The 71786-nt window shown below is 42.9% G+C and overlaps 3 protein-coding genes and 3 long non-coding RNA genes across 11 annotated transcripts in view; 2 read left to right on the forward strand and 4 right to left on the reverse strand.

Moving 5' to 3' along the window:
- Positions 1 to 11562: 11562 nt before the first annotated feature.
- On the reverse strand, positions 11563 to 25844 carry LOC115134837 (zinc finger protein OZF-like). 2 transcript variants are annotated; one of them, XR_010464273.1, is made up of 3 exons: positions 25205 to 25844; positions 14098 to 18993; positions 11563 to 11757 (listed from the first exon to the last, which is right to left on the reverse strand). XR_010464273.1 is itself a non-coding variant. In XM_029669023.2 (2 exons), the coding sequence occupies exons 1-2, from the start codon at positions 25623 to 25625 to the stop codon at positions 17780 to 17782; spliced, it is 1635 nt and encodes a 544-aa protein (XP_029524883.2). In that variant the 5' UTR covers positions 25626 to 25844; the 3' UTR covers positions 11563 to 17779. The 2 variants fall into 2 exon arrangements, 1 of the variants encoding a protein (XP_029524883.2); XM_029669023.2 differs by having other exon boundaries at positions 11563 to 18993.
- Positions 25845 to 26636: 792 nt separating this feature from the next.
- LOC135572454 (uncharacterized) lies at positions 26637 to 28877 on the forward strand. Of its 4 annotated transcripts, none has more exons than XR_010464307.1 (7): positions 26637 to 27324; positions 27601 to 27671; positions 27759 to 27934; positions 28025 to 28086; positions 28169 to 28255; positions 28342 to 28626; positions 28706 to 28826. It is a non-coding gene; the product is annotated as an uncharacterized LOC135572454 (long non-coding RNA). The 4 variants fall into 4 exon arrangements; XR_010464308.1 differs by lacking the exon at positions 26637 to 27324 and adding an exon at positions 28840 to 28877 and having other exon boundaries at positions 27499 to 27671; positions 28706 to 28741; XR_010464306.1 differs by lacking the exon at positions 26637 to 27324 and having other exon boundaries at positions 27504 to 27671; positions 28342 to 28383; positions 28452 to 28626; positions 28706 to 28824.
- A 16-nt stretch (positions 28878 to 28893) lies between these two features.
- On the forward strand, positions 28894 to 30650 carry LOC135572451 (putative nuclease HARBI1). The gene is made up of 3 exons (XM_065020444.1): positions 28894 to 29390; positions 29671 to 29782; positions 29877 to 30650. Exons 1-3 carry the CDS (start codon positions 29322 to 29324, stop codon positions 30212 to 30214), a joined length of 519 nt encoding a protein of 172 aa, XP_064876516.1. The 5' UTR covers positions 28894 to 29321; the 3' UTR covers positions 30215 to 30650.
- A 21716-nt stretch (positions 30651 to 52366) lies between these two features.
- LOC135572456 (uncharacterized) lies at positions 52367 to 54979 on the reverse strand. 2 transcript variants are annotated; one of them, XR_010464311.1, is made up of 5 exons: positions 54646 to 54976; positions 54531 to 54566; positions 53905 to 54432; positions 53514 to 53625; positions 52367 to 53419 (listed from the first exon to the last, which is right to left on the reverse strand). It is a non-coding gene; the product is annotated as an uncharacterized LOC135572456 (long non-coding RNA). The 2 variants fall into 2 exon arrangements; XR_010464310.1 differs by having other exon boundaries at positions 53905 to 54566; positions 54646 to 54979.
- Positions 54980 to 55005: 26 nt separating this feature from the next.
- On the reverse strand, positions 55006 to 55734 carry LOC135572467 (uncharacterized). Its single transcript, XR_010464327.1, has 3 exons — positions 55602 to 55734; positions 55338 to 55514; positions 55006 to 55247 (listed from the first exon to the last, which is right to left on the reverse strand). It is a non-coding gene; the product is annotated as an uncharacterized LOC135572467 (long non-coding RNA).
- A 15200-nt stretch (positions 55735 to 70934) lies between these two features.
- The window catches only part of LOC115134895 (zinc finger protein 239-like), a 7133-nt gene continuing 6281 nt past the window's right edge, over positions 70935 to 71786 (reverse strand). Inside the window, exon 2 of the mRNA XM_065020366.1 lies at positions 70935 to 71786. This exon is cut by the window's right edge and continues 1096 nt beyond it. The gene's annotated coding sequence lies outside the window, so the exon portion shown is untranslated.

The following is a 71786-nucleotide window of genomic DNA, read 5'->3' on the forward strand; positions in this document are numbered from 1 at the left end:
GCTGGGTTGTGTTTTTTAAACAGCAACAAAATGGCTGCCCAGAGACTTGGTTTGTACCTCCAGTACCTCCAGGCTCTGATCAGGCCCTACACCCAAACAAGGGCACTGCGTTCATCCACCTCTGGCCTGCTCGCCTCCCTACCACTGAGGAAGTACAGTTCCCGCGCAGCCCAGTCAAAACTGTTCGCTGCTCTGGCCCCCCAATGGTGGAACAAACTCCCTCACGACGCCAGGACAGCGGAGTCAATCACCACCTTCCGGAGACACCTGAAACCCCACCTCTTTCAGGAATACCTAGGATAGGATAAAGTAATCCTTCTCACCCCCCCCCCCCCCTTAAAAGATTTAGATGCACTATTGTAAAGTGGCTGTTCCACTGGATGTCTTAAGGTGAACGCACCAATTTGTAAGTCGCTCTGGATAAGAGCGTCTGCTAAATGACTTAAATGTAAATGTAAAATGTTTGGTAAACAGCTGAATGATGGGGAAGGAGAAGTGTAACCACTCTCAAAATCATAGGAAAAGCTATTGTAGAAACCGTAACCCAACACCTAGCGACCTCGTCAAGAAGTTCAGACATCTTGGCGTAACAGTTATAAGGTGTTAGCTTGACAGTCGCTGGACCCAAGTTTGAGTTCAGCTCAGGGCTCCCCCTGAATTCACTACACTATGAATACAAGGACTGGCCATCCATGATGTCATAATGATATTTTAACCAGGGTTCTAGTCAATTCAATTCAAGGGCTTTATTGGCATGGGAAACATGTGTTAACATTGCCAAAGCAAGTGAGGTAGACAACATACAAAGTGAATATATAAAGTGAAAAACAACAAAAATTAACAGTAAACATTACACATACAGAAGTTTCAAAACAGTAAAGACAAATGTCATATTATATATATATATACAATGTACAAATAGTTAAAGGACACAAGATAAAATGAATAAGCATAAATATGGGTTGTATTTACAATGGTGTTTGTTCTTCACTGGTTGCCCTTTTCTCGTGGCAACAGGTCACAAATATTGCTGCTGTGATGGCACACTGTGGAATTTCACCCAAAAGATATGGGAGTTTTTCAAAATTGGATTTGTTTTCGAATTCTTTGTGGATCTGTGTAATCTGGGGGAAATATGTCTCTCTAATATGGTCATACATTGGGCAGGAGGTTAGGAAGTGCAGCTCAGTTTCCACCTCATTTTGTGGGCAGTGAGCACATAGCCTGTCTTCTCTTGAGAGCCATGTCTGCCTACGGCGGCCTTTCTCAATAGCAAGGCTATGCTCACTGAGTCTGTACATAGTCAAAGCTTTCCTTAATTTTGGGTCAGTCACAGTGGTCAGGTATTCTGCCGCTGTGTACTCTCTGTGTAGGGCCAAATAGCATTCTAGTTTGCTCTGTTTTTTTGTTAATTCTTTCCAATGTGTTAAGTAATTATCTTTTTGTTTTCTCATGATTTGGTTGGGTCTAATTGTGCTGTTGTCCTGGGGCTCTGTAGGGTGTGTTTGTGTTTGTGAACAGAGCCCCAGGACCAGCTTGCTTAGGGGACTCTTCTCCAGGTTCATCTCTCTGTAGGTGATGGCTTTGTTATGGAAGGTTTGTGAATCGCTTCCTTTTAGGTGGTTGTAGAATGTAACGGCTCTTTTCTGGATTTTGATAATTAGTGGGTATCGGCCTAATTCTGCTCTGCATGCATTATTTGGTGTTTTACGTTGTACACGGAGGATATTTTTGCAGAATTCTGCGTGCAGAGTCTCAATTTGGTGTTTGTCCCATTTTGTGTAGTCTTGGTTGGTGAGCGGACCCCAGACCTCACAACCATAAAGGGCAATGGGCTCTATGACTGATTCAAGTATTTTTAGCCAAATCCTAATTGGTATGTTGAAATTTATGTTTCTTTTGATGGCATAGAATGCCCTTCTTGCCTTGTCTCTCAGATCGTTCACAGCTTTGTGGGAGTTACCTGTGGTGCTGATGTTTAGGCCAAGGTATGTATAGTTTTTTGTGTGCTCTAGGGCAACAGTGTCTAGATGGAATTTGTATTTGTGGTCCTGGTGATTGGACCTTTTTTGGAACACCATTATTTTGGTCTTACTGAGATTTACTGTCAGGGCCCAGGTCTGACAGAATCTGTGCATAAGATCTAGGTGCTGCTGTAGGCCCTCCTTGGTTGGTGACAGAAGCACCAGATCATCAGCAAACAGCAGACATTTGACTTCGGATTCTAGCAGGGGGAGGCCGGGTGCTGCAGACTTTTCTAGTGCCCGTGCCAATTCGTTGATATATATGTTGAAGAGGGTGGGGCTTAAGCTGCATCCCTGTCTAACCCCACGACCCTGTGTGAAGAAATGTGTGTGTTTTTTGCCAATTTTAACCGCACACTTGTTGTTTGTGTACATGGATTTTATAATGTCGTATGTTTTACCCCCAACACCACTTTCCATCAGTTTGTATAGCAGACCCTCATGCCAGATTGAGTCGAAGGCTTTTTTGAAATCAACAAAGCACGAGAAGACTTTGCCTTTGTTTTGGTTTGTTTGGTTGTCAATTAGGGTGTGCAGGGTGAATACATGGTCTGTTGTACGGTAATTTGGTAAAAAGCCAATTTGACATTTGCTCAGTACATTGTTTTCATTGAGGAAATGTACGAGTCTGCTGTTAATAATAATGCAGAGGATTTTCCCAAGGTTACTGTTGACACATATTCCACGGTAGTTATTGGGGTCAAATTTGTCTCCACTTTTGTGGATTGGGGTGATCAGTCCTTGGTTCCAAATATTGGGGAAGATGCCAGAGCTAAGTATGATGTTAAAGAGTTTTAAAGCCAATTGGAATTTGTTGTCTGTATATTTGATCATTTCATTGAGGATACCATCGACACCACAGGCCTTTTTGGGTTGAAGGGTTTTTATTTTGTCCTGTAACTCATTCAATGTAATTGGAGAATCCAGTGGGTTCTGGTAGTCTTTAATAGTTGATTCTAAGATCTGTATTTGATCATGTATATGTTTTTGCTCTTTGTTCTTTGTTATAGAACCAAAAAGATTGGAGAAGTGGTTTACCCATACATCTCCATTTTGGATAGATAATTCTTCGTGTTGTTGTTTGTTTAGTGTTTTCCAATTTTCCCAGAAGTGGTTAGAGTCTATGGATTCTTCAATTGCATTGAGCTGATTTCTGACATGCTGTTCCTTCTTTTTCCGTAGTGTATTTCTGTATTGTTTTAGTGATTCACCATAGTGAAGGCGTAGACTCAGGTTTTCCGGGTCTCTATGTTTTTGGTTGGACAGGTTTCTCAATTTCTTTCTTAGATTTTTGCATTCTTCATCAAACCATTTGTCATTATTGTTAATTTTCTTCGGTTTTCTATTTGAGATTTTTAGATTTGATAGGGAAGCTGAGAGGTCAAATATACTGTTAAGATTTTCTACTGCCAGGTTTACACCTTCACTATTACAGTGGAACGTTTACCCAGGAAATTGTCTAAAAGGGATTGAATTTGTTGTTGCCTAATTGTTTTTTGGTAGGTTTCAAACTGCATTCCTTCCATCTATAGCATTTCTTAATGTTACTCAGTTCCTTTGGCTTTGATGCCTCATGATTGAGTATTGCTCTGTTTAAGTAGACTGTGATTTTGCTGTGGTCTGATAGGGGTGTCAGTGGGCTGACTGTGAACGCTCTGAGAGATTCTGGGTTGAGGTCAGTGATAAAGTAGTCTACAGTACTACTGCCAAGAGATGAGCTATAGGTGTACCTACCATAGGAGTCCCCTCGAAGCCTACCGTTGACTATGTACATACCCAGCGTGCGACAGAGCTGCAGGAGTTGTGACCCGTTTTTGTTGGTTATGTTGTCATAGTTGTGCCTAGGGGGGCATATGTGGGAGGGGATGCTGTCACATCCAGGCAGATGTTTGTCCCCCTGTGTGCTGAGGGTGTCAGGTTCTTGTCCGGTTCTGGCATTTAGGTCGCCACAGACTAGTACATGTCCCTGGACCTGGAAATGATTGATTTCGCCCTCCAGGATGGAGAAGCTGTCTTCATTAAAATATGGGGATTCTAGTGGGGGGATATAGGTAGCACATTTCCTTTTGAATTTCTAGCCAAATGTAGAATGTTCCTGTTTTGATTAATTTAATGGAGTGAGTTAGGTCTGCTCTATACCAAATTAGCATACCCCCTGAGTCCCTTCCCTGTTTCACACCTGGTAGTTTGGTGGATGGGACTACCAGCTCTCTGTAACCTAGAGGGCAACCAGTGGGTCTGTCTCCTCTATACCAGGTTTCTTGCAGGATGACAATGTCTGTGTTACCGATTTCTTTGGTGAAGTCCGGGTTTCTGCTCTTCAGGCCAAAGGCAGATGACCTCAGGCCTTGGATATTCCAGGATGATATAGTGAATGCTTTTTGTTCCATAGAGTGTCCAATGTTGTTGGTCGTGGTTTGGCCTCAGGCCAGTAAGTGTGAGCAGAGCCTGCTGAGCATCTGGTACATGCCATTGGCTTGGGCGAGTGTGAGAGTGGGGGTTGGGACTGTTTGCCCGCTCACTACCTGGGCGTATGTGTGGCTTCCATGTTGAGGCCCTCTTTGCGGGGGTGGGGTGCATGGGGTGGGCAGGAGTGGCATAGGTCTGATCTGAGGGGGCCTAAATGGGGTGTGGGCATGGTTGACGTTGGGGGGTGTTGATTGGTTGGGGTGGGGGTGTGGATGTGTCTGGGTGTGCGGTGGTCTGGATGTAATTCCTCTTGGCGTGGGTCCTCTATGTGTAGGTCCAGGGGGGATGTCCTGCAGGTCTGGGAGGGTGTCTCGCCGGTCTGGGTGGGGTGTCTATTGATCTGTTGCTCCTGTGTGAAGTGTTGGGGATACGTTTGAGAGCGATGTCCTTTAGAGTTCGGGCAAAGGTGGGCACTGCTGCCTTGTAGAGGTGGACCTGGTCATAGAGGCTGTTCAAGTCCAGGGTGGAGTGGTGGGCCAGGAAAACATTTGGTTTTGAGGCACACACACGGGAAATACTTGCATTTACCCGCTGTATTGTGGCAGGGTGGAAGTCTTTTCGTGGTAGCAGGGTGGAGATAACCACTTGTGCGTTGGGGAAAGTAGAAGAAGCCTTTTCAATCACTCCCTTCAGTGCTGTGGCCACTCTTTCTTGCTGTGCTCTCAGGTCGTTTGTGCCTGTGTGTATTATTATGTGGCTGGGTGACCCTAGTTTGGCCTCAGACAGAAGGTCTAGGGCGCGCTGGGTGTTTGGACACCAGAGTTTAGACACACTGTGTTTGGGAAAAGTTTTTTTCTTCTATATATTTCCCATTTGAGTCCATAAGTAGTACAATCTGTGTCTTGTGTTTGTCCTCAGTGGGTGTGGGGGGGTTGTCAGAAGGGCTATCAGGCAGGCTGACAGGGTGGGTGCTCAGAGGGGGTGAGAGCCGCTGGGCTTGGGGTTCTTCATTTATCTGTTCTGCTGTGATGTCGACTCTATGGTCAGGGTCTGGTGTGGACTGTTCTGCTGTGGTGTCGAGACTTTTGTTGGGTGCTGAGGTGGGCTGTTCTGCTGGCTTCTCTGTGGGGGTGGCCACCTCTCTAGTGGGTTGTTCTCTGTCGCACGCCGTCCCCCTCAACCTCTCCTCCATCCCCTCACCCTCTCCTCCATCCCCCCTCAACCTCTCCTCCACCAGCAGTCTGACACTCTCCTCTAGTGCTCTGTTCTGCTCCTCTTTCTCCTGTTGTATTTGTCTCACCACTGTCCAAAGTGCAGATATGTCTCTGTCCACCTCCAGCTCTCCGGGTCTGGTTAAGGGGCTGTTGTTGTGCTGGACTGTTGTCTGGGTCTGTGCTGACTGAAGTGTAATCACCTGCTGTTCCAGCTCCACCTGCCTTATCTCCAGCTGGGTGAATTTGTCCTTCATTTCAATGAGGGAGTGGTAATCTGTGCTGGGAGGTTGACTCTCTGCTGGGGGTTGCTCGTCTGTGGGGTTACATAATAAAGAGGTCTGGTCTGACCCGCTCGGTGTGGGGGTATCTTTATCAAGGGAGAGCTTCTCCTGCTGGGCTAATTCTTTGATTAGGTGAAAGTCCAGCTGAAACTGTTTGTGATTACCCTGTGCCATTACTGTTCCGGACTTATAGATATTTATATTACTTGACTCAGAGTCCTCGTTATCAAGTATTCTGAGTTTCCACCCCTCGTTAATCCCCGCTCTCGTAACAAGAGGGTAGTGTGCTAATATAGCACTGTGCCATGCCAGGGGATGGTTTGTGTGGAAGATAAGGTTGCTGATGTTCCCATTTTTGTAATAGTCAGCAAAAAGAGTCTCTTGATTTTCCATAAGGAGCTTCATTTTGTAATCTTTTCTTGCCTTATTATTCTTTACATGCACAGGGTACTGTATTTTAATTACCTCTGAACAGCAGGAGGGAGCTTCTAAGGCCTCTCCATTTGGTTGGGGTAGACTGTGTGACTCTCCTGCCATTGTTGGGCTAATGGGCTTTGACACCTCTCACTTGACACGTCGGTGCTAGTTGAAGCTGTATCAAGCTTGGCAGAATTATGTTAGAATTCAGTCCTTATAAAGTAATGTTGTGTATTTCTTCTATCTCTCTATAGTGCTGTTTCTTGTATTATGGTCTCTTGTTTCTTTAGAGGTTTCACTTTGTTGTCCTTTTTCTTTTCCTTTTTCTTCTGTCCTTATTTTGTCTTCCTTTCTTCTGTTAACTAGATATTAACTAGATATTTTTTAATATTTTTTTTTAGTCTACATGGTATATTATAGAATTCATCCATGATGTCATAATTAGAGGTTGACCGATTGTGATTTTTCAACGCCGATACTGATACCGATTTATTGGAGGACCAAAATAGCTGATGCTGATTAATCGGCCAATTTTTAAAAAAAAAAGTGTAATAATGACAATTAAAACAATACTGAATGAACACTTATTTTAACTTAATATAATACATCAATAAAATAGATTTAGCCTCAAATAAATAATGAAACATGTTCAATTTGGTTTAAATAATGCAAAAACAAAGTGTTGGAGAAGAAAGTAAAAGTCCAATAGGTGCTATGTAAGAAAGCTAACGTTTCAGTTCCTTGTTCAGAACATGAGAACATATGAAAGCTGGTGGTTCCTTTTAACATGAGTCTTCAATATTCCCAGGTAAGAAGTTGTAGGTTGTAGTTATTATAGGACTATTTCCCTCTATACCATTTGTATTTCATTAACCTTTGACTATTGAATGTTCTTATAGGCACTTTAGTATTGCCAGTGTAACAGTATAGCTTCCGTCCCTCTCCTCACCCCTACCTGGTCACGAACCAGCAACACAACGACAACAGCCACCATTGAAGCAGCGTTACCCATGCAGAGCAAGGGGAACAACCACTCCAAGTCTCAGAGCGAGTGACGTTTGAAACGCTATTAGCACGCACCCCGCTAACTAGCTAGACATCTACAAGTACCTAGGTGTCTGGCTAGACGGTATACTCTCCTTCCAGACTCATATCAAACATCTTCAATCTAAATCTAGAGTCGGGTTTCTATTCCGCAACAAAGCCTCCTTCACTCACGCCGCCAAACTTACCCTAGTAATACTGACTATCCTACCGATCCTCAACTTCGGCGATGTCATCTACAAAATAGCTTCCAATACTCTACTCAGCAAACTGGATGCAGTTTATCACAGTGCCGTCCGTTTTTTCACTAAAGCCCCATATTCCACCCACCACTGCGACCTGTCTTGTTGGCTGGCCCTCGCTACATATTCGTCGCCAAACCCACTGGCTCCAGGTCATCTATAAGTATTTGCTAGGTAAAGCTCCGCCTTAACTCAGCTCACTGGTAACCATAGCAACACCCACCCATAGCACGCACTCCAGCAGGTATATCTTACTGGTCATCCCCAAAGCCAACACCTCCTTCCAGTTCTCTGCTGCCAATGACTGGAACGAATTGCAAAAATCGCTGAAGTTGGAGACTTATATCTCCCTCACTAACTTTAAGCATCAGCTATCTGAGCAGCTTACCGATCGTTGCAGCTGTACACAGCCCATCTGTAAATAGCCCATCCAACTACCTACCTCATCCCCATGTTTTCATTTAATTTTTTTGCTCTTTTGCACACCAGTATTTCTATTTGCACATCTATCTCTCCTGTGTTAATTTGCTAAATTGTAATTACTTCACTACTATGGCCTATTTATTGCCTTACCTCCGTACTCCATTTGCACACACTATATAGATTTTTCTATTGTGTTATTGACTGTTCGTTTGTTTAATCCACGTGTAACTCTGTGTTGTTTTTATACTCTGTGTTGTTTTTATCGCACTGCTTTGCTTTATCTTGGCCAGGTCGCATTTGTAAATGAGAACTTGTTCTCAACTTGCCTGCCTGGTTAAATAAAGTTGAAAAAAATATCATAACTTTATTTTAGTCACATGTTCAACTATCATCAGCTGATCCAGGAAATCCTTTTCTGAATGACAGTAGCAATGACAAACATCACGATATGCAACAACAACCAAAGTGCTTCTTCATTCATTACTCTGGTAAAGACAGTTATGCCGTGTTCCACGTTGGATCCAACATCCCTACTTTGGTCATAATGTGTAGAGAACTGTTCCTTGATGTATAGGCTATTGTACAAAACAGAGCTATTTTCCTTTATTTTGTTGTTAGGTGAAGTTATGGGCCAATTTGGCAAACCGTGAACAATCCCTCATTGTCAGGCTGATGGAAAAGCTAGCCAAAGAGCATTTCACTGGTTGAAGTGTTTTTTATAAGTACAAAGCGGTTGATTTGCAATGATGACACAAACATTATATGAAGCAGGACATTCAAATGAGCCTTACAATTATAATCCAAAGTACTGTGAAATGCACTCATAAACAACCTGGAAATAGAGGTTACTCCCCTGAGTTTTCCCCGATTCACATTTAGAATACATTGTAAAAAAACTAAAATCTTTGCTCACCGTTTTTGCTCCAGGCAGATATACTACATCCATAACTATCGGTTTCCTCATTAGCAGGGAGGTGTTTCTGCAATCAAATTGTGTGTTTATCGCCCTCATGCCGCAATTTTAGCAAACACAGAAAGGGGCCTATTTTGGAAACCAAAAGTCATCTGGCACACTGCTTAGAGTTTCAACAACATGAATAACTTATTTCTAGTCTACAATCTTTGATGTTACTACTAATGTGAAAACAAGACAAAATATGACTATTCTTGCTCATTTTAAGACAAATGTCAAATAATCATTACATTCATTGCAGTTGTCAATTGTTGTACAACATCATAGCTACGCTGTTGGCATCACTTTTACAGTGGATTTTTGCTGTTGTGGGCCTTTAACCATCTGTCTGACTTTGTTGTTCACACAGGAGAGAGACAGAACTACCGTGGAGCCTCAACAACATCATGATGTTGACAGGTTAGAGAAGAGTCTCTCCACACCTCAAGAAACACCGGTGTAGATCTACAAGGAAGAGATCTCACTGCTGTTCTGATTGTGGGAAATTTTTAAAATCTTCATCAAAACTTAAAATACACCTGAGAAATCACAGGGGAGAGAAACCTTACTGCTGTTCTCACTGTGGGAAGAGTTTTACTCTGTCAACCCGCCTGATATCACACCAGAGAACACACACAGGAGAGAATCCTTATAGCTGTGATCAATGTGGGAACATTTGTACTAGTTCTAGCGATCTTGTTGTACACCAGAGAACACACACCGGAGTGAAATATTATAGCTGTGATCACTGTGGGAAGAGTTTTACTACATCTAGCTATCTGACTATACACCAGCGGAGACACACAGGAGAGAACCCTTTTAACTGTGTTCAATGTGGGAAGAGATACTCTGATAAAAGTTATCTGATCAAACAGCAGAAAATACATACATGAAGGAGTTGTTTCATGATATCAATGAAATCATGTCACAATGTAGAATGTTTTAACATTGTAGAAGGAGTATTTTAATGATGTCACAATGTAGAACCCTAAACGTTTGCCCCCTGTTCTATTGATTTCAGCATGATATGGATATTAGCCTCAGGGGGATAATCCAGGCTCTGAAATGGAAGAGTACTATTTATGTGATTTAACAAAAAGTGACTAACACAAAAAGAGCTGTGTTACACTTACCACGTTGGTGACCCACTTGAATCAAAATGCAACACATCAAAATGTAGCTAGCTTTTCACCACGTTGGTGACCCACTTGAATCAAAATGCAACACTTCAAAATATAGCTAGCTGTTTTCTACAAGTTGTTCTCTAACCAGTGATATACACATTATTCCCAGATTCTGTGTGGTTTCTGAGCTGTTAGTTTTAACAGGACGTGCAACCTCATCTCCCTCCTTTCGCAGTTGATTTCAACATGATATCGATGAGCGATGACAAATAAGTGGTGTTCCTTTGTTTAGCGACCCCTAAATTTAAATGCATCACTCCAACATGTAGCTGACTGTCTTCTGCAGGTTGTCCTCTAACCAGTGAGGTGAAATATATCTCCCATTTCCATGTGTTTTTTTAGTTGTGTTCGTTTCAACATCACATGCAACCTGATTTCCCCCCTAATCGATATCAGTGATTTATTGCAACTTGTCAAAACAACAGCGTTTCTGGTGCTTGTGCAGTTCATTAAGGTGCTTGTTTAAGAAAAATTCAAGTAATATGATTATTGTGGCAGATGTTTGTGTATATAGCACATTTTATGTTTAGGCTTTCAATATACCACAAACTGTTTCTGCATATTGGTTATTGAGAATGGAATTTATATGTTTAAGGTATTGACTAAAGGATTCCGCCCTGAAACATATAACTGTGTAAAGAATTAATAGACTGTAATTCTCTAATGTGTGTGCATAGAACAAATTAAGATTATACTATTTAGCAATTCAAGTGAGACATTCAAGGAAAAGAGGAACTGTTAACAGACAGCTTGTGACAGACAACTTGTGACCACTGTGAAACTGATAACCGGAAGGAGGTCTCCCCACCCAGGGAGGGGAGAAACCGTTAGGCTTGCAGTAGATTATGTAACATGTTGCAGGATATGATAAGCAATGTATGTGTTGGAGAAGACTTGTGAACAGCATTGACAGTGTTTGCGAAGAGGGGCATTTATATGACCAAAATGTGAGGTCTAAAAGGCTATGTGCTTGTATGATTTTCAGAGCTCTCTGAATAAAGAACTTACCTTTTGCAGAAATTCTGGGACTTTGTCAAATTCTTCTATTAACCAGGGCTTTACAACCCCTGGGGAATTGGTCAAAGTATATAGTGAGTTTTGAGTTAATATCATTGGAACTAGAAATTCTTGTGACAGTTATTGATTTGGAAACTTGCAAGAAAAAAACATGTAATTGGAAAGACATTGAAAAGAAGGCTATGCCCAACGTCCAATATGCGTTCGGTTGTAGTTGAATGTGAAAGTTGAAAATATTGTTTTCGGTCTTTTTTTTCCAATGACTTTAAAACAACTTAATTTCAAGGCACTTGCAGCCTATTGTCACAGGCCGGCTCATAGCCTGTGGCAAAAATGAGGGGACACGAACAACAGGTATAGGCCAATCAAAAAGGTTCTTTATTGTAAACCAAACTATTAACTTTAAACAAAGAAAAAGGAATGAGGTGTGAAAGTATCATAATATAAGGTGTATGTGAAGTGCAGGGATGCGTGAATCTGTGTGTGTGTGTGAATGACTGAGTGGAAAACTATGCAAAACTGCAGAGGAACAAACAAAACAGGATCATACCTGGAGGAGCAGAGAGAGACGAGTGATTAGTGAAGCGGTTTAAATACCCTGAGCCCAGGTGACTCCAATCACTAACGACCCTCCTATGCCTGCAGGAGGAACCGCCCCTGCACTGCAGAGGGGCCGTGACACAAAACACATGGACACAGTATAATACATTGGTCTATAATCAATTTTATTAACAATCCAACATCACTCCAGCATTTCTTGACAACACTCATGTGCTAATTGTCTTTATTCCACTACCGAAGAAGCATGACTCAAATCACCTCATATTTCAAACATTCAGCCTTACAAAAAATACATGTTTTATTATTCCATGCCTCACCACTAAGTGAATTATTGCCACTACATATTAACAAAGGGGTGTACATTTGCTTTTGATATTTTATATTTACAATTCATGCAACATTAAGTAATAATTATTTATGCAACCAACTGACCATTTTTGTGTACAATTATATTGGAATTGTTATCCTGCTTTTATAATATCAGGGTTAATTCTCAGATATGCCAACCCAAATCTACTAGAGCATGACATTGGGGACTGGGCCCCGATCCAACAACATGCCTATCGAGTGAACCCTGAGAAGAGAGAGATAAGCTCTGCAGTGAGGTGGAAAGTTACTACGGATATTGCAGGAGTTTCCTCTTGAAATCAGACATGTCTGTGGTAAGGACAACTTGGTTGCTGATTGTCTCAATGTTTGGAAGTCAAATATATTTGTGTTATGCGTTAAGCCAGTGTGTTTCCATGGATCACAATTTATTTTGACACTTTTTTCTGTATTGGAGATGAGTTTTGTTTGGACTCGTTCTAAGGGGATAAGAGTTCTAGAAGCTAGTGAGTTGTAGGAAGACGAGAGTTCTAGAAGCTAGTGAGTTTTAGGAAGAGGAGAGTTCTAGAAGCTAGTGAATTTTAGGAAGACGAGAGTTCTAGAAGCTAGTGAGTTTTAGGTAGATGAGAGATCTAGAAGCTAATTGTTGACAGCCAGTCGACACCATGTTTATATTGTAGAAGGTGAAGCATTGTCGTTGATTATTATGTGAAATGGAAGTTGTTTTCTTTTGGTGGTAAGCAAACTTGTCCAAACTTGCTATATACACAAACATCTGCCACAATAATCATATTACTTGAATTTTTCTTAAACAAGCACCTTAATGAACTGCACAAGCACCAGAAACGCTGTTGTTTTGACAAGTTGCAATAAATCACTGATATCGATTAGGGGGTAAATCAGGTTGCATGTGATGTTGAAACGAACACAACTAAAAAAACAAATGGAAATGGGAGATATATTTCACCTCACTGGTTAGAGGACAATTTGCTTTTGCAAATTCATTCACGTCCAACTTCCACAATACTGTCCAGTACTGATGGTTCATTAACATCTATAAATAGTTTAAAATCGTCTTTGCAGCTCCCACTATATTCCAAAACCAAACTGGAAAATTAGGAATAACATTTTTCCTTTCAAATGTTCCAATAATGTGCAAGCTATCAGAGGGGGGAGTCCCCTACTCGCCCGCTAATTAGTGAACCTCCACCCATAAATGGATTGATCTCTGACCTCAGCAGCGATACCAACCCTAATTATGCCATTCGTGGAAAAGCAGACAACAACGCTTTCCAAAATCAACCATCAGGCGCAGGCCTCGTAAAGGTTCTCTCCAGTCTAGCCCTGATGTCTTGCCATCCGAGATTGGCATCGGTCCAATTCCGCAGTGCACAGCTGAAGCACGAATAGGTAATGGTAGACATAAAGGGACAGGTGGAGAGAACCGGGAAACCAATGACAAATGCAGAAAATTGAAAAATTCTGCTAGCTATGGAACTGCGCTTGAAAATGTAACAATTAAATGTAATTGCAAAAACGTATGACGATGAACAAGCACAAGCTCTTCAACAAAATCATCTTCTACAGGAACAAAATCATATGCTACAGGAACAACTCGATTTAGCCAAAACTAAATACGATGATTTTCACGCCAAACTAGATAAATCTGAAGAGTTATCTACAAACAGGAGAGCTCAACTTGATAAAATGCATGCAGTTTTGTTGAACGTTACTCAGAGTAACACGGTTCTACTCAAAACGCTGCAGACCAAAGACGATCAGTTAATGAACATAACGACAAATTTGGATGACAAATCAGCAGAACTCATTGAAGTCGATGACCAAATGAATGATGAGAGAACTCAGGTGATGAAGATGGAAATATTGATTTCTAAGCAAGCGGAGGAAATCTCATCACTGAATCTCTCGCTCTGTACTCAAGACCTCTATCTGCAAACCATGACATAAATTTGAGACCGAAAGGAGCAAGTGTGACACTCACGTGTCCAAAATCAGTACTCCAAGCGATCAAGTGGACTCTGCAATGCAGCAGAATACCACCCGTAGGAACCATCTGGAGGAAGTCCAGTCGTGCAATACGGTAGTTGAGATGAACTTCTCTTGCCCTTCGGAACTTCCGCAAGCACTGCGGCCGTCTCAGCAAGAAAAACATTGATGCCCAGAGTATACTCTGCTTCCGATCATACACCTTCCACTTTGTGGGGGACTGTCAACCCTTACAATGACACTAATGGCGTCAGTCCAGCAACTGACCCGATGACTTCCACTGGTGAAACACTTTGCGATATCACAGACTGATATCCTCGTCTGTTTGCAGGTACCGAAGAGGTTGCCACACGCGGACGCGGTGGGGACTGATATGCCTCGACAGCCACTGAGGGTGTTGAAGCACAAACACCAGGAGATTTGGTTGAACAGTTACAGCCATTCTCATAATAACGCGGCCACTGACAACTCGTATCCTGTGTGTATTTTCTTTCCTTCTCCCCTATTCACATGGGTCGCCAATCAGTCGGCAATCAGAAGATACCTGCTCCTTTTCCCTTACCCAATCACATCCCCTTTCCCTTGGTTTAAAAACCCAGTCAGTTGTTTTCTCTGGAGCTCAATCTTTCTGTCTCAATCTCTCTCTCTTTTGGTTTTTGTTCCTACATGTCACATTTGTCTGGAATTATGTGAGTATGTATTGCTGTGCTTCCTTAATGTTTGTTGGTGGGAAAAGGGGGTACCAAGACAAGTCACCCATGGGCATACATTACCTGTAGGAAAACCTTTGTCTAAATACCCTAGTTAGAACTGGGCGGACCACCCGCTGTATTATTGGTTAGTTAGTTAACTGTATTGGAGTAGGCTAGTCTAGCTTAGGGGTGTTTTTGGATATTTTATTATTTCTTTCCTTGGGTCCAGCTCAGCCCCTCCCCCCCTTTACCGTGTGTTTAAAATAACCCATGAGTGTTTGATGGTAGATTTAAATTGTCTGTGGTTTTTCACTCTTATGATTTGCTTGAGTTATGTTACGGGTCTTGTTTCCATTCCCCCTAGACTGTAGGGCCAAAGGGATTCGTAACATCTATGTTTATTTACATTAGTGCAAATTGTCCACTGATATTGGTGTAATTTCTCACCCCTTTTGGCTGTATGAAAGTTAATTTCCCCTCAGACAGACACATTTGTTCTTTGATATTATGAAGGTCAAATGTGTAGAATTTACTTTTCCCCCACCTCATTACATTGCTTGTGCATATTTGGTGGCCTGACTGCATCCAGACTGTCAAAGGCCCATCCCCGTAGGTCTAAACCTAATGCAGCTTGGAGTGATCAGATGACAGAAGTCACATTTAAGTGCCAGGTGTAACTGTGGCCATAGATGCTTCATATACATTACTTTAAGTGTTTTATATAGTATGACTAAATGTGTTGCAGGGGCAGTCAAGAAATGGAACGGCAAGGCCACAGAACATGACATAAGCAGAGCTGTAGGAGACCACCTCAAGCCCCTGGTAGAGCTGGGGGTGGTGTTTACTACTCCACCACGCCTTCAGCAGGCTGGAAAAGTGTGATTTAATGGGTGGTTGAAAAGTGATACTAAACTTACATCCCGTGCATTATTTTGACATAGTGGAAGATATACTGACTTTATACAGTTTTTCATACTAAGATGGACCAAGATATGTGTTGCTTTTGCACATATTTGTTAATTGGTTTTGCAAGAATCTGTTGATTGTCGGTCATTGGGTTAATATGGTTTGCAATGTTTAAATCAAGCTTTATTTCTATAGTACATTTCAGACATGGATGCAACACAATGGCTTCACAGGGAAAAAAACAAACAAGAATAAACAAATATTTAGTACACAACATAAGAGGATAAAAAACAGAAGATTGAAAGACTAATGAGCATCCTAAGGAAATGCCATTGATTAAAATATGATTCTATGGGTGATGCACTGGGCCAGACACTCTTAATTATAACCAGGAGCACTTGGCCAGCCACTCTTAATTATAACCAGGAGCACTTGGCCAGCCACTCTTAAATAGCATCTGGAGCACCTGGGCCAGCCACTCTTAAATAGCATCTGGAGCACTGGGCCAGACAATCTTAAATAGACCCTGGAGCACTGGGCCAGCCACTCTTAAATAGCATCCGGAGCACCTGGGCCAGCCACTCTTAAATAGAACCTGGGCCAGCTCAGGTGAAACACCTTCCAATTAACGAGATGGACAAGCCAGCACAGGTGTAACACATACTAAGGAGGAGACAATCAGTGCACCCTACATGCTAATGAGCTATACGTGCTGAAGTCCATCCTCAAAACATAAATGGAAAAACCAAAGCCCGTAACACCTTCTCCCTTAAGACAACAAATAAACTCAGCAAAAAAAGAAACGTCCTCTCACTGTCAACTGCGTTTACTTTCAGCAAACTTAACATGTGTATGAACATAACAAGATTCAACAACTGAGAGACAAACTGAACAAGTCCCAGAGACATGTGATTAACAGAAATTGAATAATGTGTCCCTGAACAAAGGAGGGTCAAAATCAAAAGGCACCAGCTGCATTAAGTACTGCAGTGCATCTCCTCCTCATGGACTTCACCAGATTTGCTAGTTCTTGCTGTGTGATGTTACCCCACTCATTCACCAAGGCACCAGCAAGTTCCCGGACATTTCTGGGGGGGAATGGCCCTAGCCCTCACCCTCCAATCCAACAGGTCCCAGATGTGCTCAATAGGATTGAGATTCGGGCTCTTCGCTGGCCTTGGCAGAACACATTCCTGTTTTGCAGAAAATCACACAGAACGAGCAGTGTGGTTGGTGACATTCTCATGCTGGAGGGTCATGGCAGGATGAGCCTGCAGGAAGGGTACCACACAGGATGTCTTCCCTGCAATGACAACAAGCTCAGGCCAATGATACTGTGACACATCACCCCAGACCATGACGGACCCTCCACCTCCAAATCAATCCCGCTCCAGAGTACAGGCCTCGGTGAAATGCTCATTCCTTCGACGATAAACGCAAATCCGACCATCACCCCTAGTGAGACAAAACTGCGACTCGTCAGTGAAGAGCACTTTTTGCCGGTCCTGTCTGGTGGGTTTGTGCCCATAGGTGACGTTGTTGCCGGTGATGTCTGGTGAGGACCTGCCTTACAACAGGCCTACAAGCCCTCAGTCCAGCCTCTCTCAGCCTATTGTGGACAGTCTGAACTGCCACTGCGAGGGTGATCAGCAGTCCGTCTTGTCTCCCTGTTGCTCCCTGTCTCACAGTACGGACATTGCAATTTATTGCCTTGGTCCCATCTGCAGTCCTCATGCCTCTTTGCAGCATGCCTAAGGCACGTTCACGCATATGGTGAGGGACCCTGTGCATCTTTCTTTTGGTGTTTTTCAGAGTCAGTAGAAAGGCCGCTTTAGTGTCCTAAGTTTTCATAAATGTGACCTTAATTGCCTACCGTCTGTAAGCTGTTAGTGTCTTAAGGACCGTTCCACAGGTGCAAGTTCATGAATTGTTTATGGTTCATTGAACAAGCATGGGAAACCGTGTTAAAACCCTTTACAACAAAAATCTCAAATCAATTGAACAAACATTACAATTATTCTACAACAATGTTAAAAACAGTGACAGTGACATTACACATGATATCATTAAACAACTCCTTCATCTATGCATTTTCTGATGTTTAATCAGATATCTTTTATCTGAGAATCTCTTGTCACATTGATTACAGCTATGAGGTTTCTCTCCTGTGTGTGTTCTCTGGTGTGATACCAGGCTGTTGAGCCAATTAAAACTCTTCCCACATTGACTACAGCTATATGGTTTCTCTCCTGTGTGTGTTCTCAGATGCACAATCAGGCTGTTTAACTGAGTAAAACTCTTCCCACATTGATCACAGGTATAAGGTTTCTCTCCTGTGTGTGTTCTCTGGTGTGTAATCAGACAGCCAGATGTAACAAAACTCTTCCCACATTGAGTACAGCTATATGGTTTCTCTCCTGTGTGTGATCTCTGGTGTACCATCAGGCTGCTTGACTGATTAAAACTCTTCCCACATTGATCACAGCCATAAGGTTTCTCTCCTGTGTGTGTTCTCTGGTGTACTATCAGGCTGCTTGACTGATTAAAACTCTTCCCACATTGATCACAGCCATAAGGTTTCTCTCCTGTGTGTAGTCTCTGGTGTATCTTCAGATCTCCAGATTGAACAAAACTCTTCCCACATTGATTACAGCTATATGGTTTCTCTCCTGTGTGTGTTCTCTGGTGTTTTGTCAGATTGCTAGATGTAAAAAAACACTTCCCACATTGATTACAGCTATAAGGTCGCTCTCCTGTGTGCATTCTCTGGTGCACCTTCAAGGTGTGTGATGTTGAAAAGCTTTTCCCACAAAATGAACAATGGTGAAGCTTCTCTCCTGTGTGTGTTCTCTGGTGCACTATCAAGGAGCTTGACACCGTAAAACTCTTCCCACATTGATCACAGCCATAAGGTTTCTCTCCTGTGTGTGTTCTCTGGTGTGATTTCAGGGTTTTTAGCTGAGAAAAACTGTTCCCACATTGATCACAGCCATAAGATTTCTCTCCTGTGTGAATTCTATGATGTATTTTAAGGTCTACTGTAGAGTTAAATATTTTCCCACAGTCAGAGCACCAGTGAGATTTCCCTCCAGTGTGAATTCTCAGGTGTACTTTTAGTGAATTTGATCTTGAGAAATGTTTCCCACAGTCGGAGCAGCAGTAAGGTTTCTCTCCTGTGGATCTCTGCTGTTGTTTACTGAGGTGTTCTGATCTAGAGAGACTCTTCTTTGCCTCATCAGCTTCATGAGGTTGTTGAGGCTCCCCAGAGGATCCAAGATAGTCCCGTCTCTCTCCTGTATGATCGACAAAGTCAGACAGACGGTTTTAAAGTCCCACAACAGCAGAAATCCACTGTTCATTTATTATTTGTTCACCTTTATTTAACCAGGTAGGCAAGTTGAGAACAAGTTCTCATTTACAACTGCGACCTGGCCAAGATAAAGCAAAGAAGTTTGACACATACAACAACACAGAGTTACACATGGAATAAACAAAACATACAGTCAACAATTAAGTTTAAGAAAATCTATATAGAGTGTGTGCAAATGAGGTAAGATAAGGAAGTTAAGGCAATAAATAGGCCATGGTGGTGAAGTAATTACAATATAGCAATTAAACACAGGCATGGTAGATGTGCAGAAAATGAATGTGCAAGTAGAGATACTGGGGTGCAAAGGAGCAAGAAATAAATAAATACTGTATGGGGATGAGGTAGTTGGATGGGCTATTGGCAGATGGGCTATGTACAGGTGCAGTAATCTGTGAGCTGCTATTTTGTAAATGACATCATCGAGGGTCGGTAGGATGGTCAGTTTTACGAGGGTATGTTTGGCAGCATGAATGAAGGATGCTTTTTTGTAAAATAGGAAGCCGATTCTAGATTTAATTTTGGATTGGAGATGCTTAATGTGAGTCTGGAAGAAGAGTTGACAGTCTAACCAGACACCTAGGTATTTGTAGTTGTCCACATATTCTAAGTCAGAACCGTCCAGAGTAGTGATGCTGGACGGCGGGGAGGTGCGGGCAGCGACTGGTTGAAGAGCATGCATTTAGTTTAAAAGCAGTTGGAGGCCAAGGAAGGAGTTGTATGGCATTGAAGCTCGTCTGGAGGTTAGTTAACTTCACTAGGGTAGGGGGCAGCATTTGGAATTTTGGATGAAAAGCATGCCCAAATTAAACTGCTTGCTACTCAGGCCAAGAAGCTAGGATATGCATATAATAGAAAACACTCTAAAGTTTCCAAAACTGTTAAAATAATGTCTGTGAGTATAACAGAACTGATATGGCAGGCGAGAACCTGAGGAAAATCCTTCCAGGAAGTACTATTATTTTGAAAGGCTGTTTTTCCATTGAACGCCTATCCACCATACAAAGACTTAGGACCCAGTTCACGATCTCTATGGCTTCTTCTACATGTGGCCAGTCGTTAGGCATTGTTTCAGGCTTTTACTCTGAAAATGAGGGAGATACAGCACTTTCAATGAATGGACAGTGGAAATTTCCAGCCATGAGCCCAGCGTGTGATCGGGAGCGCGCCTTTCTTGTTTCTCCTTTTCTATTGAAAAACCTTTTGTCCGGTAGAAATATTATTGATTATTTATGGCAAAAACAACCTGAGGATTGATTTATTGATTGAAACATCGTTTGACATGTTTCTATGAACTTTTATTGTACTTTAAGTACACTTAGCATCAGGTAGCTCAGTCACGAAAATCAGAAAAGCAATCAAATTAATCGTTTACCTTTGATGATCTTCGGATGTTTTCACTCACGAGACTCCCAGTTACACAACAAATGTTCAGTTTGTTCCATAAAGATTATTTTTTTATCCAAAATACCTCAGTTTGTTTGTCGCGTTATGTTCAGAAATCTACAGGAAAGCGGTCACGACAACGCAAACAAATTCCAAATAGTTTCCATAATGTCAAATGTTTTTTATAATCAATCAGGTTGTTTTTAAAATATATAATCGATAATATATCAACCGCAAATGTCTTTCACAGTAGGAGAGGGAAAAACAATAGCTGTCCAAACTCTTGCGCGAGCAAAACTCATGTGACAACTTGACGCGATGTTATCGTTCTGGCTCATTTTTCAAAATAAAGGCCTGAAACTATGTCTGAAGACTGTTGACACCTTGAGGAAGCGATAGGAAAAGGAATCTGGTTAATATCCCTTTAAAAGGAGCAATGGGAGACTATGGAACATGGAGTTTTCAAAATAGAAGCAACTTCCCGTTTTTGATTTTCCTCAGGGTTTCGCCTGCAATATCAGTTATGTTATACTCACAGACAATATTTTGACAGTTTTGGAAACTTTAGAGTGTTTCCTATCCAATACTAATAATAATATGCATATATTACAATGGGCACATTTTCATCCAAGCTACATAATACTGCCCCTGCAGCCATTTGAAGTAAAAAAATTTAAAAAAAATTTTTGTCTGGATGTTGAGAGGTTTTTGGACATAAAGGGGGACATTATCGAAAGAAAAAAACATTTATTGTCTAACATGGAGACCTTGGAGTGTCACCAGATGAAGATCATCAAAGGTAAGTGATTCATTTTAACGCTATTTCTGACATTTTTGACACCTCTCCTTGGTTGGAAAATGGCTGTATGGTTTTCTGTGACTAGGCGCTAACCTAACATATTCGCGTGGTGAGCTTTCGCCGTAACGCCTTTTTGAAATCGGACACTGTGGTTGGATTTACAAGAAGTATATCTTTAAAATTGTGTATAATAGTTATGTTTGAGGAATTTTAATTATGGGATTTCTGTTGTTTTGAATTTGGCGCCCTGCAAGTTCACTGGCTGTTGGCGAGGTGGGACGCTACCGTCACACGGGTACCAGACAGGTTGACACAGTGTCCAAAGAAGGGCCAGAAGTATACAGAACGGTGTCGTCTGCGTAGAGGTGGATCAAAGAATCACCAGCAGCAAGAGCGACATCATTGATGTATAGAGAGAAGAGTCGGCCTGAAAATTGAGCCCTGTGGCACCCCCATAGAGACTGCCAGAGGTCCGGACAACAGGCCCTCCGATTTGACACATTGAACTCTGTCAGAGAAGTAGTTGGTGAAACAGGCGAGGCAGTCATTTGAGAAACCAAGGCTGTTTAGTCTGCCAATAAGAATGTGGTGACTGACAGAGTTGAAAGCCTTGGTCGGGTCGATGAATACGGCTGCACAGTAATGTCTCTTATCGATGGCGGTTATGATATCGTTTAGGACCTTGAGCGTGGGTGAGGTGCACTCAGGACCAGCTGAAACCAGATTGCATAGCGGAGAAGGTACAGTGGGATTCGAAATGGTCGGTAATCTGCTTGTTAACTTGGCTTTCAAAGACCTTAGAAAGGCAGGGTAGGATAGATATACAGTGCCTTGCGAAAGTATTCGGCCCCCTTGAACTTTACGACCTTTTGCCACATTTCAGGCTTCAAACATAAAGATATAAAACTGTATTTTTTTGTGAAGAATCAACAACAAGTGGGACACAATCATGAAGTGGAACGACATTTATTGGATATTTCAAACTTTTTTAACAAATCAAAAACTGAAAAATTGGGCGTGCAAAATTATTCAGCCCCTTTACTTTCAGTGCAGCAAACTCTCTCCAGAAGTTCAGTGAGGATCTCTGAATGATCCAATGCTGACCTAAATGACTAATGATGATAAATACAATCCACCTGTGTGTAATCAAGTCTCCGTATAAATGCACCTGCACTGTGATAGTCTCAGAGGTCCGTTACAAGCGCAGAGAGCATCATGAAGAACAAGGAACACACCAGGCAGGTCCGAGATACTGTTGTGAAGAAGTTTAAAGCCGGATTTGGATACAAAAAGATTTCCCAAGCTTTAAACATCCCAAGGAGCACTGTGCAAGCGACAATATTGAAATGGAAGGAGTATCAGACCACTGCAAATCTACCAAGACCTGGCCGTCCCTCTAAACTTTCAGCTCATACAAGGAGAAGACTGATCAGAGATGCACTATTGTAAAGTGGCTGTTCCACTGGATGTCATAAGGTGAATGCACCAATTTGTAAGTCGCTCTGGATAAGAGCGTCTGCTAAATGACTTAAATGTAAATGTAAGAGGCCCATGATCACTCTGGATGAACTGCAGAGATCTACAGCTGAGGTGGGAGACTCTGTCCATAGGACAACAATCAGTCATATATTGCACAAATCTGGCCTTTATGGAAGAGTGGCAAGAAGAAAGCCATTTCTTAAAGATATCCATAAAAAGTGTCATTTAAAGTTTGCCACAAGCCACCTGGGAGACACACCAAACATGTGGAAGAAGGTGCTCTGGTCAGATGAAACCAAAATTGAACTTTTTGGCAACAATGCAAAACGTTATGTTTGGCGTAAAAGCAACACAGCTCATCACCCTGAACACACCATGCCCACTGTCAAACATGGTGGTGGCAGCATCATGGTTTGGGCCTGATTTTCTTCAGCAGGGACAGGGAAGATGGTTAAATGTGATGGGAAGATGGATGGAGCCAAATACAGGACCATTCTGGAAGAAAACATGATGGAGTCTGCAAAAGACCTCAGACTGGGACGGAGATTTGTCTTCCAACAAGACAATGATCCAAAACATAAAGCAAAATCTACAATGGAATGGTTCAAAAATAAACATATCCAGGTGTTAGAATGGCCAAGTCAAAGTCCAGACCTGAATCCAATCGAGAATCTGTGGAAAGAACTGAAAACTGCTGTTCACAAATGCTCTCCATCCAACCTCACTGAGCTCGAGCTGTTTTGCAAGGAGGAATGGGAAAAAATTTCAGTCTCTCGATGTGCAAAACTGATAGGGACATACCCCAAGCGACTTACAGCTGTAATCGCAGCAAAAGGTGGCGCTACAAAGTATTAACTTAAGGGGGCTGAATAATTTTGCACGCCCAATTTTTCAGTTTTTGATTTGTTAAAAAAGTTTGAAAAAATCCAATAAATGTCGTTCCACTTCATGATTGTGTCCCACTTGTTGATTCTTCACAAAAAAATACAGTTTTATATCTTTATGTTTGAAGCCTGAAATGTGGCAAAAGGTCACAATATTCAAGGGGCCGAATACTTTCGCAAGGCACTGTAGGTCTGTAGCAGTGTGGGTCTAGTGTCTCCCCCTTTGAAGAGGGGGATGATCACAGCAGCTTTACAATCTTTGGGAATCTCAGGTGATACGAAAGAGAGGTTGAACAGGCTAGTAACAGGGGTTGCAACAATTTTGGCAGATAATTTTAGAAAGAGAGGGTCCATATTGTCGAGCCCACTGATTTATAGGGGTCCAGATTTTGCAGCTCTTTCATAACATCTGCTATCTGGATTTGGGTGAAGGAGAAATGGTGGGGGCTTTGGCGAGTTGCTGTGGAGGGTGCCGGGCAGTTGACCGGGGTAGGGGTAGCCAGATGGAAAGCATGGCCAGCCATAGAAAAATGCTTACTGAAATTCTCAATTATAGTGAGATTTATCAGTGGTGACAATGTTACCTAACCTCAGTCAAAAAAATTGTTTGACTGCAAGATCCAGTATTTAAGTTGAAGTTCATAATATGACAAGCTTAACTTTATGACTACAACTACTGTTCCCTGAAGGAGAGACACTAAATGAAACGGCCCATGGCAGACCACCCAGACCTGACCCCACAAGATGCGCCAGTTTTATCAAATTATTCATTGTCTTTCATTTGAAACATTCCTGTCAATGTTGAGTAAGGATGCACAACTGATTACGCATATAGAAGTAGGACTAGTCTACCTGGCCTGCGCGCAAATGTAGGTCTATAAATGTGCCCATTTGGGGATGTTTGATAGTATTTCTGATTGTCTTAACGCACCACCACTAATGAGTTGTGGAGCTTCTCAAAGTAATTTTTTCTTCACCTCAAACAGCAAGTAAACAAAGTCTTAATGAAATCAATTGCGAATGACAATGTCCAGCTCTCGGTCTTTCGACATCCACTCGGCACGAGTGGTTACATTTCTTCAGCCCCCATCCCTCAGCTGTTTACCAAACCAAGTCTCTGGGCAGCCATTTTGTTCTGTTTAAAACCCAGGTTGTCCCTTTAAAAAAGCCACACATAAATCAATCAACCAACTTGCAGTTCAAACAATAACAAAGCTGTAATTCCACCACTGTTTCGGTAATAAGATGATGGGGCTGGAGAAATGTAACTACTCTCAAATTCATAGACAGACCAATGGATGCAAGGACTGGCCATCCATGACATCAACATTATAGTTTTAACCATGTTGAGGCTATACAGTGTTGATTTACATTGTTTCTAGACATGGAATAAAAAAAATATTATTTGGGGTTCTGATGGGGTAAAACAGTTTAACTTAAGGTCATGAGGCATGTGTTATATTCTTCAAGAATCAATGGCTATATATAAATAATTTAAAAGACCAAATATGGATGTAACAATTGCAGCTTTCGCCATTAACACCAAACATCAGTTGTATTTATCAGTCTGTATTTAAGACAGTACTTACTAGTATTAACCAGGGACCGGTTTCCCGAAGGCATCATAAGGCTAACTTCATAGTTGGATGCCTTAAGATGCGTCTGGGAAACCGGCCCGAGATAACCAGTTTCCTCCTCTTCTTCCTCCTCCTTTTTGGATGTGACAGTCATCTCCCCCTCCTCCTCTTTCACTCCAAAAACTGCATCCTCCTCTTTCTCTGCCTTCTCTTCTTTTACTGTAACATCCGCCTCCTCTTTCACTCTGAACGCGTCTTCCTCTTCTTTAACTGTAACGTCTTTCTCTTCTTCTTTCACGGTAAAAGCTTCAACCTCTACTTGTTTTCGTACTGTAACAGCCTCCTCTTCCTCCTCCTCTTTGACGAGAGCTTCTTTCTCCGTGCAGCAGACCTCCTCTTCTTTATCAGGAGGAGAGTAGCTTAGTGAGCTCATGGTCGAGAATGCTAGCTAGCTAGGCTAATGCTAACTTACCCAGCCCGCTAGCTGAATAATAACAACAACACCGCAAATATTAAATTAAAGCGGACAACTAACTAGACGACAGAAGTGGGTTTAAAACACAGTGACTAATATACACGAAAGCGTCTAAAGAGCTGTATTGGTTCAGCTATTTTGTCTAGCAAGCTACCGATGTGTCTGACTACGTGTTGCTGCTGTTGAAAGAAGCGTTCCGTCCACTAGATTATACGTCACACTAGCGGCATCGCCTTAAAGTCACAGACCGCCCTCTGTTGACTGGAGTGGGTAACGCAGTTGACTAAAATGTTTATTTAATTTTCAGACAAGTTAAAGGGTAGGAATCATTAGTTTTTACTCACCAGTGTAACAACACAGTGTGGTTAAAGACGTAGTAAGCTATTTGTAGGCACGATCTGGTTACCTGTAAGTACAAACAGTTATGTTTTTGTGTTATTACATATTTATTAACTTATTTCGGGAAATCTTCCAAACTACCCACAATGCAGTATTTCTCCACTCTTGATTTCATATGGATGATCAACTTTGTGCTACTGAGTTTGTATGCCAGTGTAACCGTGTAATGAAGTTACTTTAAAAAATATATATATTTAACCCTTATTTAACTAGACAAGTCAGTTAAGAACAAATTCGTATTTACATTGACGGCCTACCCCGGCCAAACCCTAACCCAGACGATGCAGGGCCAATTGTGCCCTGCCCTATGGGACTCCCATTCACAGCCTGGATTTGAACTAGGGTCTGTAGTTACGCCACTAGCACTGAGATGCAGTGCCTTAGACCGCTGCGCGGATCGTGTGTTTGCATTACACTCAGTGTAATACACTCAGTGATAATGGTATGGGTTCTGGGTAATCCACAGCAGATTTATGGAGAATTTGAAAATTGAGTGGTCCTGGGATAGAAATGTATAAAGTTGACATTAGCCATTTATGTTCTGGTAACTACTGTTGTTGGTTTGGCGTCAAATAAGCCTCTCTTTATATGTTATTTGCCGAATCTCAGTTTTCCATGTGGGTTTTATGATAAAGTTCCCTCTTTCAAGTTGGCAGTTAACTGGAAAATGCATCTTCTTTAGGAGTGCTATTTTTATCCTGACGACTACTGATCATTCATCCACACTGTGTGTCTCATCATTGCAGGTAATTTATGACAAATGTATAAAGTACACGTTTTATAAACTCATGAACACCAGCCAGTTGACTTGCCCGGTTTTGTTAGTTTAGGTGTATTATACTTCTTCGCCAACAGAGGGGGATATTGAGTAATTTTTCAGGTTAATTTGATATATTTTGACAGTCCTTTTTGTTTTGTCAACTTTTCGATATTGATGTTATTCAGCTCACTGGGGCCTGTTGCACAAAAGTAGAATTAAGACATCCGGGATAAATGACTCAGCTGAGCTCAATGAAGCCAAAACATGTGCGTCCAGGCTTAATTGGTTGCACAAAGACCAAGCCAGGATGAGCAGACACGGATTCATTAAGCCAGGTGAAACCAATCCTGGATAGGTGCGCGCTCACGGCTCACTCAAATAGACCCCGCCACAGATCACAGATTAACTGATTTACCATGGCAACTAGAGCCGCGTACTTTTCCCCGTCGGAAGCACAAATCCTCATGGAGGCATACGTATTGCAGACCGCCTGAATGCGTAAGTAGTGCACAATTACACACTCACCGCTCCGCTGAAACATCACAATTACAATTCAAATATTTAATTCACATCTCCAAAAATGCAGTTGTACTGTAATTATGAAACGGTTATTTTTTTATTGAAATGCACTGCAGATATGAGTGAAATTGTGTAAAGTAACTCCATCACACTGTATAAAGCTATGATACATTTTTTGATATTTTTACTGAAAACAAGACAAAAATACCAAGTAATTTTTTGCAGTGTGACTCCATTAAATGTGTGTGTGTGTAGATTAAACATGAACGGGCCAAAACGGACATGGCAGCAGGTCAAAATCAAATACAAGAACATTCTGCAGAATGGTATGGTCCCTGACTAATATTTAACAAAGCACAAGCATATATTGTACCCAGAAGGTGCCTGCTCACACATTGTCTGTACTGTTTTAGCAGTGAAAAAGAATACCCACAGACAAGGCACGGGTGGTGGGTCACCAAAGGCTGACCTTACCCCAGCAGAGGACATGGCCTTGGAGCTAAATAAAGGCAGGCCCGTCTTAGAGGGGATCCCTGGGGGAAAGAGACGAGCATAGGTTCCTCCCAAGATGCCACCCGCTTCATTCAAGGTATGTCCTTCCATCTCTACATGGGATACAACCACATTCATATTGAATCAATTTGGACTGTCTGACTTTGGTTTACCTATTGCCTTGCAGTGCCTGGCAGCACTGTGTTTCTGTTAGAGCCACCAGCACAAGCACCAGACGATGCTGATCCAGTGAGTACTCCATCAAAGGCATACTGTAGGCCTGGCATGTCTTGTCTACTAGCTTCAATATGAATCCGATTAAATGTGATAGGGTGAAGGCCCCAGTGCAGCAGCAACAGCACATGATGGAGACGATGATGAGGAGGAGACCATCTCTCTGGATTCCAGAAGGCATGAGGTATCATGTTAAGACTGTGAAAGTACTATTTACTCTACAATGGTGAGGAGTCCTCATCAAAATCAAAAATCTAATTTCTTTTACAGGACCCAGATGCTATACAGTGGGAAAACCAGCCTGGCAACATAGTGCGTATTAATAAAAGGACACCACATCCTGCCAAATTCCAGCTGCGCTAATTGTATTGTGTTCACAGAGCTCACAAGCTATCAGAAAGTTGTATGGCAACCACCTCCGGCGCCAAATAGAACTGGCAGACATAGACATTCAGTACAAGAAGAAAAAGATGGAAAATCTTGCACTGGAGTCCGAAATAAAAAAAGAGGACAATTAGGAAACTGGACCTTGAAATAAAAAAACTTGAGAGGGAGGTGAGATATGCCTTCAATGTACACTGTATGCTAACTGTAACACAAATGTATTAATCATTATTTTTCTTTCCTCCCCCAGCTCCAAGAAGATGACACAGCTCAAAATAAAAATTAGGTATATTCTCGTAAAGTCAAGTGAGCCATGACATATGAGCTCTTATTGTGAGCACACAGGACGGTGGCATCTTTCTAAGGTTTTTTTTATTTTCCCAGCAATCAGTACAACCAAGTCATCGTTATAAGGCATCGCCTCTTTGCCCACCCCCCAGCACCAGGTGTGGCCACTAGCCTATATGAAGGCCCAAAATTGTGTGTTCCTTTCTGCTCTGACAATGGCATGCCCATTCGTGCGAGATGTGGTGGATGAAGAAGCACTTGTGCTGAGGAGAGCCTTCAGGCGAGAAAGGGTCTTCAGGGACCGGTTGGACCCACTGGCCTTCCCTGATGACCATCTATATGAAAGATACAGGTTTTCTGCAGATGGCATCAGGTATCTATGCAGACTACTGGGTCCCAGGATTAAGCACCGCACTGCACGGAGCCATGCACTGAGTGTGGAGCAAATGGTTTGTGTGGCCTTGCGCTTTTTGCTAGTGGAGCCTTCCTGTACTCAGTGGGGGATGCAGAACAGCTGAACAAGGCCACAATTTGCCGCACAATAAGGAGTGTGTGTCTGGCTATCAAAGCATTAGCAGATGTCTTCATCTCCTTCCCTGGCCACAGAAGACTCTGTGACATCAAAGAGGAGTTCTATAGGATTGCAGGTAAGAGGATCTACAAATTACAGGACAACTGTTAACACATAGTAGGATACTCATTACTTTGTGTGACAGGTTTCCCCAATGTCATTGGTGCAGTGGACTGCACACACATAAGGATAAAAGCCCCTCAGGTGCCCATGAGGCCGATTTTGTGAATAGGAAATCCTTTCACAGCATTAATGTTCAGGTGAACATAACTTTTTGATATTGTCCATTGACGAACACTCTGCATTGCCAGTGATGTGCATTGATTGGTGTAATATTCCTCATCTTATGATTTCAGATGGTCTGCAATGCTGACTGTGTGATCAGCAATGTTGTGGCAAAATGGCCTGGCTCAGTCCATGACTCCAGAATCTTTCTTGCCTCTGAAATCTATCAGTGCCTATCACAAGGTAAGCCACACAACCCCTATTTATAACCATCATGGCTGTGTCAAGAATATCACTGTGTTTATGAGGTAGTAATGATGAGATTTTGTGTTGACAGGTGAATTCTCTGGTGTGTTGCTGGGAGACAGGGGGTATGGCTGCCAGCCTTTTCTCCTGACACCTTTCACAGACCCCCAGGAAGCACAGCAGGCCTACAACCATGCCCATGCCAGGACCAGGGCCAGAGTTGAAATGACCTTTGGCCTCCTGAAGGCACGCTTTCACTGCCTTCACAAATTAAGGGTCAGCCCTGTTAGGGCATGTGATATTACTGTGGCTTGTGCTGTCCTCCACAATGTGGCCTGCCTGAGGAAGGAGAGGGCCCCAGAGTGCCACCAGCCATGGACTGGGACAATCCGGCAATCTTCCCTGATGACGACAGTGGTCGGCTGCTGAGGGACCAATATGTGTTGAATTATTTTAGTTAGTATGTGTGCTTTCAATTTTGGTTAAATATGTCCTGCGGTGGCAGAGGAATTTGGTTTTTTTTTTGGGTTCGTTTTTTGACGAATTTGGCCTCTTATGGTGTTTGTGCGGTATACTGTGTGTAATACAAGGCTGCAGGGAGGCTACTGCATCCATTCATTTGTCTGTTCAGTTGATGTGTATGGATTTGTCCTGCATTTATTTTAGTGTGCAGACATGCAGGGTGTGTTATATACAGACCTTTGAATGTGTATGTATCATTTTGTATAATATGCTTGGATTCTGTGCTTTCCATCTTGTAGAGTCACTGTGACTTCAGTTTCGAAAGGAGCTGATGGTTTACCTGCTTTGTTTTGTCCTTATTCAATAAAGGAACATAATGTTACACATTGTGTTTTTATATTCATATGGAATGTGTATTTGTTTATATGACAGAGTACTAGGGCCACACTGAAGAAAAAGGATAAAGTCATAAATTTATGAGGCTGGTTCTTTCTGCAGAAAAGCTACATATTGTTTTTACAGTTTTGATACTTATGACAATGTGATACTTAATATTCTGGCACATCAGCATGTCTTTGTTTATGAAACCATACTGAAGTACAATTTCACGAAATGCCCCACATCTGTCATTTTAACAACTGTCCTCCTTTAAAACAACTGGTTACAATATTATGACTTGTGTTTTTTTCCCCTCTGTGGCCCTAATATTCTATCATTTTATATATAGCCTTATAGTCTATGGGAAACTGTAAATTATCTAATGATAGATAGCAACATCATCTAAAAATCATTTTTTATCCAAAATCATTGAAATGAATGATCACAAACGTTTAAATAATAACAGTGGGTCTAGTTATATGTGATAACAATGTATAGTGAGCAGTGAAATAACTATTGGTTTCCATTTGTGGTGACTGCTGACTGACATTAGGGATGAGATTAAATAGATCCTGGAATTTAGCCTGGTCTGGAGCAGGCTAGCTCCACAGAATAAATCTCCATGGTAATTTATACCATAACATATCCTCCTGCCCCCTATCCATCTTTAGTGCAACCGGATTACGGATCAATTGAGCCAGGATCACCAAGATATCCTGGCTTAATCCCTTATCCTAGTTTTGTGCAACAGGCCCCTGGTCACGATAACAACTCACCCGTAGCACGCGTGTTACATTTAATATAGGAGCTACGAGGCATGCGCCGAAATCGCTAAGCAGTATACTTCAAAGCAGTATGTCACTTTTATCAGCAGTGATCAATGACGTCTGAAGCTTCATTTCGTCCATCATTCTGTCTCTTTTATGCAGTCCGGTAGTTGGGCTCCATTAGTCTCCCTCCTCTCAAACAAATGGCATAAGTTTTGTGTTCCTTTGTTTAACGACCCCTACATTTAAAATGTAGCCGACTGTCTTCTGCAGGTTGTTCTCTAACCAGTGAGGTGAATTTTCATGTGAATTCCAATTTCCATGTGTTTTTCCCCTGCCATCATTCTGTATGTCTCTTCTCTTTTGATCTGCAGTTATGTTTTAGTTGGGCTCCAGCTCACTGACCATAACCGTGCTGGTTGGCTACGCTGGTTAGGCTAATAGCTAGTTGGCTAAATAGCTAACGTTGGCTGACTGGCTAAGATAACTGCATATAGAAAACATTCTTTGATATATGGTTAGATGGTGTTATGTATTTCCAAAACTGTGGTTTACTTTAATCACCCAACTCATGACTGAAAACGATTGGTTTAATATGAAGTTATACATTTGAAGTTATGTCTGTTGTAGTTTACATCATAGGGAATAGGCTGGTCCTCCATATTACTTCACACCTGATTTTGGCATTCTTCTGAAATCTGATTGGTTTAATGTAATAACTCCAAAAATAGAGGACAACAGAGGATTGGTTGATTTCCAGGTTTTAATTAAGTATCATTTTTAAGATGATTGATGAGAAAAGTATCTCACTGCACCCTCAAATGCCATGTCTTGAAATATGCAGACAGACAGATTAAAAGTAATTTTACATTGTATAATTGTACTTCTGACAGCCAACTTTCTAACTCCGCCCATAACTTTATGACATCATAACATTCCCAAAAGGATTATTGAGTCATTGTTAGTTTTACACTGAAGACATGACTCTGCCGTTGTGCTGTAGAATATGGTCTCTTGTATAATATGGGACTATCATTTGTCCCAACATCACAGGCCACAGACTTTGATAAGGAATTCCAACAGTGTTTCTGCAGTTTGAGATTGACAAAAAAAAATTATGAGGTTTCTCCATGTTCACCTGCCAATGTAAATCCATTAAATTAGACAATTTACCAGACTGGAGTTCTTGCTAATGCTCTTCCCATTGAAAACCAGAATGAAAATTAACTTGTGGGCGGTGGTCATGATGACGGCCTATTGGATGACGTCGTCCATCGGGATTCCCCAAAAAAGAAGACACTGGATTGATCACTGGAGTCAGATGTGAAGGAGGAGGTTGATCATCAGGAGCCAGATGTGAAGGAGGTTGATCATCAGGAGTCAGATGTAAAGGAGGAGGTTGATCATCAAGAGTCAAATGTGAAGGAGGAGATTGATCATCAGGATTCAGATATGAAGGAGGAGGTTGATCAACAGTGAACCTCTAGGATTGTGGATGGGCTGGCGTTTACACTTCCAGCTTGGTCATATATTTTATACATTCAATGTTGATATTTTGAACCTGTTTGTTCCTCCTGTTTCAGGAAGTGATGTCACTAAGTACTGCTCCTATATATACACAGTGCATTTGGAAAGTATTCAGACCCCTTCACTTTTTCCACATTTTGTTCCGTTACTCTAAAATGGATTAAATCAATATTCCCCCTCAATCTACACACAATACCCCATAATGACAAAGCAAAAACAGGTTTTTATACATTTTTCAAATGTAACAAAAACAACAACTGAAGTATCACATTTACATAGAGTACCAGTCAAAAGTTTAGACACCTACTCATTCAAGGGTTTTTCCTTTATTTCTACATTGTAGAATAATAGTGAAGACATCAAAACAATGAAATAACACATATGGAATCATGTAGTAACCAAAAAAGGGTTAATCAAATCAAAATATATTTCATATTTGAGACTCTTCAAAGCAGTCACCCTTTGCCTTGATGACAGCTTTGCACACTCTTGGCATTATCTCAACCAGCTTCATGAGGTAGTCACCTGCAATTCATTTAAATTAACAGGTGTGCCTTGTTAAATGTTAATTTGTGGAATTTCTTTCATTTTACATTACATTTAAGTCATTTAGCAGACGCTCTTATCCAGAGCGACTTACAAATTGGTGCGTTCACCTTAAGACATCCAGTGGAACAGCCACTTTACAATAGTGCATCTAAATCTTTTAAGGGGGGGGGGGGGGTGAGAAGGATTACTTTATCCTATCCTAGGTATTCCTGAAAGAGGTGGGGTTTCAGGTGTCTCCGGAAGGTGGTGATTGACTCCGCTGTCCTGGCGTCGTGAGGGAGTTTGTTCCACCATTGGGGGGCCAGAGCAGCGAACAGTTTTGACTGGGCTGCGTGGGAACTGTACTTCCTCAGTGGTAGGGAGGCGAGCAGGCCAGAGGTGGATGAACGCAGTGCCCTTGTTTGGGTGTAGGGCCTGATCAGAGCCTGGAGGTACTGAGGTGCCGTTCCCACACAGCTCCGTAGGCAAGCACCATGGTCTTGTAGCGGATGCGAGCTTCAACTGGAAGCCAGTGGAGAGAGCGGAGGAGCGGGGTGACGTGAGAGAACTTGGGAAGGTTGAACACCAGACGGGCTGCGGCGTTCTGGATGAGTTGTAGGGGTTTAATGGCACAGGCAGGGAGCCCAGCCAACAGCGAGTTGCAGTAATCCAGACGGGAGATGACAAGTGCCTGGATTAGGACCTGCGCTGCTTCCTGTGTGAGGCAGGGTCGTACTCTGCGGATGTTGTAGAGCATGAACCTACAAGAACGGGCCACCGCCTTGATGTTAGTTGAGAACGACAGGGTGTTGTCCAGGATCACGCCAAGGTTCTTAGCGCTCTGGGAGGAGGACACAATGGAGTTGTCAACCGTGATGGCGAGATCATGGAACGGGCAGTCCTTCCCGGGAGGAAGAGCAGCTCCGTCTTGCCGAGGTTCAGCTTGAGGTGGTGATCCGTCATCCACACTGATATGTCTGCCAGACATGCAGAGATGCGATTCGCCACCTGGTCATCAGAAGGGGGAAAGGAGAAGATTAATTGTGTGTCGTCTGCATAGCAATGATAGGAGAGACCATGTGAGGTTATGACAGAGCCAAGTGACTTGGTGTATAGCGAGAATAGGAGAGGGCCTAGAACAGCGCCCTGGGGGACGCCAGTGGTGAGAGCGCGTGGTGAGGAGACAGATTCTCGCCACGCCACCTGGTAGGAGCGACCTGTCAGGTAGGACGCAATCCAAGCGTGGGCCGCGCCGGAGATGCCCAACTCGGAGAGGCTGGAGAGGAGGATCTGATGGTTCACAGTATCGAAGGCAGCCGATAGGTCTAGAAGGATGAGAGCAGAGGAGAGAGAGTTAGCTTTAGCAGTGCGGAGGGCCTCCGTGATACAGAGAAGAGCAGTCTCAGTTGAATGACTAGTCTTGAAACCTGACTGATTTGGATCAAGAAGGTCATTCTGAGAGAGATAGCGGGAGAGCTGGCCAAGGACGGCACGTTCAAGAGTTTTGGAGAGAAAAGAAAGAAGGGATACTGGTCTGTAGTTGTTGACATCGGAGGGATCGAGTGTAGGTTTTTTCAGAAGGGGTGCAACTCTCGCTTTCTTGAAGACAGAAGGGACGTAGCCAGCGGTCAGGGATGAGTTGATGAGCGAGGTGAGGTAAGGGAGAAGGTCTCCAGAAATGGTCTGGAGAAGAGAGGAGGGAATAGGGTCAAGCGGGCAGGTTGTTGGGCGGCCGGCCGTCACAAGACGCGAGATTTCATCTGGAGAGAGAGGGGAGAAAGAGGTCAGAGCACAGGGTAGGGCAGTGTGAGCAGAACCAGCGGTGTCGTTTGACTTAGCAAACGAGGATTGGATGTCGTCGACCTTCTTTTCAAAATGGTTGACGAAGTCATCTGCAGAGAGGGAGGGGGGGAGGGAGCTTCCTAGGGTTAGAGGCAGATGCTTGGACTTTAGAGTGGTAGAAAGTGGCTTTAGCAGCAGAGACAGAAGAGGAAAATGTAGAGAGGAGGGAGTGAAAGGATGCCAGGTCCGCAGGGAGGCGAGTTTTCCTCCATTTCCGCTCGGCTGCCCGGAGCCCTGTTCTGTGAGCTCGCAATGAGTCGTCGAGCCACGGAGCAGGAGGGGAGGACCGAGCCGGCCTGGAGGATAGGGGACATAGAGAATCAAGGGATGCAGAAAGGGAGGAGAGGAGGGTTGAGGAGGCAGAATCAGGAGAAAGGTTGGAGAAGGTTTGAGCAGAGGGAAGAGATGATAGGATGGAAGAGGAGAGAGTAGCGGGGGAGAGAGAGCGAAGATTGGGACGGCGCGATACCATCCGAGTAGGGGCAGTGTGGGAAGTGTTGGATGAGAGCAAGAGGGAAAAGGATACAAGGTAGTGGTCGGAGACTTGGAGGGGAGTTGCAGTGAGGTTAGTGGAAGAACAGCATCTAGTAAAGATGAGGTCGAGCGTATTGCCTGCCTTGTGAGTAGAGGGGGAAGGTGAGAGGGTGAGGTCAAAAGAGGAGAGGAGTGGAAAGAAGGAGGCAGAGAGGAATGAGTCAAAGGTAGACGTGGGGAGGTTAAAGTCGCCCAGAACTGTGAGAGGTGAGCCATCCTCAGGAAAGGAGCTTATCAAGGCATCAAGCTCATTGATGAACTCTCCGAGGGAACCTGGAGGGCGATAAATGATAAGGATGTTAAGCTTGAAAGGGCTGGTAACTGTGACAGCATGGAATTCAAAGGAGGCGATAGACAGATGGGTAAGGGGAGAAAGAGAGAATGACCACTTGGGAGAGATGAGGATCCCGGTTCCTGTTCATTCATAACCCATCATTTATACCTGTTCATTCATAACCCATGATGTATACCTGTTCATTCATAACCCACTTATACCTGCTTGTTCATAACCCATCATTCATACCTGTTCATTCATAACCCATCATTTATACCCGTTCATTCATAACCCATCATTTATACCTGTTAGTTCATAACCCATCATTCATACCTGTTCATTCATAACCCATCATTTATACCCGTTCATTCATAACCCATCATTTATACCCGTTCATTCATAACCCATCATTAATACCTGTTAATTCATAGTCCATCATTAATACCTGTTAGTTCATAACCCATCATTAATACCTGTTCATTCATAACCCATCATTAATACCTGTTCATTCATAACCCATCATTTATACCTGTTCATTCATAACCCACTTATACCTGCTCGTTCATAACCCATCATTCATACCTGTTCATTCATAACCCATCATTTATAACTAATAATAAGTCTCTTTCCTTCGTGATGCGTTTGAGCCAATCAGTTGTGTTGTGACAAGGTATGGGTGGCTCTCATAAGGATTGCCACCGGAAAGGAAGACCCAGAGTTTCCTCTGCTGCAGAAGATACATTCATTAGAGTTAACTGCACCTCAGATTGCAGCCCAAATAAATGCATCACAGAGTTCAAGTAACATACACATCTCAACATCAACTGTTCAGAGACTGTGTGAATCAGGCCTTCATGGTTGAATTGCTGCATGAAAAAACACTGTTTACAAAAGCTTTGATTAAGAACAAGGCCCACATACTGTTTACAAAAGCTTTGTTAAATCAGCAGAACAGTTTTCAGCTGTGCTAACATAATTGCAAAAGGGTTTTCAACTGATCGATTAGCCTTATAAAATGATCAACTTGGATTAGCTAACACAACGTGCCATTAGAACACAGGAGTGATAGTTGCTGATAATGGGCCTCTGTACGCCAAGTGATCATAGGGTCCAGTGAACCATGAAGGTGGATACACAGTTCAAGTCGGAAGTTTACATACACCTTAGCCAAATACATTTAAATTCAGTATTTCACAATCCCCAACATTTAATTATAGTAAAAATTCCCTGTCTTAGATCAGTTAGGATCACCACTTTATTTTAAGAATGTGAAATGTCAGAATAATAGTAGAGAGAATTATTTATTTCAGCTTGTATTTCTTTCATCACATTCCCAGTGGGTCAGAAGTTTACATACCAAATACTAATTGAGTGTAGCATTTTCTTTAAATTGTTTAACTTGGGTCAAATGCTTCGGGTAGCCTTCCACAAGTTTCCCACAATAAGTTGGGTGAATTTTGGCCCATTCCTCCCGACAAAGCTGGTGTAACCGAGTCAGGTTTTGTAGGCCTCCTTGCTCGCACAGAAATTTTCTATAGGATTGAGGTCCGTGCTTTGTGATGGCTGCTCCAATACCTTGACTTTGTTGTCCTTAAGCCATTTTGCCTCATATTATGGAAGTATGCTTGGGGTCATTGTCCATTTGAAAGACCCATTTGCGACCAGCTTGTAACTGATGTCTTGAGATGATGCTTCTATATATCCATATAATTTTCCTTCCTCATGGTCCTATCTATTTTGTAAAGTGCACCAGTCCCTCCTGCAGCAAAGCACCCACACAACATGATGATGCCATCCCGTGCTTCAAGGTTAGGATGCTGTTCTTCATATCCCCTTTGTTTCTCCAAACATAACAATGGTCATTATGGCCAAACAGTTCTATTTTTGTTTCATCAGACCAGAGGACATTTCTCCAAAAAGTACGATCTTTGTCCCCATGTGCAGTTGCAAACCGTAGTCTGGTTTTTTTATGGCGGTTTTGGAGCAGTGGCTTCTTCCTTTCTGAGCGGCCTTTCAAGTTATGTCGATATAGGACTTGTTTTACTGTAGATATAGATACTTTTGTACCTGTTTCCTCCAGCATCTTCACATGGTGCTTTGCGGTTGTTCTGGGATTGATTTGATCTTTTCTCACCAAAGTACGTTCATCTCTAGGAGCCAGAACACATTTCCATCCAGAGTGGTATGAAGGCTGCGTGGTCCCATGGTGTTTATACTTGCGTACTATTGTTTTTACAGATGAACGTGGTACCTTCAGGCATTGGGTAACTGCTCCCAAGGATGAACCAGACTTGTGGAGGTCTACACTTGTTTTTCTGAGGTCTTGACTGATTTCCTTTGATGTCAAGCAGAGAGGCACTGAGTTTGAAGGTAGGCCTTGAAATACATCCACAGGTACACCTACAATCAGAAGCTTCTAAAGCCATGACATAACTTTCTGGAATTTTCCAAGCTGTTTAAAGGCACAGTCAACTTAGTGTATGTAAACTTCTGACCCACTGGAATTGTGATACTGTGAAATATAAGTGAAATAATCTGCCTGTAAACAATTGTTGGAAAAATTACTTGTGCCATGCACAAAGTAGACGTCCTAACAGACTTGCCAAAACTATAGTTTGTTAACAAGACATTTGTGGAGTGGTTGAAAAAAATAGTTTTAATGACTACAACCTAAGTGTATGTAAACTTCCGACTTCAACTGTCGATATTCCATTAAAAAGTCTGCTGTTTTTCCAGCTACGATAGTCATTTACAACATTAACAATGTCTATAATGTATTTCGGATAAATTTGATGTTATTTTAATGGACAAAAAAATGTGCTTTTCTTTCAAAAACAAGGACATTTTTAAGTGACCCCAAACGTTTGAATGGTAGTGTATATAAAATGAACAGACTAGGTCTATACTGCTCCTACATGGTGTAACAATACACCATGCAGATGTACAGTATATAATGAACAGACTAGGTCTATACTGCTCCTACACGGTGTAACAATACATCATGTAGATGTATATAATGAACAGACTAGGTCTATACTGCTGCTACACGGTGTAACAATACATCATGTAGATGTATATAATGAACATACTAGGTCTATACTGCTCCTACATGGTGTAACAATACATCATATAGATGTACAGTTGAAGTCGGAAGTTTACATACACTTAGGTAGGAGTCATTAAAACAACAAATTTCTTGTTATCAAACTATAGTTTTGGCAAGTCGGTTAGGACATCTACTTTGAGCATGACACAAGTCACTCACCCTCTACTTGTTGTTTTACTGTGACATCCTCCTCTTCCTTCTCCTCTTTCACGACAATGTTCAGCCCCAGAGCTTCTTTCTACGCCCAGCAGACCCCCCTCTTCTTTAACATGAGGGGAGAAGTTTAGGGAGCTCATGGCGGGGATGTTAGTTAGCTAGTCTAGGTATCTAGTTAGCATGAGCGACTATGCAAATTTAAGACATCTGCCTGACTAACAACGTAAATATTAAAATAAATTAGGCAAATAGCTATAAAACAGAAGTATGTCTAAAACATATCGGCAAATATGCACTAAAACAGTGTAAAGAGCGTGAATGTTGTAGCTATGTTTGCTAGAAAGCTACCGAGGTGTCTGATTTGCTGTTGTTTTTGAAGGAGCGTCCCGTCCACTAGATTATACGTCACACTGGCAGCATCGTCATCAGCTGACTGGAGTGGGTAACGCGGTAAAGGAAATGTTTATTTAATTTCTTGACAAAAAGGGGTATTTTTAAAATGTATTTCATTAAATAATATTATATTGATACGTCCAAAGGAAAGCATGTGTTGATTGATTAGTGAAGATTTGTAATGAATGAGAATTTATACTTGACATCTAACGCTGCATTTAAGGCATTGTCATATTCATTCAGTCAAACAAACGCTCTGCAGCCTCGTTTAACAATGATCTACGTTCCATGAAAGCTGCTGGCAGCAAACTGGAGAATAGCTAGAGGAAAACAAAGCTAACTGTGCATCATCAGGCCCTAGTATGTCATCAGACTGCATACAACCCTAACTGCATCCCCAGGGCCTGGTATATCATCAAACTGCATACAAACCTGACTGCATCCCCAGTCCCTGGTAAATCATCAGACTGCAAACAAACCTAACTGCAACCCCAGGCTCTGGTAAATCAACAGACTGCATACAAAGAGGCACTGCAAACAAGTTATACTTTACCAATCTCATTGCAATTTTTTAAATTTTATTTATTTATTTAACCGGGTAGGCTAGTTGAGAACAAGTTCTCATTTGCAACTGCGATCTAACCAAGATAAAGCGTAGCAATTCGACACATACAACAACACAGAGTTACACATGGAATAAACAAAACATACAGTCAATAATACAGTAGAACAAAATAAAACAAAAAGTCTATATACAGTGAGTGCAAATGAGGTAAGATAAGGAAATAAATAGGCCATGGTGGCGAAGTAATTACAATATAGCAATTAAACACTGGAATGGTAGATCGGCAGAAGATGAAGGTGCAGGTAGAGATACTGGGGTGCAAAGGAGCAAAATAAATAAATATCAGTATGGGGATGAGGTAGGTAGATAGATGGGCTGTTTACAGATGGGCTATGTACAGGTGCAGTGATCTGAAAGCTGCTCTGACAGCTGGTGCTTAAAGCTAGTGAGGGAGATGTGAGTCTCCAGCTTCAGAGATTTTTGCAATTCGTTCCAGTCATGGGAAACAGCGAACTGGAAGGAAAGACGACCAAAGGAGGAATTGGCTTTGGGGGTGACCAGTGAGATATACCTGCTGGAGCGCGTGCTACGAGTGGGTGCTGCTATTGTGACCAGTGAGCTGAGATAAGGCGGGGCTTTACCTAGCAGAGACTTGAAGATAACAGTGGATTTGGCGACGAGTATGAAGCGAGGGCCAACCAACGAGAGCGTACAGGTCGCAATGGTGGGTAGTGTATGGGGCTTTGGTGACAAAACAGATGGCACTGTGATAGACTGCATCCAGTTTGTTGAGTAGAGTGTTGTAGGCTATTTTATAGATGACATCACCGAAGTCGAGGATCAGTAGGATGGTCAGTTTTACGAGGGTATGTTTGGCAGCATGAGTGAAGGATGCTTTGTTGCAATATAGGAAGCCAATTCTAGATTTAATTTTGGATTGGAGATGCTTAATGTGAGTCTGGAAGGAGAGTTTAGTCTAACCAGACACCCAGGTATTTGTAGTTGTTCACGTATTCTAAGTCAGAGCCGTCCAGAGTAGTGATGCTGGACGGGCGAGCAGGTGCGGGCAGTGATCGATTGAATAGCATGCATTTAGTTTTACTTGCGTTTAAAAGAAGTTGGAGGCCACGGAAGGAGAGTTGTATGGCATTGAATCTCATCTGGAGGTTAGTTAACACAGTGTCCAAGGAGGGGCCAGAAGTATACAGAATGGTGTCGTCTGCGTAGAGGTGGATCAGAGAATCACCAGCAGCAAGAGCAACATCATTGATGTATACAGAAAAGAGAGTCGGCCCTAGAATTGAACACTGTGGCACACCCATAGAGACTGTCAGAGGTCCGGACAACATGCCCTCCGATTTGACACACTGAACTCTATCAGAGAAGTAGTTGGTAAACCAGGCGAGGCAATAATTTGAGAAACCAAGGCTGTCGAGTCTGCCAAAAATAATTTTGTGATTGACAGAGTCGAAAGCCTTGGCCAGGTCGATGAATACGGCTGCACAGTCTCTTATCGATGGCAGTTATGATGTCGTTTAGAACCTTGATCGCTGCTGAGGTGCACCCATTACCATCTCTGAAACCAGATTGCATAGCGGAGAAGGTATGGTGGCATTCGAAATGGTCAGTAATCTGTTTGTTAACTTGGCTTTCGAAGACCTTAGAGGGGCGCTAAAATGAACATTCGAGGTCATCAAGCTACTATCCTGAAACCGATATTACATTTTTGGCCAATACCGATATCCAATATTTTCCATGCCCCAAAAAACGATACCGATAACCAATATTTAAAAATGTAGTCGCCTTTAAAGCATTGTAGTACAGTTAAATAGTTAACACACACACGGATGCAGCGGTCTAAGCCACTGCACCTCAGTGCAAGAGGCGTCACTACAGTCCCTGGTTCGAATCCAGGCTGTATGATTGGGAGTCCCACAGTAGTTGTCTGTTATTGGTGTAAAGTGGACGACAAAGGAGAGGGATCCCACATGTGGATAGGAAGATACAAATTATCATTATTACTGGAAAATATTCATTTAAAATCCAGGAATTTTTAAACTTTAGCTCTCTAGGACATGCCAGTAGGCTACACTAGGTGGTATCTCTAGATCATGCCAGTAGGTTACAGTAGGTTGTATCTCTCTAGGTCATGCCAGTAGGCTACAGTAGGTTACAGTAGGTTGTAACTCTCTAGGTCATGCCAGTAGGTTGCAGTAGGTTGTATCTCTCTAGGTCATGCCAGTAGGCTACAGTAGGTTGTAACTCTCTAGGTCATGCCAGTAGGCTACAGTAGGTTGTATCTCTCTAGGTCATGCCAGTAGGCTACAGTAGGTTGTATCTCTCTAGGTCATGCCAGTAGGCTACAGTAGGTTGTAAATCTCTAGGTCATGCCAGTAGGCTACAGTAGGTTGTAACTCTCTAGGTCATGCCAGTAGGCTCATCGCGCACCGGCAACTCCTGTGGTGGGCCGGACGCAGTGCGCGCTAACCAAGGTTGCCAGGTGCACGGTGTTTCCTCCGACACATTGGTGCGGCTAGCTTCCGGGTTGGATGGCGCTGTGTTAAGAAGGAGTGCGGCTTGGTTGGGTTGTGTATCGGAGGACGCATGACTTTCAACCTTTGATGGCATAGCAGTTCAGACGTCTTTTGTCCTCGTCTTGTCGTGTCCTGTATATATATTTACAACTTTTTTCACATATATTTTATTTTTATTTTCCATCAACTCATCTTCAAAACACTCTCCTGCAACCCGCCTCACCAATTTATATTTATAAAAAAGTATTATTTACCTCAAATCTGTAATCCTCCAAGAAGCTAGCCAGAAACTAGCCAGAAGCTAGCCAGAAGCTAGCCCAGACGCTAATCCAGAAGCTAATCAGAAGCTAGTTCAGAAGCTAGTTAGCTTCTTTACTGGCAAATCGTTAGTATTCAGCTAACCACGGTTTGTGGTCATCAGCTATCCTTTAGCTCGAAAATCTATCGCCAGTTTTGTACGGCGCAGCGCGGCTCGGAACGGAACATACCGACCAATTTTTCTCTCCATGTCCCTGGATTTCAACTGCTCTCTGGACATTCATACCCGGATCTCACAGCTAGCTAGCTGCTATCCGTGTGACTATCGGCTTTCGTCGATTCCGGAGCAAACATCAATTATTCCGGAGCTAGCCAGCTCCGTCAATCACTCCTGAGTTCCATCAATCACTCCGGGGCTGCAGTCACCTATCCGGACCCGTTTTACTGCCCACGCGGAGCCCCACCGGGCCTTCACAACTGGACTGCCGACGTTATCTACCCGAAGGAGATCCAGCTGGCTCCTCCATCGCGACGTTACCTGAACGCCCATCTGCGGCCTGCTAACCGTTAGCTGTCTTACCGGCTGCTATCTGAATAGACAATCGGACAATTTATTTATTTTTATTATTATTTATTTTTTTTCTTCTTGGGCCTCTATAACTAAATCTATTGTTTTTATTTTTGTTGTTGTTGTGTGATTTGGATTAATCCCCTCTACCACACGGAACCCCACTAATCTACTGACGGAACGCAAGAGGTGGCTAACAACAGACCTCCATCCTATGCTAGCTTGCTACCGATGGCCTGGCTAGCTGTCTAAATCGCCGTGACCCCCAACCAACCTCTCCACTCACTGGACCCTTTTGATCACTCGACTAAGCATGCCTCTCCTTAATGTCAATATGTCTTGTCCATTGCTGTTCTGGTTAGTGTTTATTGGCTTATTTCACTGTAGAGCCTCTAGTCCTGCTCACTATACCTTATCCAACCTATTAGTTCCACCACCCACACATGCAATGACATCTCCTGGTTTCAATTATGTTTCTAGAGACAATATCTCTCTCTTCATCACTCAATACCTAGGTTTACCTCCACTGTATTCACATCCTACCATACCTTTGTCTGTACATTATACCTTGATGCTATTTTATCGCCCCCAGAAACCTCCTTTTACTCTCTGTTCCAGACGTTCTAGACGACCAATTCTTATTGCTTTCAGCCGCACCCTTATTCTACTCCTCCTATGTTCCTCTGGCGATGTAGAGGTGAATCCAGGCTCTGCAGTGCCTAGCTCCACTCCTATTCCCCAGGCGCTCTCTTTTGACGACTTCTGTAACCGTAATAGCTTTGGTTTCATGCATGTTAACATTAGAAGCCTCCTCCCTAAGTTTGTTCTATTCACTGCTTTAGCACACTCTGCCAACCCGGATGTTCTAGCTGTCTGAATCCTGGCTTAGGAAGACCACCAAAAATTCAGAAATTTTAATTCCAAACTACAACATTTTCAGACAAGATAGAACTGCCAAAGGGGGCGGTGTTGCAATCTACTGCAAAGATAGCCTGCAGAGTTCTGTCCTACTATCCAGGTCTGTACCCAAACAATTTGAACTTCTACTTTTAAAAATCCACCTCTCTCAAAACAAGTCTCTCACCGTTGCCGCCTGCTATAGACCACCCTCTGCCCCCAGCTGTGCTCTGGACACCATATGTGAACTGATTGCCCCCCATCTATCTTCAGAGCTCGTACTGCTAGGCGACCTAAACTGGAACATGCTTAACACCCCAGCCATCCTACAATCTAAACTTGATGCCCTCAATCTCACACAAATTATCAATGAACCTACCAGGTACCTCCCCAAAGCCTTAAACACGGGCACCCTCATAGATATCATCCTAACCAACTTCCCCTCTAAATACACCTCTGCTGTCTTTAACCAAGATCTCAGCGATCACTGCCTCATTGCCTGCATCCGTAATGGGTCAGCGGTCAAACGACCTCCACTCATCACTGTAAAACGCTCCCTGAAACACTTCAGCGAGCAGGCCTTTCTAATCGACCTGGCCGGGGTATCCTGGAAGGATATTGATCTCATCCCGTCAGTAGAGGATGCCTGGATATTTTTTTTAAATGCCTTCCTAACCATCTTAAATAAACATGCCCCATTCAATAAATTTAGAACCAGGAACAGATATAGCCCTTGGTTCTCCCCAGACCTGACTGCCCTTAACCAACACAAAAACATCCTATGGCGTTCTGCATTAGCATCGAACAGCCCCGTGATATGCAGCTGTTCAGGGAAGCTAGAAACCATTATACACAGGCAGTTAGAAAAGCCAAGGCTAGCTTTTTCAAGCAGAAATTTGCTTCCTGCAACACTAACTCAAAAAAGTTCTGGGACACTCTAAAGTCCATGGAGAATAAGAACACCTCCTCCCAGCTGCCCACTGCACTGAAGATAGGAAACACTGTCACCACTGATAAATCCACCATAATTGAGAATTTCAATAAGCATTTTTCTACGGCTGGCCATGCTTTCCACCTGGCTACTCCTACCCCGGTCAACAGCACTGCACCCCCAACAGCAACTCGCCCAAGCCTTCCCCATTTCTCCTTCTCCCAAATCCATTCAGCTGATGTTCTGAAAGAGCTGCAAAATCTGGACCCCTACAAATCAGCCGGGCTAGACAATCTGGACCCTTTCTTTCTAAAATTATCTGCCGAAATTGTTGCCACCCCTATTACTAGCCTGTTCAACCTCTCTGAGATTCCCAAAGATTGGAAAGCAGCTGCGGTCATCCCCCTCTTCAAAGGGGGGGACACTCTTGACCCAAACTGCTACAGACCTATATCTATCCTACCATGCCTTTCTAAGGTCTTCGAAAGCCAAGTCAACAAACAGATTACCGACCATTTCGAATCTCACCATACCTTCTCTGCTATGCAATCTGGTTTCAGAGCTGGTCATGGGTGCACCTCAGCCACGCTCAAGGTCCTAAACGATATCTTAACCGCCATCGATAAGAAACATTACTGTGCAGCCGTATTCATTGATCTGGCCAAGGCTTTCGACTCTGTCAATCACCACATCCTCATCGGCAGACTCGACAGCCTTGGTTTCTCAAATGATTGCCTCGCCTGGTTCACCAACTACTTCTCTGATAGAGTTCAGTGTGTCAAATCGGAGGGTCTGCTGTCCGAACCTCTGGCAGTCTCTATGGGGGTGCCACAGGGTTCAATTCTTGGACCGACTCTCTTCTCTGTATACATCAATGAGGTCGCTCTTGCTGCTGGTGAGTCTCTGATCCACCTCTACGCAGACGACACCATTCTGTATACTTCCGGCCCTTCTTTGGACACTGTGTTAACAACCCTCCAGGCAAGCTTCAATGCCATACAACTCTCCTTCCGTGGCCTCCAATTGCTCTTAAATACAAGTAAAACTAAATGCATGCTCTTCAACCGATCGCTACCTGCCTGTCCAACATCACTACTATGGACGGCTCTGACTTAGAATACGTGGACAACTACAAATACTTAGGTGTCTGGTTAGACTGTAAACTCTCCTTCCAGACCCATATCAAACATCTCCAATCCAAAGTTAAATCTAGAATTGGCTTCCTATTTCGCAACAAAGCATCCTTCACTCATGCTGCCAAACATACCCTTGTAAAACTGACCATCCTACCAATCCTCGACTTTGGCGATGTCATTTACAAAATAGCCTCCAATACCCTACTCAACAAATTGGATGCAGTGCAATCCGTTTTGTCACCAAAGCCCCATATACTACCCACCATTGCGACCTGTACGCTCTCGTCGGCTGGCCCTCACTTCATACTCGTCGCCAAACCCACTGGCTCCATGTCATCTACAAGACCCTGCTAGGTAAAGTCCCCCCTTATCTCAGCTCGCTGGTCACCATAGCATCTCCCACCTGTAGCACACGCTCCAGCAGGTATATCTCTCTAGTCACCCCCAAAACCAATTCTTTCTTTGGCCGCCTCTCCTTCCAGTTCTCTGCTGCCAATGACTGGAACGAACTACAAAAATCTCTGAAACTGGAAACACTTATCTCCCTCACTAGCTTTAAGCACCAACTGTCAGAGCAGCTCACAGATTACTGCACCTGTACATAGCCCACCTATAATTTAGCCCAATCAACTACCTCTTTCCCAACTGTATTTAATTTATTTATTTAGTTTGCTCCTTTGCACCCCATTATTTTTATTTCTACTTTGCACATTCTTCCATTGCAAAACTACCATTCCAGTGTTTTACTTGCTATATTGTATTTACTTTGCCACCATGGCCTTTTTGGCCTTTACCTCCCTTCTCACCTCATTTGCTCACATTGTATATAGACTTGTTTATATGTATTATTGACTGTATGTTTGTTTTACTCCATGTGTAACTCTGTGTCGTTGTATCTGTCGAACTGCTTTGCTTTTTCTTGGCCAGGTCGCAATTGTAAATGAGAACTTGTTCTCAACTTGCCTACCTTGCTAAATAAAGGTGTTATAAATAAAAAATAAAAAATACTAAACAATTGGATACCACGAAATTAGGGAGAAAAAGGTGTCAAATTCAATTTTTTAAAATGTTAAGGAAGCATGGGGTGAAATCTCTTTAGATTACCTCAAGTTGACAACTAGAATGCCAAAGGTCTACAAGGCTGTAATTGATGCAAATGGAGGATTCTTTGACGAAAGCAAAGTTTGAAGGACACAAGTATTATTCCAATTCTAAATCATTATTTATAACCTTGTCAACGCCTTGACTATATGATTATCTCTTTCGTTTTGTGTCCATGTCAAGAAGTCACCAGAGCCTACCATGCTAAAGGGTTCCCACTAGATAAAACATTCACACAGTGCATGGAAAGGTATGGCTCTAGCTAGGTATGGCTAACATTGGAAAACTTGAGCTAGATACCGAGCAAGCATACAAACTCTGTAGATCCTCCATATGACGTTGAGAAAAAGCGCATTAGTAGTTTCGAAGATATCCGGAAATAAGTTAATCAATATGTAATGATGCAAAAACATAACTGTTTGTTAGGAAACTAAATTGTGACTACAACTCAGTTACTAAGTCTAACCACACTGTGTTGTTACACTGGTGAGTAAAAACTCATGCTTCCTACACTGAAAATTAAATATAAATTTTACTCATCTGCGTTACCCACTCCAGTCAGCAGATGTGGGAATTTAAGGCAATGCTGTTAGTGTGACGTATAATCTAGTGGACGGAAAGCTTCTTTCAACAGCAGCAACAGTTAGTCAGCCACCTCGGTAGCTTGCTAGAAAAAATAGACAAACCAATAAAGCTCTTTAGACGCTTTCGTGTTTATTAATCACTGTGTTTAAAACCCACTTCTATCGTCTAGTTAGTTATCCGATTTTATTTCATATTTACGGTGTTGTTGTTATTAGTCAGCTAGCGGTCTTGTTAAGTTAGCATTAGCCTAGCTAGCTAACATCTCCGACCATGCGGTCACTAAGCTACTCTCCTTCTAAAGAACAGGAGGATATCATAGTAAAACAAGAAGTAGAGGTTGAGGCCGTTACTGTGAAAGAAGAGGAAGATGCGTTTAGAGTAAAAGAGGAGGATGATGTTACAGTAAAAGGAGAGGAGGATGCAGTTTATGGAGTGAAAGAGGAGGAGGGGGAGATGACTGTTATGTCGAAAAGGAGGAGGAAGAAGAGGAGGAAACTGGATATCTGGGCCCGGTTTCCCAAACGCATCTTAAGGCATCCAATGGTTCTAACGGTGAACTTAACCGTAACCCAACACCTAGCGACCTCATCAAGAAGTTCAGACATCTTGGCGTAACATCTTGGCGTAACAGTTAACAGTCACTACACTATGAATAAAAGGACTGAGGTCAAAAGTATAGTTTTAAACAGATTTTGAGGCTATATCGTATATTCTATAATTGCCAGTGAATATTTCCTGTGGGGGCAAATTATTAGAGCTGTTGATAAGTCATTGTATAATATTCAGCCAATTTTTTTTCATGCCATTACATTAAAGGCAAGACATACCTATATTCAATTACATTCATGAATTGGTTTGAAACCTTTGTTTTAAACCCTTCTCAAAGTTGGTGCCTTGACGGACTTGTAAAAAATGGTTTGTCATGAAACACTTATTTATTTATATAAATGTAACCTTTATTTAACTACGCAAGTCAGTTAAGAACAAATTCTTATTTACATTGACTGCCTACCCTGGACGACGCGGGCCAATTGTATGCCGCCCTATGGGACCCCAATCACGGCCAGTTGTGATACAGCCTGGATTTGAACCAGGGTGTCTGTAGTGGCGCCTCAAGCACTGAGATGGTGTCCGTTGCGCCACTCGGGAGCCCCAAAATCATGTTCTAGTGCTGTCCCCAACTAAAATACATCAAGAGTCATCTTTTCTTTCTAGAGGGAGCCAGTCATCAATATAACCCGACTAGAGGGAGCCAGTCATCAATATAACCTGACTAGAGGGAGCCAGTCATCAATATAACCTGACTAGAGGGAGCCAGTCATCAATATAACCTGACTAGAGGGAGCCAGTCATCAATATAACCTGACTAGAGTGAGCCAATCATCAATATAACCTGACTAGAGGGAGCCAGTCATCAATATAACCTGACTAGAGGGAGCCAGTCATCAATATAACCTGACTAGAGGGAGCCAGTCATCAATATAACCTGACTAGAGGGAGCCAGTCATCAATATAACCTGACTAAAGGGAGCCAATTATCAATATAACCTGACTAGAAGGAGCCAGTCATCAATATAACCTGACTAGAGGGAGCCAGTCATCAATATAACCTGACTAGAGGGAGCCAGTCATCAATATAACCTGACTAAAGAGAGCCAGTCATCAATATAAGCTGACTAGAGGGAGCCAATCATCAATATAACCCGACTAGAGGGAGCCAGTCATCAATATAACCTGACTAGAGGGAGCCAGTCATCAATATAACCTGACTAGAGGGAGCCAATCATCAATATAACCTGACTAGAGGGAGCCAGTCATCAATATAACCTGACTAGAGGGAGCCAGTCATCAATATAACCTGACTAGAGGGAGCCAGTCATCAATATAACCTGACTAGAGAGAGCCAGTCATCAATATAAGCTGACTAGAGGGAGCCAATCATCAATATAACCTGACTAGAGGGAGCCAGTCATCAATATAACCTGACTAGAGGGAGCCAGTCATCAATATAACCTGACTAGAGGGAGCCTGTCATCAATATAACCTGACTAGAGGGAGCCAGTCATCAATATGACCTGACCAGAAGAACCTCCCCCCTCCGCTGCTGGACTAAATTCTGTATTTCTGCTCCTGAAGTATTCAGTAATAGACTAATAGACTACATATAGATAGACTAATAGACTCCAGATAGACTAATAGACTAGTAATAGACTACAGCAGCAGTCGGCAACATTTTCCATTTGGAAATTATCTGACCATTTCTACCAATCTGGGTGCCAGTTATGATTTTCATTTGCACATTTTCGTGGAACAATTTCATTTAATTTATAATAGTATCTCAAAATTATTGTCTGTGATTAATCTACATTCTATCTAAATTAAAATTATACAAATCTAAAAGTAAATTTTATTGCCATTGCCAACTATGTGTAACAGTATAACTTTAGACCGTCCCCTCGCCCATACCCGGGCGCGAACCAGGGACCCTCTGCACACATCAACAACAGTCACCCACGAAGCATCGTTACCCATCGCTCCACAAAAGCCACGGCCCTTGCAGAGCAAGGGGAACTACTACTTCAAGGTCTCAGAGCAAGTGACGTCAACGATTGAAACGCTATTTAGCGCGCACCGCTAACTAAGCTAGCCGTTTCACATCCGTTACATATGTAAAAAAAAAATAGCCTACATAAAGCCAACAAATGAAAACATTGCATTCTGCAGGTAAAACATATCCTGATCAAAATAAATATCCTAGAAATCACTTTGGCTGCACATGGCCTGTCTACAACAAACTTGAAACATTGTATCAACTATCAACTGGCCTCCAAAGCTTGCAACATTGTATAAAATATTCTAGGCCATCAGAGTTTCCCGGCGCCAGTGAGTTCGGGACAGACACAGCTGTCGACTATTTGTGCAAAGGATAAGAAGTAATCAGGTATTTTATGACATTTCCAATGGATCAGAGCATTACATTTTTCCCTTTCATCCCGAGTGGTTATCGAAAGGGTGAGAGCTGGAAATGTTTTACGAAAACACTTTGAGGAACTATTGTCATTCGCAATTGATTTTGATTAGACTTTGTTTACTTGCTGTTTGAGGTGAAGAAAAAATGTATTTAACCTCTTGAAACTAAGGAGCACTATTTTTATTTTTGGAAAAATAACGTTCCCAAAGTAAACGGCCTATTTCTCAGGACCAGATGCTAGAATATGCATATAATTGACAGCTTAGGATAGAAAACACTCTAAAGTTTCCAAAACTGTCAAAATATTGTCTGTGAGTATAACAGAACTGATATTGCAGGGGAAATACTGAGGAAATCCAACCAGGAAGTGCCTCTTATTTTGAAACCTTTATCTATCCTAAGCTGTCAATTATATGCTTATTCTAGAATCTGGTCCTGAGAAATAGGCAGTTTACTTTGGGAATATTATTTTTCCAGAAATAAAAATAGTGCCCCCTAGCTTCAAGAGGTTAACAATCAGTGCAGCTGTACACAGCCCATCTGTAAATAGCCCATCCAACTACCTACCTCATCCCCATGTTTTTGTTTATTTTTTGTATTTACGTTTTTTTTGTCTTTTGCACACCAGGGGCCTGTTGCACAAAACTAGGATAAGGGATTAAGCCAGGATATTTTGGTGATCCTGGCTCAATTGATCCGTAATCCGGTTGCACTAAAGATGGATAGGGGGCAGGAGGATATGTTATGGTATAAATTACCATGGAGATTTATTCTGTGGAGCTAGCCTGCTCCAGACCAGGCTAAATTCCAGGATCTATTTAATCTCATCCCTAATGTCAGTCAGCAGTCACCACAAATGGAAACCAATAGTTATTTCACTGCTCACTATACATTGTTATCACATATAACTAGACCCACTGTTATTATTTAAACGTTTGTGATCATTTCAATGATTTAGGATAAAAAATGATTTTTAGATGATGTTGCTATCATTAGATAATTTACAGTTTCCCATAGACTATAAGGCTATATATAAAATGATAGAATATTAGGGCCACAGAGGGGAAAAAAACACAAGTCATAATATTGTAACCAGTTGTTTTAAAGGAGGACAGTTGTTAAAATGACAGATGTGGGGCATTTCGTGAAATTGTACTTCAGTATGGTTTCATAAACAAAGACATGCTGATGTGCCAGAATATTAAGTATCACATTGTCATAAGTATCAAAACTGTAAAAACAATATGTAGCTTTTCTGCAGAAAGAACCAGCCTCATAAATGTATGACTTTATCCTTTTTCTTCAGTGTGGCCCTAGTACTCTGTCATATAAACAAATACACATTCCATATGAATATAAAAACACAATGTGTAACATTATGTTCCTTTATTGAATAAGGACAAAACAAAGCAGGTAAACCATCAGCTCCTTTCGAAACTGAAGTCACAGTGACTCTACAAGATGGAAAGCACAGAATCCAAGCATATTATACAAAATGATACATACACATTCAAAGGTCTGTATATAACACACCCTGCATGTCTGCACACTAAAATAAATGCAGGACAAATCCATACACATCAACTGAACAGACAAATGAATGGATGCAGTAGCCTCCCTGCAGCCTTGTATTACACACAGTATACCACACAAACATCATAAGAGGCCAAATTCGTCAAAAAACGAACCCAAAAAACCCAAATTCCTCTGCCACCGCAGGACATATTTAACCAAAATTGAAAGCACACATACTAACTAAAATAATTCAACACATATTGGTCCCTCAGCAGCCGACCACTGTCGTCATCAGGGAAGATTGCCGGATTGTCCCAGTCCATGGCTGGTGGCACTCTGGGGGCCCTCTCCTTCCTCAGGCAGGCCACATTGTGGAGGACAGCACAAGCCACAGTAATATCACATGCCCTAACAGGGCTGACCCTTAATTTGTGAAGGCAGTGAAAGCGTGCCTTCAGGAGGCCAAAGGTCATTTCAACTCTGGCCCTGGTCCTGGCATGGGCATGGTTGTAGGCCTGCTGTGCTTCCTGGGGGTCTGTGAAAGGTGTCAGGAGAAAAGGCTGGCAGCCATACCCCTGTCTCCCAGCAACACACCAGAGAATTCACCTGTCAACACAAAATCTCATCATTACTACCTCATAAACACAGTGATATTCTTGACACAGCCATGATGGTTATAAATAGGGGTTGTGTGGCTTACCTTGTGATAGGCACTGATAGATTTCAGAGGCCCGAAAGATTCTGGAGTCATGGACTGAGCCAGGCCATTTTGCCACAACATTGCTGATCACACAGTCAGCATTGCAGACCATCTGAAATCATAAGATGAGGAATATTACACCAATCAATGCACATCACTGGCAATGCAGAGTGTTCGTCAATGGACAATATCAAAAGTTATGTTCACCTGAACATTAATGCTGTGAAAGGATTTCCTATTCACAAAATCGGCCTCATGGGCACCTGAGGGGCTTTTATCCTTATGTGTGTGCAGTCCACTGCACCAATGACATTGGGGAAACCTGTCACACAAAGTAATGAGTATCCTACTATGTGTTAACAGTTGTCCTGTAATTTGTAGATCCTCTTACCTGCAATCCTATAGAACTCCTCTTTGATGTCACAGAGTCTTCTGTGGCCAGGGAAGGAGATGAAGACATCTGCTAATGCTTTGATAGCCAGACACACACTCCTTATTGTGCGGCAAATTGTGGCCTTGTTCAGCATCCCCCACTGAGTACAGGAAGGCTCCACTAGCAAAAAAGCGCAAGGCCACACAAACCATTTGCTCCACACTCAGTGCATGGCTCCGTGCAGTGCGGTGCTTAATCCTGGGACCCAGTATTCTGCAGATGGCATCAGGTATCTTTCATATAGATGGTCATCAGGGAAGGCCAGTGGGTCCAACCGGTCCCTGAAGACCCTTTCTCGCCTGAAGGCTCTCCTCAGCACAAGTGCTTCTTCATCCACCACATCTCGCACGAATGGGCATGCCATTGTCAGAGCAGAAAGGAACACACAATTTTGGGCCTTCATATAGGCTAGTGGCCACACCTGGTGCTGGGGGGGTGGGCAAAAGAGGGCGATGCCTTATAACGATGACTTGGTTGTACTGATTGCTGGGAAAATAAAAAAAACCTTAGAAAGATGCCACCGTCCTGTGTGCTCACAATAAGAGCTCATATGTCATGGCTCACTTGACTTTACGAGAATATACCTAATTTTTATTTTGAGCTGTGTCATCTTCTTGGAGCTGGGGGAGGAAAGAAAAATAATGATTAATACATTTGTGTTACAGTTAGCATACAGTGTACATTGAAGGCATATCTCACCTCCCTCTCAAGTTTTTTTATTTCAAGGTCCAGTTTCCTAATTGTCCTCTTTTTTATTTCGGACTCCAGTGCAAGATTTTCCATCTTTTTCTTCTTGTACTGAATGTCTATGTCTGCCAGTTCTATTTGGCGCCGGAGGTGGTTGCCATACAACTTTCTGATAGCTTGTGAGCTCTGTGAACACAATACAATTAGCGCAGCTGGAATTTGGCAGGATGTGGTGTCCTTTTATTAATACGCACTATGTTGCCAGGCTTGTTTTCCCACTGTATAGCATCTGGGTCCTGTAAAAGAAATTAGATTTTTTGATTTTGATGAGGACTCCTCACCATTGTAGAGTAAATAGTACTTTCACAGTCTTAACATGATACCTCACACCTTCTGGAATCCAGCGAGATGGTCTCCTCCTCATCATCGTCTCCATCATGTGCTGTTGCTGCTGCACTGGGGCCTTCACCCTATCACATTTAATCGGATTCATATTGAAGCTAGTAGACAAGACATGCCAGGCCTACAGTATGCCTTTGATGGAGTACTCACTGGATCAGCATCGTCTGGTGCTTGTGCTGATGGCTCTAACAGGAACACAGTGCTGCCAGGCACTGCAAGGCAATAGGTAAACCAAAGTCAGACAGTCCAAATTGATTCAATATGAATGTGGTTGTATCCCATGTAGAGATGGAAGGACATACCTTGAATGAAGCGGGTGGCATCTTGGGAGGAACCTATGCTCGTCTCTTTCCCCCCAGGGATCCCCTCTAAGACGGGCCTGCCTTTATTTAGCTCCAAGGCCATGTCCTCTGCTGGGGTAAGGTCAGCCTTTGGTGACCCACCACCCGTGCCTTGTCTGTGGGTATTCTTTTTCACTGCTAAAACAGTACAGACAATGTGTGAGCAGGCACCTTCTGGGTACAATATATGCTTGTGTTTTGTTAAATATTAGTCAGGGACCATACCATTCTGCAGAATGTTCTTGTATTTGATTTTGACCTGCTGCCATGTCCGTTTTGGCCCGTTCATGTTTAATCTACACACACACACACACACACACACACACACACACACACACACACACACACACACACACACACACACACACACACACATTAATGGAGTCACACTGCAAAAATTACTTGGTATTTTTGTCTTGTTTTCAGTAAAAATATCAAAAAATTATCATAGCTTTATACAGTGTGATGGAGTTACTTTACACAATTTCACTCATATCTGCAGTGCATTTCAATTAAAAATTTAACCGTTTCATAATTACAGTACAACTGCATTTTTGGAGATGTGAATTAAATATTTGAATTGTAATTGTGATGTTTCAGCGGAGCGGTGAGTGTGTAATTGTGCACTACTTACGCATTCAGGCGGTCTGCAATACTTTGCCACGCTTTTTCTCTTTGCTTTATCACTGTGGCGGTGTTGCCTTTCTTCTTAATTATATCTTTTACCTCCTCGTATGCCTCCATGAGGATTTGTGCTTCCGACGGGGAAAAGTACGCGGCTCTAGTTGCCATGGTAAATCAGTTAATCTGTGATCTGTGGCGGGGTCTATTTGAGTGAGCCGTGAGCGCGCACCTATCCAGGATTGGTTTCACCTGGCTTAATGAATCCGTGTCTGCTCATCCTGGCTTGGTCTTTGTGCAACCAATTAAGCCTGGACGCACATGTTTTGGCTTCATTGAGCTCAGCTGAGTCATTTATCCCGGATGTCTTAATTCTACTTTTGTGCAACAGGCCCCAGTATTTCTACCTGCACATCATCATCTGCACATCTATCACTCCAGTGTTCATTTGCTAAATTTAATTACTTCGCTACTATGGCCTATTTATTGCCTTACCTCCTTTCTCCATTTGTACACTCTGTATATAGATTTTCTATTGTGTTATTGACTGTACGTTTGTTTATCCCACGTGTAACTCTGTTTTTTTTGTCGCACTGCTTTGCTTTATCTTGGCCAGGTCGCAGTTGTAAATGAGAACTTGTTCTTGACTGGCCACCTGGTTAAATAAAGGTGTTTAAAAAAAATTATAACCAGCTCTCCAAAGATACTCCCAGCAGAACCAAAAAAATATAAGTTTGTATCCCGGACAATGACCGGATCGTCAATGGTTCTCTAACCTCCCAGAGACCACGGCAAAAATCAAACATCCCAGGAACTATAGACCTTCCGCTGCTTTCTAAAATATCATCCCCCTCTCAATACCACCCCGTGATCTTCTATGATGGGCAGTGAAGGAACGGAACCGCAAGATAACGTTATATCAAAGCTTATTATCCAAATGTCAATCATGTGATTAAGCATATTTCTATACGTTACTATCCAAATGTCAGATTAAGACTCAGTCACACAACTCTCATATCACAGTCACACAACTCTCATATCAGTTACACAACTCTCATATCACAGTCACACAACTCTCATATCACAGTCACACAACTCTCATATCACAGTCACACAACTCTCATATCACAGTCACACAACTCATATATCAAAGTCACACAACTCTCATATCACAGTCAAGCAACTCTCAAATCACAGTCACGCAACTCTCATATCACAGTCACGCAACTCTCATAACACAGTCACGCAACTCTCATATCACAGTCATGCAACTCTCATATCACAGTCACACAACTCTCATATCACAGTCACACAATGCTATTCCCAAACATACCTCATCAATTAGTTGTTTTCAACAATATTTTAACTTTTAACCTGCATGAATATTTCCACATTTCTATCTCATGGTTAGTTCCGAGGATAATGCAACTCATACATTTACATCTTTCAATACTTCTAAAATGGGGTCCAGGTTTAAAACAATGACATGTTTAAAACAATGACATGTTTTAAAATAATTACAGGTTTAAAACAATTACAGGTGGACCTTACTATCTTATACTATATCATAAATAGTCTTAACTAGTTAACACAGATTCTAGTTTTCATCCAACTCACACAGATAGCTGGCTCGGCCCTCTTTACGCCTCCAAGGTGCCCCCCTCACTCAGAAAAACACACTCAGAGCCTACTGCCTCGGCCCCATTTACGCCTCCAAGGTGCCCCCCTCACACAGGAATACACACTCAGAGCCTACTGCCTCGGCCCTGTTTACACTTCCAAGGTGTCCCCCCTCACACAGAATATACACTCTGAGCCTACTGCCTCGGCCCTGTTTACACCTCCAAGGTGTCCCCCTCACACAGGAATACACACTCAGAACCTACGAGGCTTTTCCAAAAACTCCACTTTGTGTGTTTCGCTCACCTATTAATTTAATTTTAACTAAGCTTGAGATGTGGTATTCACTCGGCTCGCTGCCTCTCAGATCAAAGGTGGGTCCATCTGCTCTGTTCCCAAAGTGTGGTCTCCCTGAGATCCCAAGTTAGAGGGATCCCTCGTGCACCATTTACCCAGGTCGTCAGGAGAGGTCACCAAGTGAAGATTCACATCCCCATCGCCAAATGTGGTTGTTAATTTCTTTAATATCAAATAAGAGACAAACTTATCACACAAGTCAGAATTATTCTTAAACTAAATCTTTATTCACTTATTAATAAGGGAGCAGGTCAATACAACGCACACATATAAAGTGGATCAATTGAGTGCTGTACGATAATGATGGCTGGTCGACAAATCACCCCCAGATGGTTAGTTGAGAGCCACAAATGGTTGTTTTATGCAACAGAATAGAGAGTTCTTATCACTATTGTGTCTGTGTTCTACTGAGGATGGGTCTCTGGGAGAAAACACTGACAGGAGATTTACAATGTCTTTTGGGTGCTAAAACCTAAAGAGACCGTATTCCAGAGCATGAGTTGATGTTTCTGTTCTTTTTGGTACCAGGGAGAGATGACCCCAGATCCAGACCCTGGTCTCTACACAAAGAGGACTGTTTTTGCAGCAGATACTTTCTGCTTAATTATTATTATTATTATTATTATTATATTATCTTATTATAAGTATCTTTCATACAAATCTTAACCTTGTGACCCGTTCTATACGTCTGTTGTTCGTCATGTAGACTGAAAGGGGTGCATCTTGGCTGTAAAAGACCTTTGTACTTTGGTATCGTGGCTCTCAACGAATTGACCCGCTCCCTTATTAATAAATTAATAAAGATGTAGTTTAAGAATAACTCTGACTTGTGCGTTAAGTTTGTCTCTCCTCATTTACATTAAAGACATTAACTAACACATTTGGCGATGGGGGATGTATGATAAATTATGTGTGTATAATGATTACTAGAGATTTGATGAAGTAATACTGGGGATATAATTAGATACAATTTAAACAACCCATATGTAGACGAACATTGGTTTTGAGTTGGTATCTTTAATGGATCATTTGATAAAGCTGAGGTTTAAGCATTATTCAATAGTCTACAAAGTCTGGGCAGTTGTCTCAAACTGGAGTGTGTCCACTTTAGGGTAAGTCATGATGTAACTATAAAATGCTTATTGGATGTTCTCCGTTCAGGTACTACATTTGAAATAAAACTGCACTGAAATTCAGGGGGGGGGGTTTCCCAGTATGAGAGGAGTTGCTATTGTAACAGCATAGCTTCCATCCCTCTCCTCACCCCTACCTGTGCTTGAACCATGGATCCTCTGCACACATCGACAACAGCCACCCTCGAGGCATAGTTACCAATCACTCCACAAAAGCTGCGACCTTTGCAGAGCAACTTCAAGGTCTCAGAGCGAGTGACGTCACTGATTGAAACACTATTAGCGTGCACCCCGCTAACGAGCTAGCCATTTCACATCGGTTACACTATGTTTTTTGAATAAACCTTTTTCCATAAAGTTAGAGTGAACCAAGGTGGCTGACTAGCTGCTGATGTTGAAGAAGCGTCCCGTCCACTAGATTATACGTCACAGTGGCAGAATCACCTGAAAGATGCACAACGCAGTTGAGAAAATACTTTCAGACAAAAAGCGACTGCTCCTAAAAACCATCGACTCCCTTTGAAAACGGGCGATGTGGCATCAGAAACATTTATTATAGTGTAAAAATGTACTACAAAGTGGAGCTAAATAGAATAACTTTGGTCATACCCCATCAGCACGTAACGTCCAAGGACGTCGAATTATGGGCGATATTAGGTTTGTCTGTAGTGGCCGCTATTTCACCCTAAAATAGTCATCCCAAATTGGGCTGTGTATAACTATGTAAATGTCTCTCGGACAAGGTGACTTTCATCAATATACACTCTAAAAACGAAAGTTTCCTGGAGTATCCTGAAGGGGTTCTTCAAATTGAAACTGTGGGGAACACCTAAAAGTTATTTGAAGAACCTTTTGTGGGAACGCCAATAAGTTCTTTGAAGAACCCCTTATCATGGTTCCTCTATCAACCTTTTGGGGTTCATTTTTTTAAACTCCCTGTCCACCATCCCTCCATTATAAAAACATATTTTAATAATAACAATATCGACAATATTGATAAAAAATAATTCATTGTTTATTTAGTGGCACCACAAATGTGAATTAATATTTACAAAACAATTTAACAAACAAAACACGTTACAAAATTCTAATATTTCTGTAGACATGTCAGACCATAATAAAGAAAACATTTACTTTGTATAGTGCTTTTCATGACATTTAAAAATAAAAGTAATGATGTACAATAAAACAACATACATTAAAAATTAATCATAGGTAAACTAACAATATTGTAGACTTGATGCTAAAGCACAGATTTTTTCAGCTTTAGTGTGTATATCGTATCTACTTAGTTATGTTAGGAAGTTTGCCATCTTTATCACTGGCGCTGGTAACTTCACCCCAACTTATCTTATCCCCAGAACACAGTAACTTAACAATAAAAAAGTAAAAATAAACATAAGTGTTTTTCTGACATTTTTGGGAAATTTAAGAAGAAAAAAAATTCTGCCCAAGCAGAGCCCCAAGTCCCATGGGGACATCCTCGAGGGCGTGGATGTTTTCCCCATCAAAGGCCAGCGGTGAAATCTGTGTCAACAAAAGTAAGAAAAGATGAATACACATACAAAGAACATAACAAATGTTCAGCTGGAGTTTTATATAAGCATGCACACCTATGTTTATTTTTACTTTTTTTATTTCACCTTTATTTAACCAGGTAGGCTAGTTGAGAACAAGTTCTCATTTGCAACTACGACCTGGCCAAGATAAAGCATAGCAATTCGACACATACAAAACACTGAGTTACATATGGAATAAACAAAACATAGTCAATAATACAGTAGAACAAAAGAAAACAAAACGTCTAAATACAGTGAGTGCAAATTAGGTAAGATAAGGAAGTTAAGGCAATAAATAGGCCATGGTGGTGAAGTAATTACAATATAGCAATTAAACACGGGCATGGTAGATGTGCAGAAGATGAATGTGCAAGTAGAGATACTGGGGTGCAAAGGAGCAAGATAAATAAATAAATACTGTATGGGGATGAGGTAGGTAGATAGATGGGCTATGTACAGGTGCAGTGATCTGTGAGCTGCTCTGACAGCTGGTGCTTAAAGCTAGTGAGGGAGATATGAGTCTCCAGCTTCAGAGATTTTTGCAGTTCGTTCCAGGCATTGGCAGCAGAGAATTGGAAGGAAAGACGACCAAAGGAGCAATTGGCTTTGGGGGTGACCAGTGAGATATACCTGCTGGAGCATTTGCTACGAGTGGGTGCTGCTATGGTGACCAGTGAGCTGAGATAAGGCGGAGCTTTACCTAGCAGAGACTTGTAGATAACCAACGAGAGCGTACAGCCAACCAACGAGAGCGTACAGGTCGTAATGGTGGGTAGTGTATGGGGCTTTGGTGACAAAACAGATGGCACTGTGATAGACTGCTTCCAGTTTGTTGAGTAGAGTGTTGGAGGCTATTTTATAGATGACATCACTGAAGTCGAGGATCAGTAGGATGGGCAGTTTTATGAGGATATGTTTGGCACCATGAGTGAAGGATGCTTTGTTGCGATATAGGAAGCCAATTCTAGATTTCATTTTGGATTGGAAATGATTAATGTGAGTCTGGAAGGAGAGTTCACAGTCTAACCAGACACCCAGGTATTTGTAGTTGTCCACGTATTCTAAGTCAGAGCAGTCCAGAGTAGTGATGCTGGACGAGCGAGCAGGTGCGGGCAATGATCGGTTGAATAGCATGCATTTATTTTTCCCTGCGTTTAAGAGCAGTTGGAGGCCACGGATGGAGAGTTGTATGAGATTGAAGCTCGTCTGGAGGTTAGTTAACACAGTGTCCAAAGAAGGGCCAGAAGTATACAGAATGGTGTCGTCTGCGTAGAGGTGTACCAGAGAATCACCAGCAGCAAGAGCAACATCATAGATGTATACAGAGAAGAGAGACGGCCCGAGGATTGAACCCTGTGGCATCCCCAAAGAGACAGCCAGAGGTCCGGATAACAGACCCTCCGATTTGACACACTGAACTCTATCAGAGAAGTAGTTGGTGAACCAGGCGAGGCAATCATTTGAGAAACCAAGGCTGTCGAGTCTGCCAATAATAATGTGGTGATTGACAGAGTCAAAAGCCTTGGCCAGGTCGATGAATACGGCTGCACAGTAATGTCTCTTATCGATGGCGGTTATGATGTCGTTTAGGACCTTGAGCATGGCTGAGGTGCACCCATGACCACCTCTGAAACCAGACTGCACAGCGGAGAAGGTACGGTGGGATTCGAAATGATTGGTAATCTGTTTGTTAACTTGGCTTTCGAAGAACTTAAAAGACAGGGTAGGATAGGTCTGTAGCAATTTGGGTCTAGAGTGTCACCCCCTTTGAAGAGGGGGTGTCACGCTGGACTAGGTGTGTGTGCAGGAATCAGACGCAGAAAGAGAGTAACGGAGTAAAGTGCTTTACTATTGCACACCAAACTGATAAGCCCAATACAATACAGGTCGCAGGACATTATACCAGACAACACAAAACCACAGGGTGTCCAGTATAGAAAATAAAAATACACCACGACCTAATATGTACACACGTAACAAAAGACAATCCCGCACAAAACAAGGGCGGGTCAAACTACTACATATAGGGAAGCTAATTAAACCAAAATACACACAAGTGAAACTAATAAGACAAAACCAACAGACAAACGAAAAAGGGATCGGTAGCGGCTAGTAGGACGGTGACGACGACCGCCGAGCACCGGGAGCCAACTTCGGCAGAAGTCGTGACAGGGGGATGACCGCGTTAGCTTTCCAATCTTTGGGAATCTCAGGAGAGGTTGAACAGGAAGAGAGGTTGAACAGACTAGTAATAGGGGTTGCAACAATTTCGGCAGATAATTTTAGAAAGAGAGGGTCCAGATTGTCTAGCCCGGCTGATTTGTAGGGGTCCAGATGCAGCTCTTTCAGAACATCAGCTATCTGGATTATGGTAAAGGAGAAATGGTGGGGGCTTTGGCGGGTTGCTGTGGAGGGTGCCGGGCAGTTGACCGGGATAGGGGTAGCCAGGTGGAAAGCATGGCAAGCCATTGAGAAATGCTTATTGAAATTCTCAATTATAGTGGATTTATCAGGGGTGACAGTGTTTCCTAGCCTCAGAGCAGTGGGCCGCTGGGAGGAGGTGCTCTTATTCTCCATGGACTTCACAGTGTCCCAGAGCTTTTTTGAGTTAGTACTACAGGATACACATTTCTGTTTGAAAAATCTAGCTTTAGCATTCCTAACTGCCTGTGTATATTTGTTCCTAACTTCCCTGAAAAGTTATGAAGAAAGACAGACATAAGGGCCACTCGGGTCCTCATTGAAGAGGTAGGGCAAGAGCAGAATCACTGCACATGTAACGTTTCCTAAATGGGATAGTATTGTACATGTAACATTTCCTAAATGGGATAGTATTGTACATGTAACGTTTCCAAAATGGGATAGTATTGTACATGTAATGTTTCCAAAATGGGATAGTATTGTACATGTAATGCTTCCAAAATGGGATAGTATTTGACATGTAACGTTTCCAAAATGGGATTGTATTGGACATGTAACGTTTCCTAAATGGGATAGTATTGTACATGTAATGTTTCCAAAATGGGATAGTATTGTCCATGTAACGTTATGCCCCCTTTTGGCATTCGTTCTTTTTATTAACCGAGCCACTGCCTGTTCACCCCACTATCATTCAGAAGGCGAGGTCAGTACAGGTGCAACAAAGTTGGGACCAAAAGACTGAAAGAAGCTGTTTTTCTCAAGGCCATCAGACTGTTAAACAGGTATCAGAAATCATTGGCCCTTTAATAATGTTTACCTATCTTGCATTTATCATCTCATATGTATAAACTGTATCTCAGTCTATGCTGCTCTGACATTGTTTATCCATATATTTATATATTCTTATTCCATTACTTAGATTTGTGTGTATTGGGTACATGTTGTGAAATTGTTAGATATTACTGCACTGTTGGAGCTAGAAGGACAAGCATTTCGCAACACCCGCAATAACATCTGCTGAACACCTGTATGTGACCAATAACATTTGATTTATTATGAAGGTAATTTGTGTAGAATGTATTTTTCCACGCTCATTCACCCCACACCTCTTTATATTGCTTATTTATATTCAGTGACCTGACTGCATCCAGACTGTCAAAGGCCCATCCTGGTAGATCTGAACCTAATGCAGGTTGGAGTGATCAGATGACAGAAGTCACATTTAGGTGCCAGGTGTAACTGAGGCAGTGCTCCATATCCATTACTTTGAGTGTTTCTGTGTTGCAGGGGCAGTGAAGAAATGGAACGGCAAGGCCACAGAACATGACATAAGCAGAGCGAGACCACCTCAAGCCCCTGGTAGAGCCGGGGATGGTGTTTTACCACACCTTCAGCAGGCTTGAAAAGTGGGATTGATCCATTTGTTTATTTCAGTAGTTGAGTCCTTCGACTTATTGTTGATTTCAATTACTTTTTAACCAATGGGTTGGTTGAAAAGTGATACTAAACTTACATACCATGCACTATTTTGACATAGTGGGAGAAAAACTGAAGTAACAGTTTTTCATACAAAGATGTGTGTTGCCTTGCAAGAGTCTTGATTGTCAGTCATTGGGATAATTTGTTTTGCAATATGTTTAAATTAAGATTTAATTATAGAGTACATTTCAGACATGGATGCAACACAATAGCTTCACAGGAAAAAAACTAATTAAAAAATGAAAATAAACAGAATGATTTAGTACACAACATAAGATTTAATAAAACAGAAGATCAACAACTGAAAGACTAATGAGCACCTTAAGGAAATGCCATTGATTCAAATGTTAATTGGATGCAATATCCAACTGAAAATATAAGCTCGTTGTACTCCAATGTTTGTTACGTTCCCCAGCAAGAACACCAGAAATGTCACTTAAATAGAAGAGGGAACTAACAAAGAGTCACTGACAAGAACCACAACTAAACTGGTTGGGTCTTAGGAGGGGTTCTGAAAGACACTATGGAGGTGTCCACTGAAAGTTGACTAGCAACAACAACTGGGACATAAAAGACACCCACTAAATCTGCCCAAGAAGAAGCAAACAAAAGAAAAACCCACAAGAAACTTAAAGATAGGAAGCAAACCAAAAAGTTTTTTTTTTTTGGTGGTTAAAATAATTTATTTACAATCAATACCATTCACACTTTACAAAATCATATCTCTCATTCATTCTTAATTACTTACTTATATTTACAAAACCAAATCACCAAACACCAAACAAAAACAAACCTCAGGGGAGCATCGTCCCTCCCCGTCATACCTAACCAATACCTAACCCTTTCCCTATCTCCCCTTCCCTGATCTATCCCCTTACCAAACTCACTCTAACACTCCCAGCCCTAAACCCCCTTTCCACCTCTCCCGTGCCGCATGCTTCCCCCACTTCCTCTCCTCCCTCTTCATCCTCCCCCTCAAATCACCTTCCACCCTTCTCACTATCCCTTCCACCCCCCAATCTCTCCCTGTCTTGACAAAATTCTTCCTGGCTTCCCACAATCCCTTTTTAAAGAGACTCATGAGAAGCCAGAGCAGAAACCTGTCCCTATTTGTTCCCTTTGCTCTCCCTACGCCTCTCTCTAGCCTAGCCCATGTCAAAACAAAATCACTCCTAACCACACCTAGCATCACCCGTGCCCTAGCCCAGACTAGTCCGGCAAAGGCACAGTCCCAAAAGACATGGCGCACAGTCTCCTCCCTGCCACAAGAGGATCTTGGACAGGTGGGGATTGCACCAAACTATACCGGTACAAGATGGAACGTACCGGCAAGCGCTATGAAGGCTCAACCAATTCAGGTCCTTGAGCCCGTTGTCCAGGCCCCGCGCCTGCACTCCCTCCCAGACCACTGACGAGATGCCCGCTACAGGAGCAGGACTCCCTGCCTGCCTGACCTCCTCGTACAGGTGCCTGTGGTCTAAACCTACTGGCAACTTCAACCTCGGGGTGCGCACGCAGCCACTTGGCCGCATGGCCAAAGTGCCACGGCAGCTGTTCCGCCCGAGGACCCGCGTTAGACCACACCATTACGCTTCGCCTGGTACGAGAAGAACACCCGCAGGAGGTAACCGGACGGGTGTATCACTGGCTGAGCAAGCTCCGCTAACAAGAAAGAAACAAAAATTGAGTCCAGCTTGAGGGGGAAATGTGGTACCCCCTACCTCCCTCCCCCGATGGGACAGATCATGCGTGCCCTGGCGACCCACTCGCACCTGCCACTCCACATAAACTGAAACACAAGCCTCACTAGAGGCCTCCTCAGACAAGCCGGCAATGGGTAGATGTATGCCAAATACAAAAGAGACGGCAACACATCCACCTTTAGGACCAGGACTTTGCCCATAAAAGACAAATACCTAGCCTTCCACATTGCTAGCTTCCTCTGTACCACTGCGATACGCATGTTCCAGTTTAGCGTCGCTGAGCCGGAGGTCTCAAAATGAACCCCGAGAATCCTCTGGGCCCCTACACAGAGAGATAACCCCCCAGGCACATCCGTTCTACCGCGCCATCTTCCGAAAAACTTGACGGAAGACTTTGCATGGTTCAGAACTGCTCCCGACGCTCGGGTAAAATCCCCAAAGATGGCAAGGGACCTTGTCAGGCACGAGTCCTTGCACAACAGCAAGGAAGTGTCGTCGGCGTACTGCGTCATCTTAACACGCAGCCCACCACTTCCAGGGATCAACAAGCCTTCCACCCCTGTGTCTGCCCTAATGGCAGCCCCCAGAGGCTCCATGTACAGTATGAAGAGGAGAGCCGAGAGTGGGCATCCCTGCCTGACCCCAGACGAGAGGTCAAAAACGTCACCTAAGTGACTATTTACACTAACTCGACACCCCGCTCCGACATATAAAGTACGGATCCATCCTATAAACTTCTCCCCAAATCCTAATCTACCTAACACCCTGAATAGAAAAGATCTATTCACGCGATCAAAAGCTTTCGCCTGATCTAGCGCTGCTACCATTAAAGGCAGCCCTCTATCTTCGACCCAAGCGATGGAATCCCTGATCAACTGTAGGTTCCATCTTATAGAGCGGCCCTCTACCCCGCACGTCTGATCCTCGTGGACGACGTAGGGAAGGGCTGTGCGCAACCGGTCTGCTAAAACCTTTGCAAGAATCTTGTAATCTACGCACAGCATGGTCAATGGCCGCCAGTTGCCAAGGTCAGTTGCTTCCCCCTTCTTATAAAGAAGTGACAGCACACCAACAGCCATTGATCCCCCGGGACCCCCGTCTCAAGGATGGCCTTCAAGACTTCGAGAACCACTGGTCCAAGTATACCCCAAAACTTGAGGTAAAACTCAGCCGGCAGCCCATCCATCCCAGGCACCTTCCCTTTTCCCATCCTCCTAAGAGCGCTCTCAACCTCTTCTAGTGAGATCTGGGCCTCCATCACGTCTCTAATGTCCTCTGGCAACCGCCGGGACAAGTGTTCTAAAACACATTTCCCTGCTCTACATCTATTTCCTTTCCTTAAATAAACCTTGGAAATGATCAGTTGTCACCCTGACCATTTCCTCTGGTTTACTTACTATACTACCATTTTCTTCCCTAACTCCATGCATTACCTTCCTACTCTGCCTGGCCCTAACCGACTTAAAGAACATAGCGGAACAAGTCTCATTATGTTCTAGAAAGCCACTATGCGCACGCTCCAGGAAAGCTCGAGCCTTCTGCTCCTGCAGCTCCCTGAGCTGCGCCTTTAGGGCTGCGAATCTCTCCCAGTCAATCGACCCGCCGAGGTTGCCTGCCTCGTACTCGAGTTCAATTAACCTTTGGATACGATCCACCTCCCTCCTTTCCTCCCTTTTTTTCCTTCTACAATATCCTATTATAAAAGCCCTTATCCTCCCCTTAACTAAATCCCACCACTCTAACACCCCTCGCACATAGACCGGAGGCCGTCAAGCCTCCGAAAGAAACAAAAAATGCGTCAACGAAAGCCTGCTCCTCCAGTATATCCCGATCTAACTTCCAGTACCCCCTACCGAAGAGGCAGACTGGCGACCCCACCTGCAGGAACACCCCGTCGTGATCCGTGAAGAAAACAGGCAACAGCCGCCCAGACAACTGACCCAAAGACCTGGATACAAAAATGTAGTCGAGCCTCCGCGCAACCCCCTGGAGTTGCGCCATGTAGGACCGACCATTGCCGGAGTAGTGTGCAGGCCACCATCAACCAGACCATGGCAAGCCATTAGCCCAGAGATGGCACCTGCACTGCTATCACCGCCTACCCCTAAATCTATATTAAAGTCTCCTCCTATCACCAAGTGCCTGTTTGTAACACACAGGGGCGCCAGACAGTCCACCATCTCCCTCCTGTCTGCCGCCACCTGTGGCCCATACACCCCAATTAACCTATATCTAGCTTCTCTAAACTTAACATCTATCCCCAAAACTCTACCCTGCATTATTACAAAAGTGTTCTCTATTTTAACCTCTCTATGCCCACACAAAATCCCTACTCCTGTTGAGTGCACCCCTCCTATGCCCCAAAAAGATTCCCCTTATCCCACTCTCTCTTAAATCTACACACATCCCCACCATCCCTCAGGTGAACCTCCTGTAAAAAACAGAAATCAAACCCCACACCCTCTAAATAACAAAAACCGCCCTCCTTTTAACATTATTCCTTATCCCCTAACATTTAGACTAAAAAAGAAACAGAACTATTCATTTAATTATTAACAACAAATAAAACCCCAAAAACCAAAGAAAAAACAGGAGACTCACCCAATGCTCCCCTGGTCCATCTCCACCGGCGGGGACGTCCTCTCCACTCCTGACGCCCCCCCGTCCTCCATCCCAACCCATGACCCAGGCAGTGTGTTGGGTCCTCCCTCCCCACCCACCATCCCCCCCTCCCTGTTTGCCTCGGGCTGCATGTAGGGGACCCCATCTCCTCAAAGAGGAGTTGGGATCCTTCTAGCAAACAGCCCACCGACCCCTCACTGGAGTCATCCACTAAAATGCAAGGGGCTGAGGCAAACAGGGAGGACAAATTACCCTCCCCTCCCCCGCCACTCTCTTAGCCCCCCTCCCCTCCACACCCCCTCCCTCTCACTACCTGACAAACTTCCCCTCTTCTTCCCCTTCTTCTTTGGTGTAGGATGTAGCGGGGAGACACAACGTCCCATCCCTGCTAACCCCCCACCAATTCCCTTGTCTCGTCCTCGAGGAAGCTTGGCAGGCTGTCCCCCCACTCCTTCCCCCCCATCTCCCCTCCCCTCCCACCTCCCTCCGTCCCCGTCACCTCTTCCACTCCTTCTCGCACCACTGTCCCCTTCTCCCTCTTCTCTGCTCCTTCCCGTTCTTCCGCCTTCTTTTTCTTCTCTCCTTCTTTTTCCTTCGGTCCATCTTCTCTCCTCTTTCTTTTCGCCTCTTCATTCTTCCCTTCTTCGTCCTTCTCCGTCCTTTCCCCTGTGCCATCCGCACAATCCGCATGCGTCCTCTCTTTCCTCCCCCATCCCCCGCTCCCCCCCCAGCTGCAGACGCGTATGACCTGTGACGAGCCGGGCAATCACGCCACAGGTGTGCTCTTGAGCCACACCCGTGGCAAGCCTTGGGCTCGTCACACTCCCTGGCCTCGTGCTCTTCCGACCCACAAAACCGACATTTCTTGTTACTGCACGAGGCCAGGGTATGGCCGTAGGCCATACAACGCCTGCAGAACGGGGCTGACGTGCATAGTATAGGGTTCCCCTGTCAGCCCCCAGGGAGAACATTGCCGGAGGATGGAGGTAGCCATCCACAGTCTTCGGGGACTCCCTGAGTAACGCCTGGAAGCCTCTCTTCCCATTCCAGAAACCCAGGGAGTCCCTGAGGTACCTCGCTGAGGAGACATTGTCCATGTACCTCCCCAGAAAGGCCCTCACTTCTTCGTCCTTCACGTGCGGATTGTACATGGTTACGGTGACCACCCTGAAGTTGTTTCTTGCCAGGCTGGTCACCGTGTAATGACACAGGGGACCTTCTTCTTTCCCTTCCGTCACCGTCTTCATAATCTCATTGTGTTTTTCTTCCAAATATAGGGTTACATCAAACCCCTTCTCCATTGGGTTCCCCTGAAGGCATAGAACATCTTTAACCTTCAATTTTAGGTGCCCCATTAGGATGTTCCTCCCGAAGGTTTCTCTCCCCCAAGGCTCCATCTCTTTTCCCCGCCAAGAAAAGCGCACCGTGTTGGCCAGTCCAATCCCCGGAACCGACGGTCCATATGTACTTTGTGCCATCTCCTCACGGACGATGGCGCACCCGTCCCACCACCTCAAACTTAGAAACAGGAAGCAAATCAAAAACAGGAATAAACAGCAAACCAAAAAGTTGGCTCAACTAAAGGTGTTGATTCTCCACATCTTTCAAGACAACTGGAGCACTGGGCCAGACACTCTTAAATAGGGTGGAACACCTTCCCACTAATGAGATGGACAAGCCAGCACAGGTGTAACACGTACCAACTAGGTGACAGCAATCAGTGCGTCCTACGTGCTAACAAGCTAGACGTGCTAACGAGTTTAACGAGCTACAGTCCAACCTCAAAACATACATGGAAAATCCAAAGCCTGTAACACCTTCCCCTTAAGACAACAAATATATCCTATATTTTTGATGGACAAGTTTTCTCACCACCAACAACTTCCATTTCACATTATAATCAACTACAATGCTTCACCTTCTACAATATAAACATGGTGTCTACTGGCTGTCAACAATTAAAAACACCTATTTCTAAATAATAATATACAATAGTACAATTTCTTTCAAAATTGTCTTTATAGAATCCGAAAACTCACTAGCTTCAAGAAATTTAGTCCACTTTTTATTTAACCTTTTTTTAACTAGGCAAGTCAGTTAAGAACAACTTATTATCGACAATGAAGGCCTAGGAACAGTGTGTTAACTGCCCTGTTCAGGGGCAGAACAAAATATTTTTACCTTGTCAGCTCATGGATTCGATCCAGCAACCTTTCGGTGACTGGTCCAACGCTCTAACCACTCGGCTACTGAAAGTACGTTGAAATTACGTTGTTTTAAAGTAATTTAAAAAATGACCCGAAATACATATTTTCAACAACATTTTGCTCGGTGGAATAGCCCCAATGTCAAAACACAGTTTTAAAGTGTCCAAATCAATAAACAATATTCAGAAACAGTTTGGGATATATTGAAAACCTAAACATAAAATGTGCTATGTACACAAACATCTGTTTGTAATAATCATATCAATAATAATCATATTACTTGTATTTTTTAAACAAGCTACTTATAAACTGCACAAGCATCAGAAACACTGTTGTTTTGACAAGTAACAATAAATCACCGATATCAATTAGGGGGGAAATCAGGTTGTACGTTGAAACTAAAACAACTAAAAAAACATGGAAATTGGAGATATCTTTCCCCTCACTGGTTAGAGGACAACCTAGTGAAGACAGTCAGCTACATTTTGGAGTGATGCATTAAAATTTAGGGGTCGCTAAACAAACGAACACAACACTTATTTGTCACAACTCATCGCAAAAATAATTTGTGCGAGAGGAGGGACGTCCTGTTAAAACCAACAGCTCAAAAACCACACGAAACCTGGGAATAATGTGTACATCCCTGGTTAGAGGACAATTTGTATAAAACAGAGTGCTTCATTTTGAT

This window comes from Oncorhynchus nerka, linkage group LG2, assembly GCF_034236695.1.
Source record: "Oncorhynchus nerka isolate Pitt River linkage group LG2, Oner_Uvic_2.0, whole genome shotgun sequence".
Taxonomy (NCBI): domain Eukaryota; kingdom Metazoa; phylum Chordata; class Actinopteri; order Salmoniformes; family Salmonidae; genus Oncorhynchus; species Oncorhynchus nerka.

Excerpts from the sequence above, each read along its gene's own strand:
- LOC115134837 (XM_029669023.2), bottom strand. The coding sequence starts at position 25,625 with ATGAGCTCACTAAGCTACTCTCCTCCTGATAAAGAAGAGGAGGTCTGC. Across the intron at positions 18,994-25,204 it reads CCGGTCCCTGGTTAATACTA|GAGAGAGACGGGACTATCTT; the intron begins GTAAGTACTGTC and ends TCGATCATACAG.
- LOC135572451 (XM_065020444.1), top strand. The coding sequence starts at position 29,322 with ATGTCTTCATCTCCTTCCCTGGCCACAGAAGACTCTGTGACATCAAAG. Across the intron at positions 29,391-29,670 it reads GGAGTTCTATAGGATTGCAG|ATGGTCTGCAATGCTGACTG; the intron begins GTAAGAGGATCT and ends TTATGATTTCAG. Across the intron at positions 29,783-29,876 it reads CTATCAGTGCCTATCACAAG|GTGAATTCTCTGGTGTGTTG; the intron begins GTAAGCCACACA and ends TTGTGTTGACAG.